Source organism: Salvia splendens, unplaced genomic scaffold (genome assembly GCF_004379255.2).
Source record: "Salvia splendens isolate huo1 unplaced genomic scaffold, SspV2 ctg36, whole genome shotgun sequence".
NCBI lineage: Eukaryota > Viridiplantae > Streptophyta > Magnoliopsida > Lamiales > Lamiaceae > Salvia > Salvia splendens.
In genome coordinates this window covers 1-55,299 of record NW_024599004.1, presented here as the reverse complement: position 1 = coordinate 55,299, position 55,299 = coordinate 1, and the positions used below count along the sequence as shown (strand labels likewise).

Here is a 55,299-nt window from a genome sequence, read left to right as displayed (position 1 = left end):
GGAATGATACCTGAAATATATATCAAGTTAGTATTAGTTAGGTAGATAATTCAGCAAGTTGAATATTACTAGAGGCAAATGGCTGATAAACTTGTTGGAACACAAGTATAATCTAATTAATTCATCAAGCCCACCAATCTCTTATGGAATCACACCTATAAAAATGTGTGCATACATATACTATAGATAAATAGATTCTTACCGGTTAAACTATTGTTAATGAGGTATAACTCTTGGAGTGCTTTCATGTTGCCAATTTCTTTTGGCAGTGTCCCATTAAGCATGTTATGACTTAATGAAATATAATTCACTGAAGACATGTTAGAAAAAGTCGACGGTAAAGTGCCCGTCAACTTGTTGGAATCAATGGACAACACTAGTAAATTATCAAGCTGGACAATCTCTTGTGGAATAGCACCTATAACAATGTAGAATAATCAAAAGTCAATATATACTCTAATTTTTAACTCCCTACCATACAATTGATAAAATTAAGAAAAATAACAATGATTAACAAAAACAACAGTACCATACCACTTAATGCATTGTTGTCAAGGTATATATACTGAAGGGATGTCATGTTTCCAATTTCTTTTGGAATTGATCCATCAAGTCCAGTGGATGCCATGTTTAACATCTCTAAATTATTAAGATAACCAATCTCTTTGGGAATATTACCTGTGGAATACATAATTCATAAAAAAATTAGTAATATGTAAGATATAATATTTTTTCTAGATATATTTAAACCTAAGAGAATGGTGCTATTAAATACGGTGATTTTAAGTACTTAAACTTCGACACAATAACGATGTAAAATGATAAAAAAAAATAAGTCTAGAGAGGTAAATATACAACCGACCAGTTAAATTATTATTGTAGAGGACTAAATTTTGAAGGGCCGTCAAATTCCAAATAACTTGAGGTACTGGTCCTGTAAATTTGTTAGATTCCATCCACAGTGAATTAACAGGTGAAGATGACCAATCTCTTTTGGAATATCACCTGTGAAACAAAATTTGTTAAACATTTTTAATTTTTTTGTGATTTCTCAAATGCTGATTTTTTTATAAGGTTAATGAGTATGTTCGTTTTTGTTAGGTATATATCATACCTAACCACCTCTAGCAACAAATTAACATGAATTATCTGGTGCACACTAAAATAACGGCAGTGAGTTTCTACAAATAAAAATAAGTAAATCAAATACTCTCCTCCCTCCGTTCCATTTAGTGGAGTCATTTTGCCATTTTTGTACGTTCGATGGTAGTGGAGTCGTTTTCTTTTTTAGTAAAAGTCAACACATTTCTTTCACATACTTTATTATCTCTTTATCTCTCAACCTTTTTCCTTTCCTACTTTAGTATTCATTTACTTAATTCACTTAACACACTTTTTATTAATCACCAGGTCAGAAATAAATGTCTCTACTATTATGGAGCGGAGGGAGTAGTGTATATCTAATTTTGGTGCGTTGAATGAATTAAAGTAATTAAATACGGATTCCCCTAGAAATTCTAACAACGCCGATGATATAAATCAAATAGTGTTAATTTTATCATAAGATCTGTTGTTCTTTTTCTAATTACTAACATATTGTAATTAATCATTGAGCTGTAATTTCAAATATCTCATGTTTGCTCTGCTATAGGTACGTGAATTGGAGTGAGATGCAAAAATTTCAAATATCTCATGTTTGCTTTGCTATAGGTACGTGAATTGGAGTGAGATGCAAAAATTGGTGGAAGGTTGGGGTGGAAAATTAAAGCCCATTTTGCATTTCTTTCTATGGCAACAAGGCCCAAATTCTTTGGACCCATTTATACAGTAGGCTACTACCTATGACACTCAACAAATCACAATACTTTGGTCCAATTAATTGGAAATCTATACTTCACATTGCAATAAATTAAACGGAGATATGCATCCACAATTATTGAGCGAATTTAATGCGGGAAGAATGTAATATTGTGCAAACTCTAAATTATGATCTAGACCGCTAAAAAATATCAACAGATGATAAAATAATAGCAACATAAAATGTCAACACAATGTCAATGGTTGATATTGTATTGACATTTTATGTTGCTACTATTTTGTCATCTGCTGATTTTTTTAACGGTCCAGATCATAGTTTGGAGTTTGTACAATATATGAGTTTACATTTTATCACTACACCGAAGCAAATATCTTTAAATCAAATATACTCCTATCATTTATGAAAAGGAAAAAAATCGGCTCCGAATTTGGCGGAGGTTTGAGCAGACAAGACCTTCTTGGGGAAGATTATTGAGATTCAAACCGAGAATTAGAAAACGTGCAAGCAATATATAAGTGCAACCTCTATTCCATTATGGTGTGACCTTTTAAGAGGTATCCTAAGAACAAAAACATGAAGGCTTAAATAGATCGCCAAAAGCAAATCATGAGGGAAACGCAACAAGATTAAATATATAGATAATTAGAAGATATAAATACCAGTTAAACTGTTGAACCCAAGGAATAATCGAGTGAGCAGTGTCAAGTTTCCAATATCTTTTGGCACCACTCCATGATGGCTATTGTTGTACAAGGAAAGTAGCTCAAGGTTTGAACATAGGCCCAAGCTCGATGGTATTTCTCCATACAGCTTAGTGGAAGATATACGAAGTAATTTGAGGTTGTGAAGACTGTGCTTGCACATGTCGATTGGTAGCTCACTTGACAAAGCATTACTTCTCAAAGTTATTACTTGTATGGATGAGATGTTGAAGATGGAGGCCGGAATCGGACCGTGGAAGGAGTTCTCATTCATGTCTAGTAAAACCAGAGAAGAAAGATTTCCGATTTCAGGTGGAATGGTGCCTACGAGCTGCATATTAGAAATATTCAACTCGGTGACACGGTTATTGATAGGATCACATGTAATTCCTATCCAGTTACAAACAGATGTTTCGGTAGTCCAATTCTTTCTCAGTAAATTGAGAGGATCAAATGTGATGTGAGATTTTAAGGCAAGAAGTGAAGAGCGATCGATATTGGTATTGGTTGCAAAGGCTAAGGTGCAGTCCATTAAACAATGAACTGGTAAAAGAAGCGCAAGTAACAAAAGTTTGGAAAACATATCCATAACCCTTTGTATTTCTTGAGATAATAGGAAGTGAAGATACTTTAGATAGAAATCATAGCATGTTAAGTAACTAATAATTCAGGGGTGAGATCCCCTGCTATCATTAATTCCGTGTTGAATTCTTGCGACAAGACGTAAATAGTTCTTCAAAATTGGTGGTTTTTAAAGAAAAATTTAAGTATGAATTAAGGACTTTTCGAATCCTGTTGTGTTTGGATATGATGAATAACGATTATAATTCCACACTTAGTTGTATAGTTGAATTGAATGAATTAATATAATAATTAAATTATTTGTCTCATAGAAATAAGTTAATTAGGGATGACATTGGTTTTAATGAGTAATTGGTAAAGTAAAAGGAAGTTGAAAACATAGTTGAATTAATGTGGTAGATTGTAGAGCCCCTAAACGATAAAGTAAAAGAGAATGAGAAAAAGTTTTCATCAATACTTCTTCCGTTCCCTCATAGTTGAGTCATTTTTTTATTTTGGGAAGTTCCCTCATAGTTGAGTCATTTCCATATATAGCACTCCCTCCGTCCCAGATAGTTTGTCCCATTTTTTCATTTCGGTTCGTCCCACATAGTTTGTTTCATTTCACATTTTACCATTTTTAGTAGTGGACCGCATATTCCATTAACTCATACTCACATTTTATTATAAAATTAATATATAAAAATAGCACCCACATTCCACTAACTTTTTCAACTCACTTTTTATTACATTTCTTAAAACTCGTGCCCGGTCAAAGTGAGACAAACTATCTTGGACGGAGGGGGTGACTTTTTTTCTCTTTCTTACTTTACTCTCTCATACTTTATTCTCCCTACTTTATTCACTTTTTACTTTATTCTCTCTACCTTTTTTCTCTTTCTTACTTTTTTATATATTTATTTAACACACAACATTTCTTTCTTAAACTCCGTGCTGAAAAGTTTCGCTTCAACTATGAGGGAACGAATGGAGTAGATATAAACTATTTTATGGGACAAACAAAAAAAAAATTTAGCTTATTTCTACAAGATGGAGGAAGTAGTAATTATTATGCATATATAATATATTTTGTAATAATTAACGTAAAATATTATTAAATTATTATTGATAGAGAAAATAATAGTTATATATAATCTTAACATCTAGAGCAGAAGTTGAGTCGAAATAGCATGTTAAAAAAATTCAAGTCCACAAAACGAAAGGAATTAAATTCGAACGTTGGAATATATGCACACATAAATGACTAATGTAGCATTTATATTTGCAACGGCATGCATGGCGTAATCATGTACTCCCTCCGTCCCAAGAAAGATGACCACTTCTTAAGATGATATGGGATATTATGCATGCCAATTTTGATGTATTTAAAAAGGGAGAGAAAAAATTGTTAGGTGTTTAAAAGTAGGAGATATCATATCAGATATGGATAAAGTAAGAGAGATAAAAGATTGTTGATGTTTAAAAGTAGGAGAGATGAAAAAAGTAAGAGAGAGAAAATGATGTTGGGTGTTTAAAAGTAGGAGATATGAATGAAATAAGAAAGAGAAAAGATAATTGAGTATTTTAAATATTTTCTAAATAAAAAAAGGCGTCATCTTGACAAAGAAAATAATATATTGCTATCAATGCTTGAAAATGTTACAAGTAGAAGAAAATGTGGGAATTCGGATGTTGATTGTTGGATAAATTTTGGCAAGAAACTGTCAACTTGATTTGTTGGATTTGTCTTAGGAGACTAAGTGTTGGTCGTTGCCTGCAAAAATTAAAAGAAAATTCAAAACCTGAATTTCAAATGATCAAGAACCCAACATTTTAGAGAGAATTTGAGGTTGAGAAAATATTGTTACGTTATTTCTCAAGGATAATGATCTAATAGAAATCCAACATATTGATACAACTCGAGAAAGAACTAATAAAATGTTTTTGAGAAGATTAGGTCATCCGCAACGCAGTCTCTTATCCGTCTCTTAACCGTCCCATCTCTTAACTATTTATGGACCTCAGTGTACTTTTCACTCCATCTCTTAACTAAGAGACAACACATGCAACCATCCATTTCTTATCTGTCCCTTAACCATCTCATCCCTTAACTATTCATTCAATTTCATTTTTTTATTTTTATTTCCAACAAATTCAATTAATAAAAACACACTTCACTAAATAAAATAAAATTACAACTTAAAATCCTAAAAAAATACATAATTAAATTCGTGGTAAAATAAATAAAAAAAGACATAATTTAAAATACAAATTTATAGAAATTATAAAAACTACTCCGTCGGCGAATCGTCCCTCGAAGGCGGTGGCGGTGCACAGAATGGAGGCGGAATACCAAGTTGTCCCGCCAGATACACAATGCCGGCATGATGGGCTTGATATTGGGCGGGTGTCATCCGGGAAGTGTCCGCCATCGTGGCGGTGAAGTACATGGACATTAGGGAGGAGGGCGGCCCTTGGGAACCCGTCTGGCTTGATTCGTCTCGGCCCCTCCTCCCTCTAGCCGCCTTGGTCCCTTGCGGCCGACGGCGCACATGGGAGGACCCCCATGCATCGTTTGCCGTGCCCTCAACCTCCTGCGAGACAACCTCTTGTGCGGTGCTGCCTGAACCGCCCCTACTAGACGAGTATTGGCCACCCGCCGTGTGCTTCGTGCGTTTCGAGGTCAAGCCCGTGCTGGACTGGACATCGTCGGCCCACCTTTCGACGTCTTTGACGGCCTCCCAAACATCGACATATTTGAATTCTTTGTCGTTGCCGTCGAAATAGACTCGCAAAGCAAATCTCAGAATGTCGGCTCCAATGACTCCGCTTTGGTAATGAGCCGCTTCATTCTTGTAGATGCCGCAGATTTTTTTGACCTCTCTGTCGACTCAGTCAAAATGACTTCGGAGCATCTTCAATATGCGTCGGCGGGACCCCTTCGGCTTAATCTCGTTGTAGGCATCGGTGACCTTTTCCCAAAAGCACTTCCGGGATTGTTGATTCCCGACGATGGGATCGTACGAGACGCTGATCCAGGCGTTGTACAGATCCATCGTGTCCTTGTGGCTGTACGGATGACAACCTACATCCTCCTCCTCCTCGGCCGCCTCCTCCTCTTCCTCCATGGCGTCGAATGCCCTGGAGCTTCCACCGCCTCGTCCTCCTTCCGGATTGGGTTCATCCGGATAATCCTTCCTAATTTGGGATAATCCCTGCGAATACCTCAGGGCGGAGGGACGAGCGTATGCATCCACATCAAAATGGGGTAGTTGGTACCCCGCCGGCGTCAACGAGCCTTAGGTCCCCGGTGTTGACGAACCGGAACCGGAACCGGAACCACCCAAGACATTGTGCATGCCCCCAGTCGCCAAACGCGTTGATGTCAAACCCGCCGGAGCCGCCAGAGTTTCCGTCGCCGGACATTTTGTGATGAAAATTGGAGAGGTTAGATGAAAATTGGAGAGGTTAGATGGAGATGATTTGGGAAGAATAGATGTGTGTTTGTGTGTATAATGATGATGAAATAGGAGTATTTATAGAGTAAAAAAACGGTCGAAAACAGTAACATTACCGTTTGAATTTTTTATTTTTTTATTAAATTCGAATTTTTTTTAAAAAATGATTTATTGCGTCAGCGTGGCGAAGCCCACTCGCAGGCGGCGAGTGGGCGTCACGCCTAGCGCCAGCGCGCGCCACGTCGCGCGGGCGCGTGGCAAGCTGGCGGGCCAGCCGTCTCGGTCGGACGGGCGTCTCGGCGAGACCGGGACGAGACGGGATGCTGCAACGCGTCTCGCTGTCGTCTCGTCTCGGAGGGACGAGATACGAGACACCCGGGCGATGCGTTGCGGGTGCTCTTACATACTCCCTCTGTCCCATAAAAATATGGGCAATGAGTATGACACGGGAATTAAGACAAAATTGGTAAAGTAAGAGAGATGAAGAGAATGATATGGTAAAGTAAGATAGAGGAGGAGAATGGTAGTTAAAGTAGTGTTAGTAGATAGTGAGATTTACATTATTAAATTGATATAACTTTCCAAAAATGGAATGCACATATTTTTATGGGACAGACGAAAATGGAAAGTGCACATATTTTTATGGGACATATGGGACGGAGTGAGTACATAATAGATGTCACATTTTCTTTTTTAGTTTGTCGCACAAAAAATGTTATATTACCATTTTTGGAAAAAGTTCTTTCTCACATTAATATAAAAATTATATTTTCTCTTTCCATTAAACACACAAAACAAAACCTCCTAAAATCCTATGCTGTCCCACAAGTGTGACATCTTTTGTGGGACGGAGGGACGGAGGTAGTATAATCTAAGGCTATATATATCCCTATATAATAATAGTATATCGCAAAGAAAGCTAGCTAAATATATTTCAACCCATATAAATTTCACACCTATATATGTTACAATAATACAAGGCATATTAAATATCAGCAGTCAGCACCATGTCTATGATTATATCATTATTATCATAATATATTAGTATGAATTTTCAACACCTATGTCAATGATTTTATCATTATTATCATATTATATTTTTCTCATGAATGTATAAATAAGACAAACACATTTGGCACTTCCCAACTTGGACTACGCCACTTATTATATAACAGCTGCCAATTCATATTCTGTAGCCCAAGATAATGGGTATTCTTATTACTTGCAGAATGAGATTTTCTTCTTAATTTCTCAAAAGTTATTAAATATAGTGTTCGTATAAATTAAGTACTGTCTCCGCCACTCCCTTTGCCACCGTGAGTGTTTTCTTATTCTTTTTGGGCTTTTTTTAGCCAAAAAAAAAAAACAATACAATTAATTTACTAAATCTTGTGGCCAAAAAGAGTGTCTCACTTGTAGACATTCTTATACTTTAACGGTTTAACCCCTTGAGGACTAAGTTTATGTCTGCACATTGCATTTGGCTATTTAATGGGGAGGATTATAAAAATCTTGCTCGGTCAATGCAATTTTACCAATCGTACATGAGTGAAAAAATTATTTTGTGAAATTAAACTAATATAAAATAGATGACGTTCCAAGTAGATGATATTCTCCTCGTAGGGTTGAATCTAGTTAGTTGCTTCGTCAATCTTCTACATATTCCTTGTGTTGCTCGGTATTCCCAAAATATGGATTATGGATTTTAGGATATTGTAGTACATATTAATTTTTTGTTCTCCGATTTAAAGCCCTGTAGGCGTAGTTATACTCCCTCCGTCCTTATTAAGTGATACACATTCTTTTTTTCGGATTTCCCTAGCTAAATGAGTCATTTCGTTTTTTAGCCCTCTCTTTCTTTACTTTTTTCTCTCTACTTGTTAATCTATCTTACTTCGTTCTCTTTACTTAGTTACAAAACTATGCTTTCTTAAACTAAAAGTAATGTCTCACTTATTGAGGGACAGAGGGAAGTACCATATAGTGTTGAGCGATGTGATAGGACTCAAATCACATGAAGTCTATCTAATGTGGGTTAAGATTGCCCTAACGATTTGACATCAAAAGACAAGTTTATTACTCCCTCCGTCCCCATATGTGTCCTACTTTGACCTGACACGAGTTTTTAAGAAATGTAATAGAAAGTGGGTTGAAAAAGTTAGAAGGTTTTTTTTTAAAAAAAAAAAAAAAATTAACTTCATAAATTTATATCATATATATGAAGGAGGAAATTACAAATCAACTCCTGTAACAAGGAGGAAAGACAAATTACGCCACCCAGGGTTCGAACTCGAGACCTCCAGGATGGACGCGGGTATCCAGCACCCTTTACCGCTAGGCAAAGGGGGCTTGGATTGAAAAAGTTAGAAGGTTGTGTGTCCTACTTTTATGTATTAGTTTTATAATAAAATGTGAATGAAAATGAGCTAATGGAATGTGGGGTCCACTACCAAGAGTGGTAAAAGTGAAGTGGGATAATTAATATGGCACACACCAAAATAGAAATACTAAGACACATAATGGAGGACGAAGGAAGTACTAAAATTCTCGTATAACTGACTTGGCAGAGTCACATTGTTGCTCAGCTAGAGTGGCTCGGTCTAGTCATGCTCGCTAAACTCTTTCTGCCTCTCTCGGTGATATATATCATTGGGTCGGATACTCTTTTTGAACTCTACATTTTTCAATTCCAAACACTTATCTTATTAATCTAATTTTTAATTGAAACGCTCGTAACGAGAAAAAATTTTACGGAGTCAAACTGGCAATAACGTGAATTAGATATTTCCTAGATTACATGATCCAACAAGCTAAAACTTATTGAATACCGAAAATTGGCAACAGTAACCATTTAGGGCTTCCATATTCCATTACCAAAACAACCTATCGAAGCTCCTATTAGGAAACCACATCCATATCCAAAACCACCGGTCTCCAACCTGAATCCATCCACAAAAGTAGAATCCTCACTTTCTGAGGAGAAGCCATGGGATCTTGCTTGCATTTTTTAGTCAGAGGAAGTCCACATAATCCCGAGTTCCGAATGAAGGAGCTGTTATCAAATGTCGAAAACTGGCCGCCAGACTGAGGAATCTCTCCGACAAGATCATTCATTGAAAGATTTAACGCTGAAAGAAAATTCAACATCGTCAGCTTCCGAGGAATCTCACCATTCAGTCGGTTTGAAGACAAGTCTAATGATTCCAATGCTTTCACGCTTCCAATGGTATGGATTATTCATTTTTGTTAATCATTATTAATTTTCTTATTTAATCTAATTAATTAAGTTTTATTGATGAATATACATTTTTATAGGCGTTATCCCACATGAGGTTGGGCAGCCTAACAATTTACTAACTTTATCCATTATAGGTGCTATTCCACATGAGATTGGACAGCTTACCAATTTACTAACTTTGTCCATTGATTCGAACAAGTGGCGGGCTCTTTACCGTCGACCCTTTTTAAACATGTCTTCTGTGAAGTATATTTCATTGAGTCATAACACACTAAGTGGGACATTGCCAAGAGAAATTGGTACATGAAAGAGCTCCAAGAATTATACCTCATCAACAATACTTTAACCGGTACAAGTATATAATTTACACATTTGTATATATGTTTGATGGAAAAAATGACTAATTTTTTTCATACTTTCATAGGTGTGATTCCAGAAGAGATTGGTGGACTAGATAAATTAGTTGCATTATACATGAATCGCAACAAGCTCATCGGCCCTTTGCCTCGAGTCTTCAAGTTGAAATCACTTACAGCATTATCTCTCAACAAGAATGCTTTGACTGGTATCCCATCATATATAAATTTCACAACATTATCGGTTAGGGTTTTTGGAAAAATCATTAGTCGCTTAACCGACTAATTGGTTCAGTTATTAACCGAACCGATTAACCATCCTATACTCACAGTATCTAATTAATACCTACTTGCTATATATTTCAGGTATGATTCCGGGGGAGTTGTTCACTGCCAATATTAAGAGTATTGATCTCTCCGATAACCATTTCCAAGGTTCCATACCGCCAGCTATTGGAAGATCCCTCAACTTAACTTATCTCAACGTGGCGAATAACAATCTCTCCGGTTCTATACCTTCCACCATTTGCAAATTGAGATTCCTTGAATTCTTGATCTATCCAACAACCACCTGCAGGGGCCACTTCCCAAGTGTTTAGGAGAGCTGAGTAAATCCTTGCAAGTTCTGCATTTGAAGTGCTTGAATTTGTCTCGTAACAATCTCAATGGAAGATACCATCATCTATTGGAAATGCGAAAGGATTGGAATCATTAGACTTGTCTTCAAACCGATTGAATGGAGAGATTCCTCAGCAGTTGACAATGTTGATTTTTTCTTTCTAAGTTAAATCTATCGGTGAACGATCTTGTTGGAGAGATTCCTCAATCCGGCTGGTTTGGGAAATTTGATAATACCTCATTTATTGGGAACCTGGGATTATGCGGATTTCCACTGACTAAAAAATGCAAGCAAGTTATCAGGTCGCCTCCTCCAGAACGTGAGGATTCTAATTTTGTGGATGAATTTGGTTAGTGACTGGTGGTTTTGGGTTATGGATGTGCTTTCCAGATGGAAGTTTTGATAAGTTGTTTTCTCTACAAAAACGACAACTTCCAGGGCATTAGCATCCGGGACAAGATTTGGGTTCGGACCACAAATCATGTGTTGTGGTCCCGGCCTGACAGCGTAGCAGGAGTACGGGCAGGCATACGGCCGCCAACGCGGTGTGAGGCTGCTGTCCGAGCTTGGCAGCGTTGCAGGAGTAGGGTGTGGCGCAAGCCGGGGCAGGCCAAGGGCCACCAACGCGGTGTGAGGCCGCTGTCTCTGCCTGGCAGCATTGTAGGAGTAGGGGGGGGTGTGGAACAAGCCAAGGCAGGCCTAGGGCCGCCAACACAGTGTGAAGGCCGCGTCTAAAACGTTGTCTGGTCCCAAATGCGGCATGTAATTTTTGGATTGTAAATTATATTTTAAATTAATTTTGGATTGTAAATTATTTTTAATCCAAAAATTTATAAATTTCAATTATGTACTTTTTGTGTTTATTAATGTCGTTTTTATTTCTTTATTTTGGTTTTATAAATAACTATAAAATTTTATGATAATTAAACAAAATGAAAAAATAAAATTAAGTTGTGGTATAGTAGAGAGATATGAGGGTTATTTGGGTTGTGGCTCACAAAATGAGGGAATGATGATGTGAATATGTGATTGATGTGTTATGAGTTGGGGAATGATTATATGAAGGTTGGTATAGATTGGGGTCCTTGTGGATGACCAAAGCACATTTTTTATTCAATTAAGGAAGTTAATACTTTGTTCTAAATCAATGACCCGCACTTCTAAATACATTACCTACACCCTAATGTGTGAACTAGTAATTTTTTATTCACCAACATGATCTTCAAATTTTAGAATGCTTTTTCCCAATACTACTGAACCATGCTTGATAAATAACAACAAAAGCAATAGGCGACATAATACATTTTAATTTCAATTTTCACATTTTCCTCCACTATTTGTGTTTCTTTTCCATACCTAATACTACTACAAGAACCAATCAAAACTCTAGCTCTTTCTAAACAAATTTATGCATTTAGCTAATTAAATAAAAAAACATACCCAATTTCAACAGTAAATATAATCAAATAACTCATTAACTTTAATTTAGTAATCTAACAACATAACCGAATCGAATAATTAGAATTCAATTTCATAACTTTGATACAAGGTACCAAGTGATAACTTCAACCTTTTCAATGGCAATTGCTCATAGCTTGACACAAGTTACACCAAAACGAGGGGGGCAATTTCAATTTCCAACAGATTCACCAAATACAATTATGCAAACATATATTCACACACCCAACCCAATAAAATGAACTAAAAATTCACTACGAAGTTTGCAAGCAAAAATACAAAGCATACCGTAGAAGTCGGCTAAGTGGGTAATGACGATTGACGAACTGAGTGGCGCATAGTAAAGATGGTTAAGTCGTTAAGAGGCGAAGAGGGTTCCGATAGGAATTTTGTTTAAATGTTCAATGAATTGGGTTGAAATGTTTAATGAATTGGGCTTCGTTTTGGATTTGGTTGGACGCTTGGGCTAATGGCCTGTTTTGGAATGGGCCAAATGGTTGTTCTTTAGGAATGAGATTTAATAATTGATGTTTAGAGGTTAAATGGAGAGAGAATAGCGTATCAAACAGAATAAAAGTATATGAGAGAAAAGACATGGAAAAATAGGACGATGAATAAAATTTTTGCCAGAAAAAAAGATAGTGTAAATAACTTGGGATAACATGAAATAGATTAATAAGTAGTCTTGAGACTCTGAGAGAGTAGTATTCAAATTCAATGTTAAAGTGATTATAGATTATTTATCAGTTATCATTTTTGACACTACCTCAGAAAATAATCGTATAGGAATTATTGTTGAATTCAGTTTTTATTTGATAATAGGAGTAATAGATCATTCTGGCTTGTATACTCTTGAGAAACATTAATCTTTATTTGGAGCCTAGTAGTAAAATTTATCTAGTTTTATGAAACATAAAATAATCAATAGAAATAGTCATTTTAGATCGCAAGGACGCCCTAATATTTCCTTAGGATTAACAAGCAACGCTACCGTCCCCACTCCGATTTGCGTTAAATTTTTTTTGAAGGGGATGAAGACGTCAAACGACGTTGTTTTGATATTTTTTAAAGCTTGATTTGTGAAATCAGAAGAAGATGCAAAACCGATCGATTTTAATTTTCATTTCCATTTCCATTTTCCTTTTTACATCTTTGGCATTGAAACGGTATAATTTGGATGTATAGGAGAAATTTTTTCATTTCAGTTTCATAAACTATAATGGTTTTTTTACCTATTGGCATATCAAACTTATCCAAATTATAAAAACAAAAAGCATTTCATAATTCATTACATATAGTTTTATTCAAACAAAACAGTAATAGTATAAGGAACGATGTTACACAATTAAGTATAATAAGAACATGTGCTATGGCAGTATGAAAATGGGCCATCATTCACCTGCATGAATGCATGTGCATGGTAGGGGTGTGTGTATACATAGTAGTATAGTTTAACATAAAGAAACCCTAGACACAATAATACTAAGCACAATTTGGCGAACATCTTGGTGGAGCTGGATGGTCTAGTCGATTCTAGCACACGGCGGTTCTGCATCCGACGTTTATTTACTTTTGATGACAGCTGAGGAAGGGCTGGCCGACAACTGCCTCTCTTTGCTTTAGGCGAAGGTGGCAGCCGAAGCTCAATGGGCGGAGGCGACGGTGGCGAGGGTACACAGTCATGAACAACAAGAGTTGTGTGTGAAAATGGAGGGTTGCCAACTAGGGTTTGATCCATGAGAGAAATATCATTACCCGAGAATGGTTTTATCACACATTGTGAGAATATCAGTTGAAGCATAATCAGTGAAAATGTCAAGAAATTCATTCAAACTCCTTTCTCAGTATTAATTTGCATGCATTTATTGAAAAAAAACAAGTGTTCAGCCACATATATATATATGTAGAAAATATTTGACATTAATAAAATCAGTTGAAGCAAATTACAATCTGGGCTAAAGACTTTGGCAACGAGATTCAAAGTCCAGATATGGTAAATTAACCTCAAATTTCCGATGTTGGAATTCTTTTGTTGGACAAATTAATCAAAACAGAAACACTCAAATTCTGAATAAAGCAGCATAATATAGTATTATACTTATAACAAAAATCAAATTTGGGCTGCATTAGGGAAAATTTGCTTTAACAAATTTTCCCTAATGCAGCCCGTCTTCTGGTGAAGGCATTCGACTCTTACTTCTCTAATAAGAGTGGAGACCAAAGAAAGGGTGTGAATTCAGACCAAAGAATGCATTGGTGTGAATTTAGACTATAGTTGATGGACCGTATACATCAAGAATAAAGTAATGTAAGAACTAAGTGAAAAATGATGAAAACTTACCCGGTCAACGCAGTTTGACCGACAAAAGTTTTAATTTGTGAAATTAAGCTATATATAGTTGACCTACCTTCCAAGCATATGGTCGCGGGTATATTAATTTTTCTCTAAATCGATTCTCGGTGAGTGAGAAATAATTGATCAAAGTTTGCTGCTTGAAAATGAAGTTATGAGATTAATTTATGTGTTTATTAATCTTACATTAGAAAATGAACCTTTTATAATCTTGTATATTTAGGTGGCGTTCGGTTGCTATGACTAATATCATGAGACTATCCATCTAAGATTAAGTTGTAGGATTATTTTAGTTGGAGGGGGGAGGCTATGACTAATTATCATGAGATTATTCATCTAGGATTCAATCTTATTAACCAAACATGATGCATATTAATCATGAGATTTAATCTGGCAACCGAACACCCCCTTAAGAGACTAATACATTATTTGTAATACTAATTAAGTGCGCAAGTGATGGTTGAAAAATCCCACACATGTGACGTTGTCGCGCCGAGGCCACAAGTTGGGATCTTGTGCCTGGGCAATTGGTATTGGGGTTGTTTTTAAGGCCTGTTTGCGGCTTGAGATGTTACACGAGGAATACAAGTAAAGAGCACAGAAGATCATGGACTATATTTTTTTGAGATAACCTGAAAGTAATATTGCATGGTATTGGTCGAAGCCAGCTCCTCGTATATTGATTCGATGTGATAACCCAAACTATTATTGGTAGGCAAAAACGGCCTTATATAAGTAAGTGTCGATATATTCGTCGACGGCATAATATCATGAAACATTTGATTACAACATGTATTATTTCAGTTTAAAACCCACAAGATAAGAATAATCATAATGATAATCAACCATAATTAATGGAGATCCCAGAGTGACTCGGTCTAGTCATGCTCTCTAAACTCATTCTACTTCTCTCGGTGATCTCATTGGGCCGGGTCACTGTTTTGAACTCTACACTTTGTCAATTCCAAACAATTATCTTAGTTTCTATTTTACAAATGAAGTGGTCATAGTAAGAAAAAAAGGTTACTATATTAAATTGACAATAACATGAACTACATATTTCATACATTACATGATCAAACAAGCTAAAACTTATTGAATACCGAAAATTGGTTCAGGTAACCATTAATTAGGGCTTGCATAATCCAATACCAAACAACCTATCAAACCTCCTACTTATTACGAAACCATTAATTAGGGTTTTCAAATTGGTTCTAGTAACCATTAATTAGGGCTTGCATATTCCAAGAATCCATCAAGGATTGAAGACTATATAATATTAAAATGGATCGATGTTACAGTATGAAGAAGAGCGTGCATGGTGGTGTACCGTGTATGTGTACAATACAATAAATACATAGTAGTAAAGTTTTGACATAAAGAAACTCTAGACACAACAAATACTAGTGAGGACAATATGGCAAACAACTTGGTGGAGGTGGCGAAGGTGGTCGACGCATTACTTTAACAAGATGTTTTTTGACTTCTGACGGCGGAGGAAGGTCTGGCCAACGACTGCCTCTCTTTGCTTTAGGCCAAACTGGCGGGTAGTGGAAATCAAGGGTCGGAGGCGACGGTGGCGAGGGTACATAGTCATAAACAGCAAGAGTTGTGTGTGAAAATGAAGGGTTGCCAATTAGGGTTTGATCCAAGAGAGAATATCAAGGGCAGAGAATGGTTTTCTCACACATTGTGAGAAATCCACATGAAGCATAATCAGCAAAAATGTCAAAAAGAAATGCATTGAAACTACTTACTCAGTTTTAATTTGCATGCACATATTGAAATAAACACAAGTGGTCAGTCACATATATATAGGAAAATATTTGACATTAGCAAAAATCAGTTGAAGCAAATCACAATCCGGGTTAATGACTTTGGCAATGAGATTAAAGTCCAAATTTGCTAAATTAGCCTCAAATTTCCGATGTGGAATTCCTTGTGTTTGGATAAATTAATCAAAGCAGAATTACTCAAAATTCCGAAATGAAGCACCATAATAATATTACTACTAATAAAAGTCAAATGTTGCTTTAATAAATTTTCCCACACGCAGCCCGTCTTCTGGTCAAGGCATTTAACTCTTGCTTCTATCTGATAAGTGCAGAGACCAGAAAGGGTGCGAATTCACACCAAAGTCGGACTGAGTAATAGATCTACAATGAAATGAGAACTAAGCAAAATATGTTATAATCTTGCCTAGCAGTTTGACCTATTTTATAAGTGATAAAGTTTTTAATTATATAAAATTAAACAATATAGAATCGTTCCACGTTAGATGATCATAATATATTTTTTTTTCTAAGTCATTCCCAACAAGTGAGAAATACTGAATTAAAGTTTATCAATTAAATACTCCCACTGTTCCACGAGAATATGCACTATTTCCTTTTTAATTCATCACACAAGAATATGCACTTTCTAATTTTGGAAACTATTTTCTTTCTAATGAGTGAGACTCATTCTTTACTAATAATACTTTGATTACTTTTTCTCTCTACCTCTCTCTTTACCAATTTTGCATTTGTTAATCACACATTGCGTACATAAGATTAATTAATGTGTTAATCATACGTATATGATGGAAATTCCGTTAATGTTTTTAAAAGGCTGAATCATTAACCGTAATAATTATATGTACAAGTGATGGAATTTAGCACCCAGAAGCGCGCACCTACGTGTCGAGGCTGTGGGCTGGACAATTGGTTTTTGGGCTTGATCGGGGCTTAAGTCATTACACGAGAAATCTAAACAGAGAGCATTGAAAAGCTCTCAAAATTATGCGCTACATTTTTCGAGATAAACCCAGTATTGAGCGGTACTGTGATGCAAACTGAATATATGACACAACAAGTGGTATGGCTTACTATTTCCTCCGTCCCACATAATATGCACTCTTTCCTTTTTAGTCAATCCCACAAGACACGCACTTTTTAATTTGGAAACTCTTTTCATTCTCACTAATAATACTTTAATTACTTTTTTTATCTCTTTTCCTTTTTCAATTGTGTATTAAAACTCGTTTCCAACCCAAATGCATATTCTTATGAGTCGGAGAGAATATTACTATTGGGGGTGGAACTGTTCCGCGGTGATCAACAATAAAGATGTGAATAACTCGATCAACCCTGAAAACTTTCAAAGAAGACAATTCATGGATTAAACTAACAATTTAATACAGGGCCCCTCCATGGACAAAAGTGAATAACTTTGACATTTTCAAGAAAGACAATAGTTCATGTATTAATTCATTGTGATCGCCAAACTACTATTAGCAGGGAAAATGTATTATATAATGATAAGTCTCAGCATATTCTTCGACACCATAATACAATTAGACATTTGATCACAATATTGGGTTATTTTAGTTTGGAATCCACCGTAAGAATAATCATAATGGTAACTCAATCATGATGATTATGAAAATTGTGAAAACACTGTTTATGTTTATTCTCAATTAAGTGTTGAAAACTAGACAACAGGTGAAGTTAATAATGATTTTTAATGATTCCTAAAAATATTGAGTAAGTATGAGCAATTGATATGTTGTTATATGTTTGTCAAACTGATACTCTCTGTCCTAGCCTAAGTGAGACAAGAAAGAAAGAATAAAGTAAGAAAAATGATAAAGTAAAAAGAAGAAATAACGTAGAAAGAGAAAAAGAGAATAAAGTAGAAAGAGAGAAGGTAAAGTATGAGCGAGAAGATGATAAAGTAGAAGATATGAGCGATTTAATTATTCCCAAAAAAGGAAACGTTTCACTTAGATTAGGACGTATCAAAAAGAAATATGTCTCACTTAGGTTGGGACTGAAGGAGTATATTTACATTGTCAAGCATAAATTCACAAGTTCTCATTTTAAGATAGTTTTCAATTGATCTACGTGCTAAATTTGTATCTATAAATAAGTAAACATAAATTCTCATTATTTCAACTCGGAATAACAAGAATTATCTTATTTCGGGCCAACCCCATGGGGCATTGGTTAATTTTGAAATACATGTGATATTTAATGGCGGATGTAGGGAGTATGAATTATGGATTTGTGGGTTATAGTTTTGAGCAACATTAATTTGTGATAGGATTCAAATCACATAATGTCTATCCAAGGTAAGGAAAAGATTTGGTGTCCAAAAACAAGTTTATTCTACAATTTCCCTGTAACTAACTCGGGGGAGTCACATTGTTGCCTAAAGTGATTCGGTCTAGTCTTTGGATTCATTCTCCTTTTCTAGATGATCTCATTGGGTTGGGTCTAACCGATTTGTACTCAGAATCATAACACGTCCTCCCTCCGTTCCGCTTTAGGAGTCCCGGTTGATCAATTTCGGGCATCCCGCTTTAGGAGTCCCGGCTGGGATAAACTAATAAAAAATGCCTACAAAGTAAGTTAGAAAGTGTTAAAAGTGAGTCACAACATCCACTATAACATTTATTTATTACACACTCAATTAAAAGTGGATCTCAACATCCACTACAATATTTATTTATTACACACTCAAACACTTTCTTAAAACATGTGTCCGACTCAACCGGGACTCTTAAAGCGGGAAAGAGGGAGTATTAAATTAAACTGACAATAACATAGAATTAGATATTTCACGGATTACATGATGAAACAAACTCAAACTTACTGAACACCGAAAATTGGTTGCAGTAACCATTTAGGGCTTCCATATTTTATTATAAAACAACCCATCAAAACTCCTATTACGAAACCACATCCGTATCCCCAAAACCACCGGTCGCCAACTAAATCCATCCACAAAATTAGAATCCTCACTTTCTTGAGGAGGAGCCATGGGATCTTGCTTGCAATTTTTTGTTAGAGGAAATCCGCATAAGCCCGAGTTCCGAATGAAGGAGCTGTTATCAAATGTCGAAAACTGGCCACCAGACTGAGGAATCTCTCCGACAAGATCATTCATTGATAGATTTAATGCTGAAAGAAAATTCAGCATCGTCAGCTTCCGAGGAATCTCACCATTCAGTCGGTTTGAAGACAAGTCTAATGATTCCAGTGCTTTCACACTTCCAAGGGATGATGGTATATGCCCTGTGAGACTGTTGTAAGACAAATTCAAGTACTTGAGTGAATTAAGATTCCCTATGGAATCCGGAATCTCTCCCGAGAATCTGTTCCTGGACATGTCAATGGTAATGAATGTTTTCAAGATTCTGACCAATGGTTGATTTGTCCCTTTCAAAACAAACTCCATTGATTCCTCATATTTTCTGAACCACTTACTGTTGGATATTTGACACACAAAATATAGGAACACTCAACAAGGATGAAATATGGAGGATAGTATTAATAAGCTTCTCGCCAAAAGGGATTACAAAATACACAAAAGTGCTTCAGCACAACACAACTCTCAATCTTCCTCACTTTGAGCTACGGCTCTTTAACTCACTCACAATTCTAACTTGATTTTTTTATATTGAAATACAATTCCCTATTTATAGATGTTAAATTGCCAGCTATATGCTACGTCACCTACTAGATATCACTTTCTACTTAATTAGGAAGCCATCAAATGCCATCCACAAAACACCACCGCCTAATGTAGTGCATGTGTGGCTACCTTTTTAGCCATGAATTACTCACAAGTTTACACTACTATGATAAGGTGGTGATGCAGCACCTTCATCACCATTCCTTAAATGTGAAGAAATTGAGGTTACTAATTTCAACATCCTCCCGTAAGCTCAATTCTTCATGGTTTTCATGCCGAGCATAAATTTCAATCTTCTAAAAACATCGTTCTTTAGCGGCTTCGTAAATATGTCTGCAATTTGATCCTGTGACTTGCAGTACACTAACTCCACTTCATTTTGGTTCACGTGCTCCCGAATAAAGTGATAACGAGTATCAATATGCTTACTTCTTTCGTGGAACACTGGATTCTTTGCAAGTGCTATTGCAGACTTATTATCAACATGTATCTCCGTCGGGCCTTTTTGCGTGAATCCCAGAAAACTTAGTAAATTTCTCAACCAAATGCAATGGCACACCGTTGAACTTGCTGCCACCTACTCGGCTTCACATGTTGAGAGTGTCACTACAGCTTGCTTCTTTGACGACCAAGTAAAGATAGCATCTCCAATATAAAAACAGTAGCCGGTAGTGCTATTTCTTTCATCCAAGTCTCTTCCCCAGTCGCTATCCGAATAACCAACGAGTTTAACTTCTTGATTAGAGGGCTAAAGTATACCTTCATTCAACGTACCTTTAATATAGCGCAAAATCCTCTTGGCCGCATTCAAATGAGACTGTGACGGCGTTTCCATGTATCTGCTGATTAATCCAACTCCATAAAGAATATCAGGCCTAGTGCACGTTAGATATCGTAAACTTCCAACGAGGCTTTTGAAGTAAGTTGGATCCACCTCAGCTTCACCATCATGCTTCCTTAATTCTTGACCGATCGCCACGGGAGTGTTAACAGGATTGCAAGACTCCATTTTGAATTTCTCCAAGATTTGTTTTGCAAAAGAGTTTTGAGAGATAAATATCCCATCTTCATTTTGCACTACCTCAATTCCCAGAAAATGTGCCATCAAACCAATGTCCGTCATCTCGAACTCTTTGATCATGCTCTTCTTGAATTTATGAAACATTGCTTCACAATTTCCAGTAAAGATTATATCATCAACATATAGGCAAACAAATAACATTACCTGCAGCATCTTTCTTCAAGTATAGAGCATGTTCGAAAGGGCACTTCACAAAGTCATTCTTCAGAAAATACTCATTGATTCTGGAATTCCATGCTCGTGGAGCTTGCTTGAGCCCGTACAAAGCCTTCTTCAATCTGTAAATTTTATCTTCAGCTCCTCGTTTCACATAACCTTCAGGTTGCTCAACGTAAATTTCTTCTTCAAGAAAACCATTTAGAAAAGCCGACTTCACATCGAGCTGATAGATCTTCCAATTGTGTTGGGCGGCCAGCGAGATAAATAATCTGATCGTCTCAAGACGAGCAACAGGAGCGAAGACTTCAGTATAATCAATTCCGGCCTTCTGCTTGTATCCTTTCGCCACCAACCTCGCTTTGTACCTTTGCACTTCACCATTGGCATTTTTCTTTGTTTTGAACACCCATTTCACACCAATTGCTTTTCGGCCTTCTGGCAGTGTTGTCAACGACCAAGTATCATTTTTCTCGATCGCATTGATTTCTTCATCCATTGCAATCTTCCATTTCATTTCTTGTGCAGCATCTGTATAAGCAATTGGATCAGCATCCATATAAAAACAAATAAGATTCACATTTTCCTCCACAGCTTTATCAACTTCTTCGGTAGCTTCATATATATCGTTCAGATTGCGCATCCTTCTTGGCCTTCCGACTGGACCTTGAGATGATGTTGGTGAATCAGGTTCTTCAACTTCACGTGCATCTTCTTGCTGATCAGGTACAATTTCTGACGTGCTTGTAGCTTTCTTATCCTCCCAGCTCCATGTTTGATCTTCTTCAAACACCACATCGCGGCTTATGATCACCTTCTTTGTGAGTGGGTTATACAATTTATAACCCATTACTCGATCACCATATCCCACGAAGATACATTTTTCACCTTTATCATCAAGCTTGATTCTTCGAGCTTCAGGAATTTTGGCATAGGCAATACAGCCAAAAACTCTTAGGTGCGCAACACTGGGCTTGAACGAGCTCCATGCCTCTTCGGGCGTCATGTTACGAACACTTTTGGTGGGACACCGATTCAGGAGATATACTGCTGTTGCGACAGCTTCAGCCCAGAATTCTCGGGGTAAGTCCGTCCCTTTGATCATACTCCTCGCCATATCAAGAATTGTTCGATTCTTCCTTTCAGCAACACCATTCAGTTGAGGAGTATATGCAGGTGTAAGTTGGTGAACGATTCCATGATCCTTGCAAAATTTTTCGAACAGATCGGATGTGAACTCGCCTCCTTGGTCGGATCTGAGAACTTTAATATAGTGTCCACTCTGCCTTTCCACAAGAATTTTGAATTCTTTGAAAATATCAAACACTTCAGATTTCCTTTTCAAAAAATACACCCAAGTCTTTCTGGAGTAATCATCAATGAAAGTTAGAAAGTATTGATTACCTCCAGTAGAAATAGGCTTCAGAGGACCACAAACATCTGTATGAACGATCTCCAACGGGCGTGATGCTTTCCATCTCATTTCTTTTGAGAAACTTGGCCTGTGATGTTTTCCCAGTATGCATCCTTCACAAACTTCTTCAGGATGATCAATATGAGGCAAGCCTTTCACCATATTCTTTGAAGACAGAAGCTTCAAACCACCAAAATTCAGATGTCCAAGACGTAAATGCCATAACCACGATTCATCTTTAAAAATTGCATTCATGCACTTCAACATATCATGTTTCATGTTCAATGCAAATAATCTATTTTTGGACATCTTCACAGAGGCAACCAAACTACCACGAGCATCATTGATAGTAAGGCAAGAATTCTTGATATTAATATCAAATCCTTTCTCCAGCAATTGACCAAGACTCAAAATATTGCTCTTCATGGCAGGCACATAATAGACGTCATATATAAAGCCATGATTTCCATTCTTCAACTTAATCAAGATATTACCTTTTCCTTGCACCGCTACTTTGGAGGAATCTCCAAAAGTAACATCCCCATAAGATGTCTCCTTCAGCTCCACGAAGAGTTCCTTGTTCCCGCACATGTGGTTACTAGCTCCAGTATCCAAGTACCACGTGCTGCACTGATCACCCTCAAGTCCTTTATGAGTAAAAAGAGAGGTTGAAATTACCTGCTCATTATTGTCTCCACCATCGGCATAATGGACTTGTTGGTTGGATCTGGTATTTCCGGCTGTTGGACATTCATAGCTGTAATGCCCGAATTCGTGACAAGTATAGCACTCGACATTTGCTTTATCAAACCCGGGTTGATTATAGGTTTGAGAATAACCGCCTCTATATTGTCCTCTTCCTCGTCCTCGTTGTCCATAAGAATTTCGACCTCTGCCACGGTAGGTGAAATTTTGACGTCCTCCCCCGTTTTGATAATTCTGGCCTCGTCCTCCTCGATTTTGGTAATTCTGGCCACGTCCTCCTTCGTAATGGTAATTTTGGCTGCGTCCTCCTCGGCCACGATAGCCTCGACCTCGGCCTCGACCTCGGTTGTATCCACCACGTGATGTCCCAGGCTCAAACTTCTTGTCTTCTTGTATTGACATCTTTGCTTGTAGCATATGTTCAAGTGAAGTAGTCGCCTTTTTCTTCATACGTTGTTCGTGAACTTCCAAGCTACTCTGCAGCTGGTCGATAGACATAGTGCTGAGATCTTTTGATTCTTCGATAGCCGCAACGACGTGCTCAAATTTTGACGTCAAGGAACGAAGAATTTTCTCAATGACACGAACATCTTCAACTATTTCTCCTTGCCTTTTCATTTGATTCACAATAACTAATGTTCTTGTGAAATAGTCTGAAATGCTCTCCGTTTCAGACATGGACAAGCTTTCGAACTCGCCACGTAGGATCTGCAGTCGAACTCGTATCGCCTTATCAACGCCGGTGAAAGAATTCTTCAGAATCTCCCAGGCTTGTTTTGACGTGGTGGCTGCACTTACTTTCTCGAACGTGGTTTCATCAATACCTTGATAGATATTGAACAACGTCTTCTTGTCTCGTTTCCTTGCATCTCTGAGGGCGTTCTTCTGGTTGTTCGTCAGGGCATCTTCAGCTTCTTGGGAGACAGGTTCGATGTAGCCGTCTTGAACAATATCCCACAACTCTTGTGATTGCAACAAGACTCGCATCTGAATACTCCAATTCCCATAATTGTGTTTCTCTAATTTGGGAATCTGGGGTTGAACCATATTCAACGTTGTCGCCATAGGTAGGATCGAGTGGCTCTAGATACCAGATTTGTTGGATATTTGACACACAAAATATAGGAACACTCAACAAGGATGAAATATGGAGGATAGTATTAATAAGCTTCTCGCCAAAAGGGATTACAAAATACACAAAAGTGCTTCAGCACAACACAACTCTCAATCTTCCTCACTTTGAGCTACGGCTCTTTAACTCACTCACAATTCTAACTTGATTTTTTTTTATATTGAAATACAATTCCCTATTTATAGATGTTAAATTGCCAGCTATATGCTACGTCACCTACTAGATATCACTTTCTACTTAATTAGGAAGCCATCAAATGCCATCCACAAAACACCACCGCCTAATGTAGTGCATGTGTGGCTACCTTTTTAGCCATGAATTACTCACAAGTTTACACTACTATGATAAGGTGGTGATGCAGCACCTTCATCACCATTCCTTAAATGTGAAGAAATTGAGGTTACTAATTTCAACAGTTACTCTCTTCTGAAAAATCTTCCTTGGCATTCATCATGGCTGGGAAGGTGGTTAAATATCTAGTTGGAAGGGGTCCACTGAATTCATTCTGAGATATATCAAACACTTGCAACTTCACAAATGGAGCATCACTACTTATCTCACCATAAGCAATGGGTAGAAGCATCCTACCGTTGAATCTGTTATCTCTCAAAACAAGGACTCGGAGATCAACGAGATCTTCCATCCAAAAGGGAAAACCATCTTGTATCGCATTGCTTCCGACATCAAGAACTTGCAGCTTCCCACAATTTCCTAGGGTTTGTGGAAGTGTTCCTTTTAGGTTATTGCTGTTGAGGTTCAGAGACTCGAGAGCGCAGCCCTGAGGAAAGGATGGAGGAATGAGGCCCTGAAATTTATTTCCCTTCAAATGCAGAACCTGCAAGGATTTACTCAGCTCTCCTAAACACTTTGGTATTGGGCCGTGCAGACTGTTGTCTGATAGATGGAGGAATTGGAGGGATCTCAATTTGCAAATGGATGAGGGAATCTCTCCAATGAAGTTGTTGGAGTAGAGCATTAGGGTTGTTAGGTTGATGAGATTTCCAAAGGTGGAAGGTATAAAGCCCGAGAGTCTGTTATTTGCCAAGTGGAGATAAGTTAAGTTATGGGATGTTTCAATGGTGGAAGGTACGAAGCCTTCAAAATGGTTATTGGAGAGATCAATATTCCTAATTTTAAAAGTGAACAACTCTCCAGGAATGATACCTGAAATATATATCAAGTTAGTATTAGTTAGGTAGATAATTCAGCAAGTTGAATATTACTAGAGGCAAATGGCTGATAAACTTGTTGGAACACAAGTATAATCTAATTAATTCATCAAGCCCACCAATCTCTTATGGAATCACACCTATAAAAATGTGTGCATACATATACTATAGATAAATAGATTCTTACCGGTTAAACTATTGTTAATGAGGTATAACTCTTGGAGTGCTTTCATGTTGCCAATTTCTTTTGGCAGTGTCCCATTAAGCATGTTATGACTTAATGAAATATAATTCACTGAAGACATGTTAGAAAAAGTCGACGGTAAAGTGCCCGTCAACTTGTTGGAATCAATGGACAACACTAGTAAATTATCAAGCTGGACAATCTCTTGTGGAATAGCACCTATAACAATGTAGAATAATCAAAAGTCAATATATACTCTAATTTTTAAACTCCCTACCATACAATTGATAAAATTAAGAAAAATAACAATGATTAACAAAAACAACAGTACCATACCACTTAATGCATTGTTGTCAAGGTATATATACTGAAGGGATGTCATGTTTCCAATTTCTTTTGGAATTGATCCATCAAGTCCAGTGGATGCCATGTTTAACATCTCTAAATTATTAAGATAACCAATCTCTTTGGGAATATTACCTGTGGAATACATAATTCATAAAAAAATTAGTAATATGTAAGATATAATATTTTTCTAGATATATTTAAACCTAAGAGAATGGTGCTATTAAATACGGTGATTTTAAGTACTTAAACTTCGACACAATAACGATGTAAAATGATAAAAAAAAATAAGTCTAGAGAGGTAAATATACAACCGACCAGTTAAATTATTATTGTAGAGGACTAAATTTTGAAGGGCCGTCAAATTCCAAATAACTTGAGGTACTGGTCCTGTAAATTTGTTAGATTCCATCCACAGTGAATTTAACAGGTGAAGATGACCAATCTCTTTTGGAATATCACCTGTGAAACAAAAAATTTGTTAAACAATTTATTAATTTTTTGTGATTTCTCAAATGCTGATTTTTTTATAAGGTTAATGAGTATGTTCGTTTTTGTTAGGTATATATCATACCTAACCACCTCTAGCAACAAATTAACATGAATTATCTGGTGCACACTAAAATAACGGCAGTGAGTTTCTACAAATAAAAATAAGTAAATCAAATACTCCCTCCGTTCCATATTAGTGGAGTCATTTTGCCATTTTTGTACGTTCGATGGTAGTGGAGTCGTTTTCTTTTTTAGTAAAAGTCAACACATTTCTTTCACATACTTTATTATCTCTTTATCTCTCAACCTTTTTCCTTTCCTACTTTAGTATTCATTTACTTAATTCACTTAACACACTTTTTATTAATCACCAGGTCAGAAATAAATGTCTCTACTATTATGGAGCGGAGGGAGTAGTGTATATCTAATTTTGGTGCGTTGAATGAATTAAAGTAATTAAATACGGATTCCCCTAGAAATTCTAACAACGCCGATGATATAAATCAAATAGTGTTAATTTTATCATAAGATCTGTTGTTCTTTTTCTAATTACTAACATATTGTAATTAATCATTGAGCTGTAATTTCAAATATCTCATGTTTGCTCTGCTATAGGTACGTGAATTGGAGTGAGATGCAAAAATTTCAAATATCTCATGTTTGCTTTGCTATAGGTACGTGAATTGGAGTGAGATGCAAAAATTGGTGGAAGGTTGGGGTGGAAAATTAAAGCCCATTTTTGCATTTCTTTCTATGGCAACAAGGCCCAAATTCTTTGGACCCATTTATACAGTAGGCTACTACCTATGACACTCAACAAATCACAATACTTTGGTCCAATTAATTGGAAATCTATACTTCACATTGCAATAAATTAAACGGAGATATGCATCCACAATTATTGAGCGAATTTAATGCGGGAAGAATGTAATATTGTGCAAACTCTAAATTATGATCTAGACCGCTAAAAAATATCAACAGATGATAAAATAATAGCAACATAAAATGTCAACACAATGTCAATGGTTGATATTGTATTGACATTTTATGTTGCTACTATTTTGTCATCTGCTGATTTTTTTAACGGTCCAGATCATAGTTTGGAGTTTGTACAATATATGAGTTTACATTTTATCACTACACCGGAAGCAAATATCTTTAAATCAAATATACTCCTATCATTTATGAAAAGGAAAAAAATCGGCTCCGAATTTGGCGGAGGTTTGAGCAGACAAGACCTTCTTGGGGAAGATTATTGAGATTCAAACCGAGAATTAGAAAACGTGCAAGCAATATATAAGTGCAACCTCTATTCCATTATGGTGTGACCTTTTAAGAGGTATCCTAAGAACAAAAACATGAAGGCTTAAATAGATCGCCAAAAGCAAATCATGAGGGAAACGCAACAAGATTAAATATATAGATAATTAGAAGATATAAATACCAGTTAAACTGTTGAACCCAAGGAATAATCGAGTGAGCAGTGTCAAGTTTCCAATATCTTTTGGCACCACTCCATGATGGCTATTGTTGTACAAGGAAAGTAGCTCAAGGTTTGAACATAGGCCCAAGCTCGATGGTATTTCTCCATACAGCTTAGTGGAAGATATACGAAGTAATTTGAGGTTGTGAAGACTGTGCTTGCACATGTCGATTGGTAGCTCACTTGACAAAGCATTACTTCTCAAAGTTATTACTTGTATGGATGAGATGTTGAAGATGGAGGCCGGAATCGGACCGTGGAAGGAGTTCTCATTCATGTCTAGTAAAACCAGAGAAGAAAGATTTCCGATTTCAGGTGGAATGGTGCCTACGAGCTGCATATTAGAAATATTCAACTCGGTGACACGGTTATTGATAGGATCACATGTAATTCCTATCCAGTTACAAACAGATGTTTCGGTAGTCCAATTCTTTCTCAGTAAATTGAGAGGATCAAATGTGATGTGAGATTTTAAGGCAAGAAGTGAAGAGCGATCGATATTGGTATTGGTTGCAAAGGCTAAGGTGCAGTCCATTAAACAATGAACTGGTAAAAGAAGCGCAAGTAACAAAAGTTTGGAAAACATATCCATAACCCTTTGTATTTCTTGAGATAATAGGAAGTGAAGATACTTTAGATAGAAATCATAGCATGTTAAGTAACTAATAATTCAGGGGTGAGATCCCCTGCTATCATTAATTCCGTGTTGAATTCTTGCGACAAGACGTAAATAGTTCTTCAAAATTGGTGGTTTTTAAAGAAAAATTTAAGTATGAATTAAGGACTTTTCGAATCCTGTTGTGTTTGGATATGATGAATAACGATTATAATTCCACACTTAGTTGTATAGTTGAATTGAATGAATTAATATAATAATTAAATTATTTGTCTCATAGAAATAAGTTAATTAGGGATGACATTGGTTTTAATGAGTAATTGGTAAAGTAAAAAGGAAGTTGAAAACATAGTTGAATTAATGTGGTAGATTGTAGAGCCCCTAAACGATAAAGTAAAAGAGAATGAGAAAAAGTTTTCATCAATACTTCTTCCGTTCCCTCATAGTTGAGTCATTTTTTTATTTTGGGAAGTTCCCTCATAGTTGAGTCATTTCCATATATAGCACTCCCTCCGTCCCAGATAGTTTGTCCCATTTTTTCATTTCGGTTCGTCCCACATAGTTTGTTTCATTTCACATTTTACCATTTTTAGTAGTGGACCGCATATTCCATTAACTCATACTCACATTTTATTATAAAATTAATATATAAAAATAGCACCCACATTCCACTAACTTTTTCAACTCACTTTTTATTACATTTCTTAAAGCTCGTGCCCGGTCAAAGTGAGACAAACTATCTTGGACGGAGGGGGTGACTTTTTTTCTCTTTCTTACTTTACTCTCTCATACTTTATTCTCCCTACTTTATTCACTTTTTACTTTATTCTCTCTACCTTTTTTCTCTTTCTTACTTTTTTATATATTTATTTAACACACAACATTTCTTTCTTAAACTCCGTGCTGAAAAGTTTCGCTTCAACTATGAGGGAACGAATGGAGTAGATATAAACTATTTTTATGGGACAAACAAAAAAAAAATTTAGCTTATTTCTACAAGATGGAGGAAGTAGTAATTATTATGCATATATAATATATTTTGTAATAATTAACGTAAAATATTATTAAATTATTATTGATAGAGAAAATAATAGTTATATATAATCTTAACATCTAGAGCAGAAGTTGAGTCGAAATAGCATGTTAAAAAAATTCAAGTCCACAAAACGAAAGGAATTAAATTCGAACGTTGGAATATATGCACACATAAATGACTAATGTAGCATTTATATTTGCAACGGCATGCATGGCGTAATCATGTACTCCCTCCGTCCCAAGAAAGATGACCACTTCTTAAGATGATATGGGATATTATGCATGCCAATTTTGATGTATTTAAAAAGGGAGAGAAAAAATTGTTAGGTGTTTAAAAGTAGGAGATATCATATCAGATATGGATAAAGTAAGAGAGATAAAAGATTGTTGATGTTTAAAAGTAGGAGAGATGAAAAAAGTAAGAGAGAGAAAATGATGTTGGGTGTTTAAAAGTAGGAGATATGAATGAAATAAGAAAGAGAAAAGATAATTGAGTATTTTAAATATTTTCTAAATAAAAAAAGGCGTCATCTTGACAAAGAAAATAATATATTGCTATCAATGCTTGAAAATGTTACAAGTAGAAGAAAATGTGGGAATTCGGATGTTGATTGTTGGATAAATTTTGGCAAGAAACTGTCAACTTGATTTGTTGGATTTGTCTTAGGAGACTAAGTGTTGGTCGTTGCCTGCAAAAATTAAAAGAAAATTCAAAACCTGAATTTCAAATGATCAAGAACCCAACATTTTAGAGAGAATTTGAGGTTGAGAAAATATTGTTACGTTATTTCTCAAGGATAATGATCTAATAGAAATCCAACATATTGATACAACTCGAGAAAGAACTAATAAAATGTTTTTGAGAAGATTAGGTCATCCGCAACGCAGTCTCTTATCCGTCTCTTAACCGTCCCATCTCTTAACTATTTATGGACCTCAGTGTACTTTTCACTCCATCTCTTAACTAAGAGACAACACATGCAACCATCCATTTCTTATCTGTCCCTTAACCATCTCATCCCTTAACTATTCATTCAATTTCATTTTTTTATTTTTATTTCCAACAAATTCAATTAATAAAAACACACTTCACTAAATAAAATAAAATTACAACTTAAAATCCTAAAAAAATACATAATTAAATTCGTGGTAAAATAAATAAAAAAAGACATAATTTAAAATACAAATTTATAGAAATTATAAAAACTACTCCGTCGGCGAATCGTCCCTCGAAGGCGGTGGCGGTGCACAGAATGGAGGCGGAATACCAAGTTGTCCCGCCAGATACACAATGCCGGCATGATGGGCTTGATATTGGGCGGGTGTCATCCGGGAAGTGTCCGCCATCGTGGCGGTGAAGTACATGGACATTAGGGAGGAGGGCGGCCCTTGGGAACCCGTCTGGCTTGATTCGTCTCGGCCCCTCCTCCCTCTAGCCGCCTTGGTCCCTTGCGGCCGACGGCGCACATGGGAGGACCCCCATGCATCGTTTGCCGTGCCCTCAACCTCCTGCGAGACAACCTCTTGTGCGGTGCTGCCTGAACCGCCCCTACTAGACGAGTATTGGCCACCCGCCGTGTGCTTCGTGCGTTTCGAGGTCAAGCCCGTGCTGGACTGGACATCGTCGGCCCACCTTTCGACGTCTTTGACGGCCTCCCAAACATCGACATATTTGAATTCTTTGTCGTTGCCGTCGAAATAGACTCGCAAAGCAAATCTCAGAATGTCGGCTCCAATGACTCCGCTTTGGTAATGAGCCGCTTCATTCTTGTAGATGCCGCAGATTTTTTTGACCTCTCTGTCGACTCAGTCAAAATGACTTCGGAGCATCTTCAATATGCGTCGGCGGGACCCCTTCGGCTTAATCTCGTTGTAGGCATCGGTGACCTTTTCCCAAAAGCACTTCCGGGATTGTTGATTCCCGACGATGGGATCGTACGAGACGCTGATCCAGGCGTTGTACAGATCCATCGTGTCCTTGTGGCTGTACGGATGACAACCTACATCCTCCTCCTCCTCGGCCGCCTCCTCCTCTTCCTCCATGGCGTCGAATGCCCTGGAGCTTCCACCGCCTCGTCCTCCTTCCGGATTGGGTTCATCCGGATAATCCTTCCTAATTTGGGATAATCCCTGCGAATACCTCAGGGCGGAGGGACGAGCGTATGCATCCACATCAAAATGGGGTAGTTGGTACCCCGCCGGCGTCAACGAGCCTTAGGTCCCCGGTGTTGACGAACCGGAACCGGAACCGGAACCACCCAAGACATTGTGCATGCCCCCAGTCGCCAAACGCGTTGATGTCAAACCCGCCGGAGCCGCCAGAGTTTCCGTCGCCGGACATTTTGTGATGAAAATTGGAGAGGTTAGATGAAAATTGGAGAGGTTAGATGGAGATGATTTGGGAAGAATAGATGTGTGTTTGTGTGTATAATGATGATGAAATAGGAGTATTTATAGAGTAAAAAAACGGTCGAAAACAGTAACATTACCGTTTGAATTTTTTATTTTTTTATTAAATTCGAATTTTTTTTAAAAAATGATTTATTGCGTCAGCGTGGCGAAGCCCACTCGCAGGCGGCGAGTGGGCGTCACGCCTAGCGCCAGCGCGCGCCACGTCGCGCGGGCGCGTGGCAAGCTGGCGGGCCAGCCGTCTCGGTCGGACGGGCGTCTCGGCGAGACCGGGACGAGACGGGATGCTGCAACGCGTCTCGCTGTCGTCTCGTCTCGGAGGGACGAGATACGAGACACCCGGGCGATGCGTTGCGGGTGCTCTTACATACTCCCTCTGTCCCATAAAAATATGGGCAATGAGTATGACACGGGAATTAAGACAAAATTGGTAAAGTAAGAGAGATGAAGAGAATGATATGGTAAAGTAAGATAGAGGAGGAGAATGGTAGTTAAAGTAGTGTTAGTAGATAGTGAGATTTACATTATTAAATTGATATAACTTTCCAAAAATGGAATGCACATATTTTTATGGGACAGACGAAAATGGAAAGTGCACATATTTTTATGGGACATATGGGACGGAGTGAGTACATAATAGATGTCACATTTTCTTTTTTAGTTTGTCGCACAAAAAATGTTATATTACCATTTTTGGAAAAAGTTCTTTCTCACATTAATATAAAAATTATATTTTCTCTTTCCATTAAACACACAAAACAAAACCTCCTAAAATCCTATGCTGTCCCACAAGTGTGACATCTTTTGTGGGACGGAGGGACGGAGGTAGTATAATCTAAGGCTATATATATCCCTATATAATAATAGTATATCGCAAAGAAAGCTAGCTAAATATATTTCAACCCATATAAATTTCACACCTATATATGTTACAATAATACAAGGCATATTAAATATCAGCAGTCAGCACCATGTCTATGATTATATCATTATTATCATAATATATTAGTATGAATTTTCAACACCTATGTCAATGATTTTATCATTATTATCATATTATATTTTTCTCATGAATGTATAAATAAGACAAACACATTTGGCACTTCCCAACTTGGACTACGCCACTTATTATATAACAGCTGCCAATTCATATTCTGTAGCCCAAGATAATGGGTATTCTTATTACTTGCAGAATGAGATTTTCTTCTTAATTTCTCAAAAGTTATTAAATATAGTGTTCGTATAAATTAAGTACTGTCTCCGCCACTCCCTTTGCCACCGTGAGTGTTTCTTATTCTTTTTGGGCTTTTTTTAGCCAAAAAAAAAAACAATACAATTAATTTACTAAATCTTGTGGCCAAAAAGAGTGTCTCACTTGTAGACATTCTTATACTTTAACGGTTTAACCCCTTGAGGACTAAGTTTATGTCTGCACATTGCATTTGGCTATTTAATGGGGAGATTATAAAAATCTTGCTCGGTCAATGCAATTTTACCAAATCGTACATGAGTGAAAAAATTTATTTTGTGAAATTAAACTAATATAAAATAGATGACGTTCCAAGTAGATGATATTCTCCTCGTAGGGTTGAATCTAGTTAGTTGCTTCGTCAATCTTCTACATATTCCTTGTGTTGCTCGGTATTCCCAAAATATGGATTATGGATTTTTAGGATATTGTAGTACAATTAATTTTTTGTTCTCCGATTTTAAAGCCCTGTAGGCGTAGTTATACTCCCTCCGTCCCTTATTAAGTGATACACATTCTTTTTTCGGATTTCCCTAGCTAAATGAGTCATTTCGTTTTTTAGCCCTCTCTTTCTTACTTTTTTCTCTCTACTTTTTAATCTATCTTACTTCGTTCTCTTTACTTAGTTAACAAAACTATGCTTTCTTAAAACTAAAAGTAATGTCTCACTTATTGAGGGACAGAGGGAAGTACCATATAGTGTTGAGCGATTGTGATAGGACTCAAATCACATGAAGTCTATCTAATGTGGGTTAAGATTGCCCTAACGATTTGACATCAAAAGACAAGTTTATTACTCCCTCCGTCCCCATATGTGTCCTACTTTGACCTGACACGAGTTTTAAGAAATGTAATAGAAAGTGGGTTGAAAAAGTTAGAAGGTTTTTTTTTTAAAAAAAAAAAAAAAATTAACTTCATAAATTTATATCATATATATGAAGGAGGAAATTACAAATCAACTCCTGTAACAAGGAGGAAAGACAAATTACGCCACCCAGGGTTCGAACTCGAGACCTCCAGGATGGACGCGGTATCCAGCACCCTTTACCGCTAGGCAAAGGGGCTTGGATTGAAAAAGTTAGAAGGTTGTGTGTCCTACTTTTATGTATTAGTTTTATAATAAAATGTGAATGAAAATGAGCTAATGGAATGTGGGGTCCACTACCAAGAGTGGTAAAAGTGAAGTGGGATAATTAATATGGCACACACCAAAATAGAAATACTAAGACACATAATGGAGGACGAAGGAAGTACTAAAATTCTCGTATAACTGACTTGGCAGAGTCACATTGTTGCTCAGCTAGAGTGGCTCGGTCTAGTCATGCTCGCTAAACTCTTTCTGCCTCTCTCGGTGATATATATCATTGGGTCGGATACTCTTTTTGAACTCTACATTTTTCAATTCCAAACACTTATCTTATTTAATCTAATTTTTTAATTGAAACGCTCGTAACGAGAAAAAATTTTACGGAGTCAAACTGGCAATAACGTGAATTAGATATTTCCTAGATTACATGATCAAACAAGCTAAAACTTATTGAATACCGAAAATTGGCAACAGTAACCATTTAGGGCTTCCATATTCCATTACCAAACAACCTATCGAAGCTCCTATTAGGAAACCACATCCATATCCCAAAACCACCGGTCTCCAACTGAATCCATCCACAAAAGTAGAATCCTCACTTTCTTGAGGAGAAGCCATGGGATCTTGCTTGCATTTTTTAGTCAGAGGAAGTCCACATAATCCCGAGTTCCGAATGAAGGAGCTGTTATCAAATGTCGAAAACTGGCCGCCAGACTGAGGAATCTCTCCGACAAGATCATTCATTGAAAGATTTAACGCTGAAAGAAAATTCAACATCGTCAGCTTCCGAGGAATCTCACCATTCAGTCGGTTTGAAGACAAGTCTAATGATTCCAATGCTTTCACGCTTCCAATGGTATGGATTATTCATTTTTGTTAATCATTATTAATTTTCTTATTTAATCTAATTAATTAAGTTTTATTGATGAATATACATTTTTATAGGCGTTATCCCACATGAGGTTGGGCAGCCTAACAATTTACTAACTTTATCCATTTATAGGTGCTATTCCACATGAGATTGGACAGCTTACCAATTTACTAACTTTGTCCATTGATTCGAACAAGTTGGCGGGCTCTTTACCGTCGACCCTTTTTAACATGTCTTCTGTGAAGTATATTTCATTGAGTCATAACACACTAAGTGGGACATTGCCAAGAGAAATTGGTAACATGAAAGAGCTCCAAGAATTATACCTCATCAACAATACTTTAACCGGTACAAGTATATAATTTACACATTTGTATATATGTTTGATGGGAAAAAATGACTAATTTTTTTCATACTTTCATAGGTGTGATTCCAGAAGAGATTGGTGGACTAGATAAATTAGTTGCATTATACATGAATCGCAACAAGCTCATCGGCCCTTTGCCTCGAGTCTTCAAGTTGAAATCACTTACAGCATTATCTCTCAACAAGAATGCTTTGACTGGTATCCCATCATATATAAATTTCACAACATTATCGGTTAGGGTTTTTGGAAAAATCATTAGTCGCTTAACCGACTAATTGGTTCAGTTATTAACCGAACCGATTAACCATCCTATACTCACAGTATCTAATTAATACCTACTTGCTATATATTTCAGGTATGATTCCGGGGGAGTTGTTCACTGCCAATATTAAGAGTATTGATCTCTCCGATAACCATTTCCAAGGTTCCATACCGCCAGCTATTGGAAGATCCCTCAACTTAACTTATCTCAACGTGGCGAATAACAATCTCTCCGGTTCTATACCTTCCACCATTTGCAAATTGAGATTCCTTGAATTCCTTGATCTATCCAACAACCACCTGCAGGGGCCACTTCCCAAGTGTTTAGGAGAGCTGAGTAAATCCTTGCAAGTTCTGCATTTGAAGTGCTTGAATTTGTCTCGTAACAATCTCAATGGGAAGATACCATCATCTATTGGAAATGCGAAAGGATTGGAATCATTAGACTTGTCTTCAAACCGATTGAATGGAGAGATTCCTCAGCAGTTGACAATGTTGATTTTTCTTTCTAAGTTAAATCTATCGGTGAACGATCTTGTTGGAGAGATTCCTCAATCCGGCTGGTTTGGGAAATTTGATAATACCTCATTTATTGGGAACCTGGGATTATGCGGATTTCCACTGACTAAAAAATGCAAGCAAGTTATCAGGTCGCCTCCTCCAGAACGTGAGGATTCTAATTTTGTGGATGAATTTGGTTAGTGACTGGTGGTTTTGGGTTATGGATGTGCTTTCCAGATGGAAGTTTTGATAAGTTGTTTTCTCTACAAAAACGACAACTTCCAGGGCATTAGCATCCGGGACAAGATTTGGGTTCGGACCACAAATCATGTGTTGTGGTCCCGGCCTGACAGCGTAGCAGGAGTACGGGCAGGCATACGGCCGCCAACGCGGTGTGAGGCTGCTGTCCGAGCTTGGCAGCGTTGCAGGAGTAGGGGTGTGGCGCAAGCCGGGGCAGGCCAAGGGCCACCAACGCGGTGTGAGGCCGCTGTCTCTGCCTGGCAGCATTGTAGGAGTAGGGGGGGTGTGGAACAAGCCAAGGCAGGCCTAGGGCCGCCAACACAGTGTGAAGGCCGCGTCTAAAACGTTGTCTGGTCCCAAATGCGGCATGTAATTTTTGGATTGTAAATTATATTTTAAATTAATTTTTGGATTGTAAATTATTTTTAATCCAAAAATTTATAAATTTCAATTATGTACTTTTTGTGTTTATTAATGTCGTTTTTATTTCTTTATTTTGGTTTTATAAATAACTATAAAATTTTATGATAATTAAAAAAAATGAAAAAATAAAATTAAGTTGTGGTATAGTAGAGAGATATGAGGTTATTTGGGTTGTGGCTCACAAAATGAGGGAATGATGATGTGAATATGTGATTGATGTGTTATGAGTTGGGGAATGATTATATGAAGGTTGGTATAGATTGGGGTCCTTGTGGATGACCAAAGCACATTTTTTATTCAATTAAGGAAGTTAATACTTTGTTCTAAATCAATGACCCGCACTTCTAAATACATTACCTACACCCTAATGTGTGAACTAGTAATTTTTTATTCACCAACATGATCTTCAAATTTTAGAATGCTTTTTCCCAATACTACTGAACCATGCTTGATAAATAACAACAAAAGCAATAGGCGACATAATACATTTTAATTTCAATTTTCACATTTTCCTCCACTATTTGTGTTTCTTTTCCAATACCTAATACTACTACAAGAACCAATCAAAACTCTAGCTCTTTTCTAAACAAATTTATGCATTTAGCTAATTAAATAAAAAAACATACCCAATTTCAACAGTAAATAATAATCAAATAACTCATTAACTTTAATTTAGTAATCTAACAACATAACCGAATCGAATAATTAGAATTCAATTTCATAACTTTGATACAAGGTACCAAGTGATAACTTCAACCTTTTCAATGGCAATTGCTCATAGCTTGACACAAGTTACACCAAAACGAGGGGGCAATTTCAATTTCCAACAGATTCACCAAATACAATTATGCAAACATATATTCACACCCAACCCAATAAAATGAACTACAAATTCACTACGAAGTTGCAGCAAAATACAAAGCATACCGTAGAAGTCGGCTAAGTGGGTAATGACGATTGACGAAACTGAGTGGCGCATAGTAAAGATGGTTAAGTCGTTAAGAGGCGAAGAGGGTTCCGATTAGGAATTTTGTTTAAATGTTCAATGAATTGGGTTGAAATGTTTAATGAATTGGGCTTCGTTTTGGATTTGGTTGGACGCTTGGGCTAATGGCCTGTTTTGGAATGGGCCAAATGGTTGTTCTTTAGGAATGAGATTTAATAATTGATGTTTAGAGGTTAAATGGAGAGAGAATAGCGTATCAAACAGAATAAAAGTATATGAGAGAAAAGACATGGAAAAATAGGACGATGAATAAAATTTTTGCCAGAAAAAAAGATAGTGTAAATAACTTGGGATAACATGAAATAGATTAATAAGTAGCTTGAGACTCTGAGAGAGTAGTATTCAAATTCAATGTTAAAGTGATTATAGATTATTTATCAGTTATCATTTTTGACACTACCTCAGAAAATAATCGTATAGGAATTATTGTTGAATTCAGTTTTTATTTGATAATAGGAGTAATAGATCATTCTGGCTTGTATACTCTTGAGAAACATTAATCTTTATTTGGAGCCTAGTAGTAAAATTTATCTAGTTTTATGAAACATAAAATAATCAATAGAAATAGTCATTTTAGATCGCAAGGACGCCCTAATATTTCCTTAGGATTAACAAGCAACGCTACCGTCCCCACTCCGATTTGCGTAAATTTTTTTTGAAGGGGATGAAGACGTCAAACGACGTTGTTTTGATATTTTTTTAAAGCTTGATTTGTGAAATCAGAAGAAGATGCAAAACCGATCGATTTTAATTTTCATTTCCATTTCCATTTTCCTTTTTACATCTTTGGCATTGAAACGGTATAATTTGGATGTATAGGAGAAATTTTTTCATTTCAGTTTCATAAACTATAATGGTTTTTTTACCTATTGGCATATCAAACTTATCCAAATTATAAAAACAAAAAGCATTTCATAATTCATTACATATAGTTTTATTCAAACAAAACAGTAATAGTATAAGGAACGATGTTACACAATTAAGTATAATAAGAACATGTGCTATGGCAGTATGAAAATGGGCCATCATTCACCTGCATGAATGCATGTGCATGGTAGGGGTGTGTGTATACATAGTAGTATAGTTTAACATAAAGAAACCCTAGACACAATAATACTAAGCACAATTTGGCGAACATCTTGGTGGAGCTGGATGGTCTAGTCGATTCTAGCACACGGCGGTTCTGCATCCGACGTTTATTTACTTTTGATGACAGCTGAGGAAGGGCTGGCCGACAACTGCCTCTCTTTGCTTTAGGCGAAGGTGGCAGCCGAAGCTCAATGGGCGGAGGCGACGGTGGCGAGGGTACACAGTCATGAACAACAAGAGTTGTGTGTGAAAATGGAGGGTTGCCAACTAGGGTTTGATCCATGAGAGAAATATCATTACCCGAGAATGGTTTTATCACACATTGTGAGAATATCAGTTGAAGCATAATCAGTGAAAATGTCAAGAAATTCATTCAAACTCCTTTCTCAGTATTAATTTGCATGCATTTATTGAAAAAAAACAAGTGTTCAGCCACATATATATATATGTAGAAAAATATTTGACATTAATAAAATCAGTTGAAGCAAATTACAATCTGGGCTAAAGACTTTGGCAACGAGATTCAAAGTCCAGATATGGTAAATTAACCTCAAATTTCCGATGTTGGAATTCTTTTGTTGGACAAATTAATCAAAACAGAAACACTCAAATTCTGAATAAAGCAGCATAATATAGTATTATACTTATAACAAAAATCAAATTTGGGCTGCATTAGGGAAAATTTGCTTTAACAAATTTTCCCTAATGCAGCCCGTCTTCTGGTGAAGGCATTCGACTCTTACTTCTCTAATAAGAGTGGAGACCAAAGAAAGGGTGTGAATTCAGACCAAAGAATGCATTGGTGTGAATTTAGACTATAGTTGATGGACCGTATACATCAAGAATAAAGTAATGTAAGAACTAAGTGAAAAATGATGAAAACTTACCCGGTCAACGCAGTTTGACCGACAAAAGTTTTAATTTGTGAAATTAAGCTATATATAGTTGACCTACCTTCCAAGCATATGGTCGCGGTATATTAATTTTCTCTAAATCGATTCTCGGTGAGTGAGAAATAATTGATCAAAGTTTGCTGCTTGAAAATGAAGTTATGAGATTAATTTATGTGTTTATTAATCTTACATTAGAAAATGAACCTTTTATAATCTTGTATATTTAGGTGGCGTTCGGTTGCTATGACTAATATCATGAGACTATCCATCTAGGATTAAGTTGTGGGATTATTTTAGTTGGAGGGGGGAGGCTATGGCTAATTATCATGAGATTATTCATCTAGGATTCAATCTTATTAACCAAACATGATGCATATTTAATCATGAGATTTAATCTTGGCAACCGAACACCCCCTTAAGAGACTAATACATTATTTGTAATACTAATTAAGTGCGCAAGTGATGGGTTGAAAATCCCACACATGTGACGTTGTCGCGCCGAGGCCACAAGTTGGGATCTTGTGCCTGGGCAATTGGTATTGGGGTTGTTTTTAAGGCCTATTTGCGGCTTGAGATGTTACACGAGGAATACAAGTAAAGAGCACAGAAGATCATGGACTATATTTTTTGAGATAACCTGAAAGTAATATTGCATGGTATTGGTCGAAGCCAGCTCCTCGTATATTGATTCGATGTGATAACCAAACTATTATTGGTAGGCAAAAACGGCTTATATAAGTAAGTGTCGATATATTCGTCGACGGCATAATATCATGAAACATTTGATTACAACATGTATTATTTCAGTTTAAAACCCACAAGATAAGAATAATCATAATGATAATCAACCATAATTAATGGAGATCCCAGAGTGACTCGGTCTAGTCATGCTCTCTAAACTCATTCTACTTCTCTCGGTGATCTCATTGGGCCGGGTCACTGTTTTTGAACTCTACACTTTGTCAATTCCAAACAATTATCTTAGTTTCTATTTTTACAAATGAAGTGGTCATAGTAAGAAAAAAAGGTTACTATATTAAATTGACAATAACATGAACTACATATTTCATACATTACATGATCAAACAAGCTAAAACTTATTGAATACCGAAAATTGGTTCAGGTAACCATTAATTAGGGCTTGCATAATCCAATACCAAACAACCTATCAAACCTCCTACTTATTACGAAACCATTAATTAGGGTTTTCAAATTGGTTCTAGTAACCATTAATTAGGGCTTGCATATTCCAAGAATCCATCAAGGATTGAAGACTATATAATATTAAAATGGATCGATGTTACAGTATGAAGAAGAGCGTGCATGGTGGGTGTACCGTGTATGTGTACAATACAATAAATACATAGTAGTAAAGTTTGACATAAAGAAACTCTAGACACAACAAATACTAGTGAGGACAATATGGCAAACAACTTGGTGGAGGTGGCGAAGGTGGTCGACGCATTACTTTAACAAGATGTTTTTTGACTTCTGACGGCGGAGGAAGGTCTGGCCAACGACTGCCTCTCTTTGCTTTAGGCCAAACTGGCGGTAGTGGAAAATCAAGGGTCGGAGGCGACGGTGGCGAGGGTACATAGTCATAAACAGCAAGAGTTGTGTGTGAAAATGAAGGGTTGCCAATTAGGGTTTGATCCAAGAGAGAAATATCAAGGGCAGAGAATGGTTTTCTCACACATTGTGAGAAATCCACATGAAGCATAATCAGCAAAAATGTCAAAAAGAAATGCATTGAAACTACTTACTCAGTTTTAATTTGCATGCACATATTGAAATAAACACAAGTGGTCAGTCACATATATATAGGAAAATATTTGACATTAGCAAAAATCAGTTGAAGCAAATCACAATCCGGGTTAATGACTTTGGCAATGAGATTAAAGTCCAAATTTGCTAAATTAGCCTCAAATTTCCGATGTGGAATTCCTTGTGTTTGGATAAATTAATCAAAGCAGAATTACTCAAAATTCCGAAATGAAGCACCATAATAATATTACTACTAATAAAAGTCAAATGTTGCTTTAATAAATTTTCCCACACGCAGCCCGTCTTCTGGTCAAGGCATTTAACTCTTGCTTCTATCTGATAAGTGCAGAGACCAGAAAGGGTGCGAATTCACACCAAAGTCGGACTGAGTAATAGATCTACAATGAAATGAGAACTAAGCAAAATATGTTATAATCTTGCCTAGCAGTTTGACCTATTTTATAAGTGATAAAAGTTTTAATTATATAAAATTAAACAATATAGAATCGTTCCACGTTAGATGATCATAATATATTTTTTTTTCTAAGTCATTCCCAACAAGTGAGAAATACTGAATTAAAGTTTATCAATTAAATACTCCCACTGTTCCACGAGAATATGCACTATTTCCTTTTTAATTCATCACACAAGAATATGCACTTTCTAATTTTGGAAACTATTTTCTTTCTAATGAGTGAGACTCATTCTTTACTAATAATACTTTGATTACTTTTTCTCTCTACCTCTCTCTTTACCAATTTTGCATTTGTTAATCACACATTGCGTACATAAGATTAATTAATGTGTTAATCATACGTATATGATGGAAATTCCGTTAATGTTTTTAAAAGGCTGAATCATTAACCGTAATAATTATATGTACAAGTGATGGAATTTAGCACCCAGAAGCGCGCACCTACGTGTCGAGGCTGTGGGCTGGACAATTGGTTTTTGGGCTTGATCGGGGCTTAAGTCATTACACGAGAAATCTAAACAGAGAGCATTGAAAAGCTCTCAAAATTATGCGCTACATTTTTCGAGATAAACCCAGTATTGAGCGGTACTGTGATGCAAACTGAATATATGACACAACAAGTGGTATGGCTTACTATTTCCTCCGTCCCACATAATATGCACTCTTTCCTTTTTAGTCAATCCCACAAGACACGCACTTTTTAATTTTGGAAACTCTTTTCATTCTCACTAATAATACTTTAATTACTTTTTTTATCTCTTTTCCTTTTTCAATTGTGTATTAAAACTCGTTTCCAACCCAAAATGCATATTCTTATGAGTCGGAGAGAATATTACTATTGGGGGTGGAACTGTTCCGCGGTGATCAACAATAAAGATGTGAATAACTCGATCAACCCTGAAAACTTTCAAAGAAGACAATTCATGGATTAAACTAACAATTTAATACAGGGCCCCTCCATGGACAAAAGTGAATAACTTTGACATTTTCAAGAAAGACAATAGTTCATGTATTAATTCATTGTGATCGCCAAACTACTATTAGCAGGGAAAATGTATTATATAATGATAAGTCTCAGCATATTCTTCGACACCATAATACAATTAGACATTTGATCACAATATTGGGTTATTTTAGTTTGGAATCCACCGTAAGAATAATCATAATGGTAACTCAATCATGATGATTATGAAAATTGTGAAAACACTGTTTATGTTTATTCTCAATTAAGTGTTGAAAACTAGACAACAGGTGAAGTTAATAATGATTTTTAATGATTCCTAAAAATATTGAGTAAGTATGAGCAATTGATATGTTGTTATATGTTTGTCAAACTGATACTCTCTGTCCTAGCCTAAGTGAGACAAGAAAGAAAGAATAAAGTAAGAAAAATGATAAAGTAAAAAGAAGAAATAACGTAGAAAGAGAAAAAGAGAATAAAGTAGAAAGAGAGAAGGTAAAGTATGAGCGAGAAGATGATAAAGTAGAAGATATGAGCGATTTAATTATTCCCAAAAAAGGAAACGTTTCACTTAGATTAGGACGTATCAAAAAGAAATATGTCTCACTTAGGTTGGGACTGAAGGAGTATATTTTACATTGTCAAGCATAAATTCACAAGTTCTCATTTTAAGATAGTTTTCAATTGATCTACGTGCTAAATTTGTATCTATAAATAAGTAAACATAAATTCTCATTATTTCAACTCGGAATAACAAGAATTATCTTATTTCGGGCCAACCCCATGGGGCATTGGTTAATTTTGAAATACATGTGATATTTAATGGCGGATGTAGGGAGTATGAATTATGGATTTGTGGGTTATAGTTTTGAGCAACATTAATTTGTGATAGGATTCAAATCACATAATGTCTATCCAAGGTAAGGAAAAGATTTGGTGTCCAAAAACAAGTTTATTCTACAATTTCCCTGTAACTAACTCGGGGGAGTCACATTGTTGCCTAAAGTGATTCGGTCTAGTCTTTGGATTCATTCTCCTTTTCTAGATGATCTCATTGGGTTGGGTCTAACCGATTTGTACTCAGAATCATAACACGTCCTCCCTCCGTTCCGCTTTAGGAGTCCCGGTTGATCAATTTCGGGCATCCCGCTTTAGGAGTCCCGGCTGGGATAAACTAATAAAAAATGCCTACAAAGTAAGTTAGAAAGTGTTAAAAGTGAGTCACAACATCCACTATAACATTTATTTATTACACACTCAATTAAAAGTGGATCTCAACATCCACTACAATATTTATTTATTACACACTCAAACACTTTCTTAAAACATGTGTCCGACTCAACCGGGACTCTTAAAGCGGGAAAGAGGGAGTATTAAATTAAACTGACAATAACATAGAATTAGATATTTCACGGATTACATGATGAAACAAACTCAAACTTACTGAACACCGAAAATTGGTTGCAGTAACCATTTAGGGCTTCCATATTTTATTATAAAACAACCCATCAAAACTCCTATTACGAAACCACATCCGTATCCCAAAACCACCGGTCGCCAACTAAATCCATCCACAAAATTAGAATCCTCACTTTCTTGAGGAGGAGCCATGGGATCTTGCTTGCAATTTTTTGTTAGAGGAAATCCGCATAAGCCCGAGTTCCGAATGAAGGAGCTGTTATCAAATGTCGAAAACTGGCCACCAGACTGAGGAATCTCTCCGACAAGATCATTCATTGATAGATTTAATGCTGAAAGAAAATTCAGCATCGTCAGCTTCCGAGGAATCTCACCATTCAGTCGGTTTGAAGACAAGTCTAATGATTCCAGTGCTTTCACACTTCCAAGGGATGATGGTATATGCCCTGTGAGACTGTTGTAAGACAAATTCAAGTACTTGAGTGAATTAAGATTCCCTATGGAATCCGGAATCTCTCCCGAGAATCTGTTCCTGGACATGTCAATGGTAATGAATGTTTTCAAGATTCTGACCAATGGTTGATTTGTCCCTTTCAAAACAAACTCCATTGATTCCTCATATTTTCTGAACCACTTACTGTTGGATATTTGACACACAAAATATAGGAACACTCAACAAGGATGAAATATGGAGGATAGTATTAATAAGCTTCTCGCCAAAAGGGATTACAAAATACACAAAAGTGCTTCAGCACAACACAACTCTCAATCTTCCTCACTTTGAGCTACGGCTCTTTAACTCACTCACAATTCTAACTTGATTTTTTTATATTGAAATACAATTCCCTATTTATAGATGTTAAATTGCCAGCTATATGCTACGTCACCTACTAGATATCACTTTCTACTTAATTAGGAAGCCATCAAATGCCATCCACAAAACACCACCGCCTAATGTAGTGCATGTGTGGCTACCTTTTTAGCCATGAATTACTCACAAGTTTACACTACTATGATAAGGTGGTGATGCAGCACCTTCATCACCATTCCTTAAATGTGAAGAAATTGAGGTTACTAATTTCAACATCCTCCCGTAAGCTCAATTCTTCATGGTTTTCATGCCGAGCATAAATTTCAATCTTCTAAAAACATCGTTCTTTAGCGGCTTCGTAAATATGTCTGCAATTTGATCCTGTGACTTGCAGTACACTAACTCCACTTCATTTTGGTTCACGTGCTCCCGAATAAAGTGATAACGAGTATCAATATGCTTACTTCTTTCGTGGAACACTGGATTCTTTGCAAGTGCTATTGCAGACTTATTATCAACATGTATCTCCGTCGGGCCTTTTTGCGTGAATCCCAGAAAACTTAGTAAATTTCTCAACCAAATGCAATGGCACACCGTTGAACTTGCTGCCACCTACTCGGCTTCACATGTTGAGAGTGTCACTACAGCTTGCTTCTTTGACGACCAAGTAAAGATAGCATCTCCAATATAAAAACAGTAGCCGGTAGTGCTATTTCTTTCATCCAAGTCTCTTCCCCAGTCGCTATCCGAATAACCAACGAGTTTAACTTCTTGATTAGAGGGCTAAAGTATACCTTCATTCAACGTACCTTTAATATAGCGCAAAATCCTCTTGGCCGCATTCAAATGAGACTGTGACGGCGTTTCCATGTATCTGCTGATTAATCCAACTCCATAAAGAATATCAGGCCTAGTGCACGTTAGATATCGTAAACTTCCAACGAGGCTTTTGAAGTAAGTTGGATCCACCTCAGCTTCACCATCATGCTTCCTTAATTCTTGACCGATCGCCACGGGAGTGTTAACAGGATTGCAAGACTCCATTTTGAATTTCTCCAAGATTTGTTTTGCAAAAGAGTTTTGAGAGATAAATATCCCATCTTCATTTTGCACTACCTCAATTCCCAGAAAATGTGCCATCAAACCAATGTCCGTCATCTCGAACTCTTTGATCATGCTCTTCTTGAATTTATGAAACATTGCTTCACAATTTCCAGTAAAGATTATATCATCAACATATAGGCAAACAAATAACATTACCTGCAGCATCTTTCTTCAAGTATAGAGCATGTTCGAAAGGGCACTTCACAAAGTCATTCTTCAGAAAATACTCATTGATTCTGGAATTCCATGCTCGTGGAGCTTGCTTGAGCCCGTACAAAGCCTTCTTCAATCTGTAAATTTTATCTTCAGCTCCTCGTTTCACATAACCTTCAGGTTGCTCAACGTAAATTTCTTCTTCAAGAAAACCATTTAGAAAAGCCGACTTCACATCGAGCTGATAGATCTTCCAATTGTGTTGGGCGGCCAGCGAGATAAATAATCTGATCGTCTCAAGACGAGCAACAGGAGCGAAGACTTCAGTATAATCAATTCCGGCCTTCTGCTTGTATCCTTTCGCCACCAACCTCGCTTTGTACCTTTGCACTTCACCATTGGCATTTTTCTTTGTTTTGAACACCCATTTCACACCAATTGCTTTTCGGCCTTCTGGCAGTGTTGTCAACGACCAAGTATCATTTTTCTCGATCGCATTGATTTCTTCATCCATTGCAATCTTCCATTTCATTTCTTGTGCAGCATCTGTATAAGCAATTGGATCAGCATCCATATAAAAACAAATAAGATTCACATTTTCCTCCACAGCTTTATCAACTTCTTCGGTAGCTTCATATATATCGTTCAGATTGCGCATCCTTCTTGGCCTTCCGACTGGACCTTGAGATGATGTTGGTGAATCAGGTTCTTCAACTTCACGTGCATCTTCTTGCTGATCAGGTACAATTTCTGACGTGCTTGTAGCTTTCTTATCCTCCCAGCTCCATGTTTGATCTTCTTCAAACACCACATCGCGGCTTATGATCACCTTCTTTGTGAGTGGGTTATACAATTTATAACCCATTACTCGATCACCATATCCCACGAAGATACATTTTTCACCTTTATCATCAAGCTTGATTCTTCGAGCTTCAGGAATTTTGGCATAGGCAATACAGCCAAAAACTCTTAGGTGCGCAACACTGGGCTTGAACGAGCTCCATGCCTCTTCGGGCGTCATGTTACGAACACTTTTGGTGGGACACCGATTCAGGAGATATACTGCTGTTGCGACAGCTTCAGCCCAGAATTCTCGGGGTAAGTCCGTCCCTTTGATCATACTCCTCGCCATATCAAGAATTGTTCGATTCTTCCTTTCAGCAACACCATTCAGTTGAGGAGTATATGCAGGTGTAAGTTGGTGAACGATTCCATGATCCTTGCAAAATTTTTCGAACAGATCGGATGTGAACTCGCCTCCTTGGTCGGATCTGAGAACTTTAATATAGTGTCCACTCTGCCTTTCCACAAGAATTTTGAATTCTTTGAAAATATCAAACACTTCAGATTTCCTTTTCAAAAAATACACCCAAGTCTTTCTGGAGTAATCATCAATGAAAGTTAGAAAGTATTGATTACCTCCAGTAGAAATAGGCTTCAGAGGACCACAAACATCTGTATGAACGATCTCCAACGGGCGTGATGCTTTCCATCTCATTTCTTTTGAGAAACTTGGCCTGTGATGTTTTCCCAGTATGCATCCTTCACAAACTTCTTCAGGATGATCAATATGAGGCAAGCCTTTCACCATATTCTTTGAAGACAGAAGCTTCAAACCACCAAAATTCAGATGTCCAAGACGTAAATGCCATAACCACGATTCATCTTTAAAAATTGCATTCATGCACTTCAACATATCATGTTTCATGTTCAATGCAAATAATCTATTTTTGGACATCTTCACAGAGGCAACCAAACTACCACGAGCATCATTGATAGTAAGGCAAGAATTCTTGATATTAATATCAAATCCTTTCTCCAGCAATTGACCAAGACTCAAAATATTGCTCTTCATGGCAGGCACATAATAGACGTCATATATAAAGCCATGATTTCCATTCTTCAACTTAATCAAGATATTACCTTTTCCTTGCACCGCTACTTTGGAGGAATCTCCAAAAGTAACATCCCCATAAGATGTCTCCTTCAGCTCCACGAAGAGTTCCTTGTTCCCGCACATGTGGTTACTAGCTCCAGTATCCAAGTACCACGTGCTGCACTGATCACCCTCAAGTCCTTTATGAGTAAAAAGAGAGGTTGAAATTACCTGCTCATTATTGTCTCCACCATCGGCATAATGGACTTGTTGGTTGGATCTGGTATTTCCGGCTGTTGGACATTCATAGCTGTAATGCCCGAATTCGTGACAAGTATAGCACTCGACATTTGCTTTATCAAACCCGGGTTGATTATAGGTTTGAGAATAACCGCCTCTATATTGTCCTCTTCCTCGTCCTCGTTGTCCATAAGAATTTCGACCTCTGCCACGGTAGGTGAAATTTTGACGTCCTCCCCCGTTTTGATAATTCTGGCCTCGTCCTCCTCGATTTTGGTAATTCTGGCCACGTCCTCCTTCGTAATGGTAATTTTGGCTGCGTCCTCCTCGGCCACGATAGCCTCGACCTCGGCCTCGACCTCGGTTGTATCCACCACGTGATGTCCCAGGCTCAAACTTCTTGTCTTCTTGTATTGACATCTTTGCTTGTAGCATATGTTCAAGTGAAGTAGTCGCCTTTTTCTTCATACGTTGTTCGTGAACTTCCAAGCTACTCTGCAGCTGGTCGATAGACATAGTGCTGAGATCTTTTGATTCTTCGATAGCCGCAACGACGTGCTCAAATTTTGACGTCAAGGAACGAAGAATTTTCTCAATGACACGAACATCTTCAACTATTTCTCCTTGCCTTTTCATTTGATTCACAATAACTAATGTTCTTGTGAAATAGTCTGAAATGCTCTCCGTTTCAGACATGGACAAGCTTTCGAACTCGCCACGTAGGATCTGCAGTCGAACTCGTATCGCCTTATCAACGCCGGTGAAAGAATTCTTCAGAATCTCCCAGGCTTGTTTTGACGTGGTGGCTGCACTTACTTTCTCGAACGTGGTTTCATCAATACCTTGATAGATATTGAACAACGTCCTTCTTGTCTCGTTTCCTTGCATCTCTGAGGGCGTTCTTCTGGTTGTTCGTCAGGGCATCTTCAGCTTCTTGGGAGACAGGTTCGATGTAGCCGTCTTGAACAATATCCCACAACTCTTGTGATTGCAACAAGACTCGCATCTGAATACTCCAATTCCCATAATTGTGTTTCTCTAATTTGGGAATCTGGGGTTGAACCATATTCAACGTTGTCGCCATAGGTAGGATCGAGTGGCTCTAGATACCAGATTTGTTGGATATTTGACACACAAAATATAGGAACACTCAACAAGGATGAAATATGGAGGATAGTATTAATAAGCTTCTCGCCAAAAGGGATTACAAAATACACAAAAGTGCTTCAGCACAACACAACTCTCAATCTTCCTCACTTTGAGCTACGGCTCTTTAACTCACTCACAATTCTAACTTGATTTTTTTTATATTGAAATACAATTCCCTATTTATAGATGTTAAATTGCCAGCTATATGCTACGTCACCTACTAGATATCACTTTCTACTTAATTAGGAAGCCATCAAATGCCATCCACAAAACACCACCGCCTAATGTAGTGCATGTGTGGCTACCTTTTAGCCATGAATTACTCACAAGTTTACACTACTATGATAAGGTGGTGATGCAGCACCTTCATCACCATTCCTTAAATGTGAAGAAATTGAGGTTACTAATTTCAACAGTTACTCTCTTCTGAAAAATCTTCCTTGGCATTCATCATGGCTGGGAAGGTGGTTAAATATCTAGTTGGAAGGGGTCCACTGAATTCATTCTGAGATATATCAAACACTTGCAACTTCACAAATGGAGCATCACTACTTATCTCACCATAAGCAATGGGTAGAAGCATCCTACCGTTGAATCTGTTATCTCTCAAAACAAGGACTCGGAGATCAACGAGATCTTCCATCCAAAAGGGAAAAACCATCTTGTATCGCATTGCTTCCGACATCAAGAACTTGCAGCTTCCCACAATTTCCTAGGGTTTGTGGAAGTGTTCCTTTTAGGTTATTGCTGTTGAGGTTCAGAGACTCGAGAGCGCAGCCCTGAGGAAAGGATGGAGGAATGAGGCCCTGAAATTTATTTCCCTTCAAATGCAGAACCTGCAAGGATTTACTCAGCTCTCCTAAACACTTTGGTATTGGGCCGTGCAGACTGTTGTCTGATAGATGGAGGAATTGGAGGGATCTCAATTTGCAAATGGATGAGGGAATCTCTCCAATGAAGTTGTTGGAGTAGAGCATTAGGGTTGTTAGGTTGATGAGATTTCCAAAGGTGGAAGGTATAAAGCCCGAGAGTCTGTTATTTGCCAAGTGGAGATAAGTTAAGTTATGGGATGTTTCAATGGTGGAAGGTACGAAGCCTTCAAAATGGTTATTGGAGAGATCAATATTCCTAATTTTAAAAGTGAACAACTCTCCAGGAATGATACCTGAAATATATATCAAGTTAGTATTAGTTAGGTAGATAATTCAGCAAGTTGAATATTACTAGAGGCAAATGGCTGATAAACTTGTTGGAACACAAGTATAATCTAATTAATTCATCAAGCCCACCAATCTCTTATGGAATCACACCTATAAAAATGTGTGCATACATATACTATAGATAAATAGATTCTTACCGGTTAAACTATTGTTAATGAGGTATAACTCTTGGAGTGCTTTCATGTTGCCAATTTCTTTTGGCAGTGTCCCATTAAGCATGTTATGACTTAATGAAATATAATTCACTGAAGACATGTTAGAAAAAGTCGACGGTAAAGTGCCCGTCAACTTGTTGGAATCAATGGACAACACTAGTAAATTATCAAGCTGGACAATCTCTTGTGGAATAGCACCTATAACAATGTAGAATAATCAAAAGTCAATATATACTCTAATTTTTAACTCCCTACCATACAATTGATAAAATTAAGAAAAATAACAATGATTAACAAAAACAACAGTACCATACCACTTAATGCATTGTTGTCAAGGTATATATACTGAAGGGATGTCATGTTTCCAATTTCTTTTGGAATTGATCCATCAAGTCCAGTGGATGCCATGTTTAACATCTCTAAATTATTAAGATAACCAATCTCTTTGGGAATATTACCTGTGGAATACATAATTCATAAAAAAAATAGTAATATGTAAGATATAATATTTTTCTAGATATATTTAAAACTAAGGAGAATGGTGCTATTAAATAAGGTGATTTTAAGTACTTAAACTTCGACACAATAACGATGTAAAATGGTAAAAAAAAGTCTAGAGAGGTAAATATACAACCAACCAGTTAAATTATTATTGTAGAGGACTAATTTTGAAGGGCCGTCAAATTACAAATATCTTGAGGTACTGGTCCTGTAAATTTGTTAGATTCCATCCACAATGAATTTAACAGGTGAAGATGACCAATCTCTTTTGGAATATCACCTGTGAAACAAAAATTTGTTAAACAATTTATTAATTTTTGTGGTTTCTCAAATGCTGATTTTTTAAGGTTAATGAGTATGTCGTTTTTGTAAGGTATATATCATACCTAACCACCTCTAGCAACAAATTAACATGAATTATCTGGTGCACACTAAAATAACGGCAGTGAGTTTTCTACAAATAAAAATAAGTAAATCAAAACTACTCCACCCTTTCCATATTAGTGGAGTCATTTCCTTTTTCAGTAAAAGTCTAACACATTTCTTTTACATATTTTATTCTCTCTTCATCTCTCTCTACCTTTCCCTTTCCTACTTTATTATTCATTTATTAACTCACTTAATACAATTTTTATTAATCACCAGTCAGAAATAAATATCTCTACTATTATAGAATGGATGGAGTAGTATATATCTAATTTTCGTGCGTTGAATGAATTAAAGTAATTAAATAAGGATTCCCCTAGAAATTCTAACAACGCCGATGATATAAATCAAATAGTGTTAATTTTATCATAAGATCTGTTTTTTTCTAATTACTAACATATTGTAATTAACAATTGAGCTGTTAATTTCAAATATCTTTGCTATCGGTACGTGATTGGAGTGAGATGCAAAATTGGTGGAAGGTTGGGGTGGAAAATTAAAGCCCATTTTGCATTTCTTTCTATGGCAACAAGGCCCAAATTGTTTGGACCCATTTATACAGTAGGCTACTACCTATGATACCCAACAATCACAATACTTTGGTCCAATTAATTGGAAATCTATACTTCACATTGCAACAAATTAAACGGAGATATGCATCCACAATTATTGAGCGAATTTAACGTGGAACAAACTCTAAATTATGATTTGGACCGTTAAAAAATATCAACAGATGACAAATAATAGCAACAGACATTTTCTGTTGCTATTATTTTGTCATCTGTTGATATTTTTTAACGGTCCAGATAATAATTTGGAGTTTGTACAATATATGAGTTTGCATTTTATCACTACCGGAAGCAAATATCTTTAAATCAAATATAATCCTATCATTTAAGAAGTATCCTAAGAACAAAAAACATGAAGGCTTAAATAGATCGCCAAAAGCAAATCATGAGGGAAACGCAACAAGATTAAATATATAGATAATTAGAAGATATATATACCAGTTAAACTGTTGAGCCCAAGGAATAATCGAGTGAGCAGCGTCAAGTTTCCAATATGTTTTGGCACCACTCCATGATGGCTATTGTTGTACAAGGAAAGTAGCTCAAGGTTTGAACATAGGCCCAAGCTCGATGGTATTTCTCCATACAGCTTAGTGGAAGATATACGAAGTAATTTGAGGTTGTGAAGACTGTGCTTGCACATGTCGATTGGTAGCTCACTTGACAAAGCATTACCTCTCAAAGTTATTACTTGTATGGATGAGATGTTGAAGATGGAGGCCGGAATCGGACCGTGGAAGGAGTTCTCATTCATATCTAGTAAAACCAGAGAAGAAAGATTTCCGATTTCATGTGGAATGGTGCCTACGAGCTGCATATTAGAAATATTCAACTTGGTGACACGGTTATTGATAGGATCACATGTAATTCCTATCCAGTTACAAACAGATGTTTCGGTAGTCCAATTCTCTCTCAGTAAATTGAGAGGATCAAATGTGATATGAGATTTTAAGGCAAGAAGTGAAGAGCGATCGATATTGGTATTGGTGGTTGCAAAGGCTAAGGTGCAGTCCATTAAACAATGAACCGGTAAAAGAAGCGCAAGTAACAAAAGTTTGGAAAACATATCCATAACCCTTTGTATTTCTTGAGATAATAGGAAGTGAAGATACTTTAGATATAAATCATAGCATGTTAAGTAACTAATAATTCAGGGGTAGATCCCCTGCTATCATTAATTCCGTGTTGAATTCTTGCGACAAGACGTAAATAGTTCTTCAAAATTGGTGGTTTTTAAAGAAAAATTTATGTATGAATTAAGGACTTTTGAATCCTGTTGTGTTTGGATATGATGAATAACGATTATAATTCCACACTTAGTTGTATAGTTGAGTTGAATGAATTAATATAATAATTAAATTATTTGTCTCATAGAAATAAATTAATTAGGGATGACATTGGTTTTAATGAGTAATTGGTAAAGTAAGAAGGAAGTTGAAAACATAGTTGAATTACTGTGTACGTAGACGGTGCAACCAAAAATTTTGGGGGGAAGGGATAAGGCCGTAGGGATTTGTGTCAAGGTAGCCAGATGATCCAAGGGTGTTTTTCGATGTAGTGTTTTTGTAGGGAGGCAGTTGAGAAGGTAAACAGAAGTAGCTACTGCTTCAGGCCAAAAAATTGGTGGAACCTTGGAATCAAAAAGGAGAGCTCTAGTCATTTCAAGGATAATCCTATTTTTCCTCTCTGCTACCCATTTTGTTCCGGTGTGTGAGGACATGAAGTTTGGTGGATCAACCCGTTATCCCTAAAAAACTGAGACATAGAATTGTTCACAAATCCCCCCCCGTTGTCTGACCGTAGGATCCTAATGTTTGTTTGAAATTGGGTTTGGATCATTTTATAAAACATAATAAATTTTTCAACAACCTCCGACTTATGTTTCATAAAATATACCCATGTAGCCCTACTGCAATCATCAACAATATCACAAAGTATTTAAATCCGGTACCAATAGGTGCCGGGCCACACACATCAGAATGTATTAAAGAGAAAACAGTCTCAACACGTGTATCATTGTGTTTAAAAGAGTTACGGTGGCTCTTGGCTAAAACACACGATTCACAAGAAAAATCTTTCGGAACAAAAAGTTTGGGAAATAAAGATTTCAAATAACCCGGAGATGTATGACCCATTCTTCGGTGCCAAGCCAAGTCTCCTGAGTGGTGGGTCCGTGAGCAAGCATCGCCGTACCATCGTGTCGAGCGATCTCATCTACAAAATAGAGTCCACGGCGTTCAGTGCCACA

General features: G+C 36.8%; 7 protein-coding genes across 7 annotated transcripts; 2 read left to right on the top strand and 5 right to left on the bottom strand.

Moving 5' to 3' along the window:
* Positions 1 to 202: 202 nt before the first annotated feature.
* LOC121789871 (probable leucine-rich repeat receptor-like protein kinase At1g35710) lies at positions 203 to 3,052 on the bottom strand (the record flags this gene model as incomplete). Its single annotated transcript, XM_042188212.1, has 3 exons — positions 2,479 to 3,052; positions 535 to 678; positions 203 to 418 (listed from the first exon to the last, which is right to left on the bottom strand). Coding segments are annotated over exons 1-3 (934 nt in total), but the record flags the coding sequence as incomplete, so codon positions are not given.
* A 7,028-nt stretch (positions 3,053 to 10,080) lies between these two features.
* On the top strand, positions 10,081 to 11,487 carry LOC121789870 (probable leucine-rich repeat receptor-like protein kinase At1g35710). The gene is made up of 4 exons (XM_042188211.1): positions 10,081 to 10,126; positions 10,202 to 10,342; positions 10,500 to 10,726; positions 11,143 to 11,487. The coding sequence occupies exons 1-4, from the start codon at positions 10,081 to 10,083 to the stop codon at positions 11,485 to 11,487; spliced, it is 759 nt and encodes a 252-aa protein (XP_042044145.1).
* Positions 11,488 to 18,701: 7,214 nt separating this feature from the next.
* Positions 18,702 to 19,783, bottom strand: LOC121789867 (receptor-like protein 9DC3). Its single transcript, XM_042188207.1, has 2 exons — positions 19,348 to 19,783; positions 18,702 to 18,942 (listed from the first exon to the last, which is right to left on the bottom strand). The coding sequence occupies exons 1-2, from the start codon at positions 19,781 to 19,783 to the stop codon at positions 18,929 to 18,931; spliced, it is 450 nt and encodes a 149-aa protein (XP_042044141.1). The 3' UTR covers positions 18,702 to 18,928.
* Positions 19,784 to 24,917: 5,134 nt separating this feature from the next.
* On the bottom strand, positions 24,918 to 28,716 carry LOC121789869 (LRR receptor-like serine/threonine-protein kinase RGI2). The gene is made up of 4 exons (XM_042188210.1): positions 28,143 to 28,716; positions 26,198 to 26,341; positions 25,865 to 26,080; positions 24,918 to 25,672 (listed from the first exon to the last, which is right to left on the bottom strand). The coding sequence occupies exons 1-4, from the start codon at positions 28,714 to 28,716 to the stop codon at positions 24,918 to 24,920; spliced, it is 1,689 nt and encodes a 562-aa protein (XP_042044144.1).
* A 6,698-nt stretch (positions 28,717 to 35,414) lies between these two features.
* On the top strand, positions 35,415 to 37,275 carry LOC121789865 (probable leucine-rich repeat receptor-like protein kinase At1g35710). The gene is made up of 4 exons (XM_042188205.1): positions 35,415 to 35,433; positions 35,581 to 35,796; positions 35,873 to 36,013; positions 36,171 to 37,275. Exons 2-4 carry the CDS (start codon positions 35,679 to 35,681, stop codon positions 36,776 to 36,778), a joined length of 867 nt encoding a protein of 288 aa, XP_042044139.1. The 5' UTR covers positions 35,415 to 35,433; positions 35,581 to 35,678; the 3' UTR covers positions 36,779 to 37,275.
* A 7,526-nt stretch (positions 37,276 to 44,801) lies between these two features.
* LOC121789866 (receptor-like protein 9DC3) lies at positions 44,802 to 50,446 on the bottom strand. The gene is made up of 2 exons (XM_042188206.1): positions 50,158 to 50,446; positions 44,802 to 45,495 (listed from the first exon to the last, which is right to left on the bottom strand). The coding sequence occupies exon 2, from the start codon at positions 45,454 to 45,456 to the stop codon at positions 44,869 to 44,871; it is 588 nt and encodes a 195-aa protein (XP_042044140.1). The 5' UTR covers positions 45,457 to 45,495; positions 50,158 to 50,446; the 3' UTR covers positions 44,802 to 44,868.
* A 360-nt stretch (positions 50,447 to 50,806) lies between these two features.
* LOC121789868 (LRR receptor-like serine/threonine-protein kinase RGI1) lies at positions 50,807 to 54,066 on the bottom strand. Its single transcript, XM_042188209.1, has 5 exons — positions 53,490 to 54,066; positions 53,338 to 53,388; positions 51,870 to 52,013; positions 51,538 to 51,753; positions 50,807 to 51,345 (listed from the first exon to the last, which is right to left on the bottom strand). Exons 1-5 carry the CDS (start codon positions 54,064 to 54,066, stop codon positions 50,807 to 50,809), a joined length of 1,527 nt encoding a protein of 508 aa, XP_042044143.1.
* Positions 54,067 to 55,299: the final 1,233 nt, after the last annotated feature.

What these genes read in the sequence shown, in the direction of transcription:
- LOC121789867 (XM_042188207.1), bottom strand. Translation starts at nt 19,783, where the DNA reads ATGGAGTTTGTTTTGAAAGGGACAAATCAACCATTGGTCAGAATCTTG.
- LOC121789869 (XM_042188210.1), bottom strand. Translation starts at nt 28,716, where the DNA reads ATGGACTGCACCTTAGCCTTTGCAACCAATACCAATATCGATCGCTCT. An exon ending in TGGGTTCAACAGTTTAACTG is followed by an intron (nt 26,342 to 28,142) that starts GTATTTATATCT and finishes TGTATTCCACAG; the next exon opens with GTAATATTCCCAAAGAGATT. An exon ending in TGACAACAATGCATTAAGTG is followed by an intron (nt 26,081 to 26,197) that starts GTATGGTACTGT and finishes ACATTGTTATAG; the next exon opens with GTGCTATTCCACAAGAGATT.
- LOC121789866 (XM_042188206.1), bottom strand. Translation starts at nt 45,456, where the DNA reads ATGGAGTTTGTTTTGAAAGGGACAAATCAACCATTGGTCAGAATCTTG.
- LOC121789868 (XM_042188209.1), bottom strand. Translation starts at nt 54,066, where the DNA reads ATGGACTGCACCTTAGCCTTTGCAACCACCAATACCAATATCGATCGC. An exon ending in TGGGCTCAACAGTTTAACTG is followed by an intron (nt 53,389 to 53,489) that starts GTATATATATCT and finishes TTTTGTTCTTAG; the next exon opens with GATACTTCTTAAATGATAGG. An exon ending in TGACAACAATGCATTAAGTG is followed by an intron (nt 51,754 to 51,869) that starts GTATGGTACTGT and finishes ACATTGTTATAG; the next exon opens with GTGCTATTCCACAAGAGATT.
- LOC121789870 (XM_042188211.1), top strand. Translation starts at nt 10,081, where the DNA reads ATGAAAGAGCTCCAAGAATTATACCTCATCAACAATACTTTAACCG. An exon ending in CATCAACAATACTTTAACCG is followed by an intron (nt 10,127 to 10,201) that starts GTACAAGTATAT and finishes ATACTTTCATAG; the next exon opens with GTGTGATTCCAGAAGAGATT. An exon ending in CAACAAGAATGCTTTGACTG is followed by an intron (nt 10,343 to 10,499) that starts GTATCCCATCAT and finishes TATATATTTCAG; the next exon opens with GTATGATTCCGGGGGAGTTG.
- LOC121789865 (XM_042188205.1), top strand. Translation starts at nt 35,679, where the DNA reads ATGTCTTCTGTGAAGTATATTTCATTGAGTCATAACACACTAAGTGGG. An exon ending in CATCAACAATACTTTAACCG is followed by an intron (nt 35,797 to 35,872) that starts GTACAAGTATAT and finishes ATACTTTCATAG; the next exon opens with GTGTGATTCCAGAAGAGATT. An exon ending in CAACAAGAATGCTTTGACTG is followed by an intron (nt 36,014 to 36,170) that starts GTATCCCATCAT and finishes TATATATTTCAG; the next exon opens with GTATGATTCCGGGGGAGTTG.